The sequence below is a fragment of the Stegostoma tigrinum genome, chromosome 10 (genome assembly GCF_030684315.1).
Source record: "Stegostoma tigrinum isolate sSteTig4 chromosome 10, sSteTig4.hap1, whole genome shotgun sequence".
Lineage (NCBI taxonomy): Eukaryota > Metazoa > Chordata > Chondrichthyes > Orectolobiformes > Stegostomatidae > Stegostoma > Stegostoma tigrinum.
Window position 1 is genome coordinate 90567718 of NC_081363.1, and position 72089 is coordinate 90639806.

The window sequence follows — 72089 nt, forward strand, 5'->3', positions numbered from 1 at the left end:
CCAACAACAACAGCAGCAACATCACCAGCAGGACAAATAACACCCAATTCATCAACACCAGCAGCAACATGACCAGCAGGACAAATAACACCAAACCCAACAACACCAGCAGCAACATGACCAGCAGGACAAATAACACCAAACCGATCAACACCAGCAGCAACATCACCAGCAGGACAAATAAGACCAAACCCATCAACACCAGCAGCAACATCGCCAGCAGGACAATTAACACGAAACCCGTCAACACCAGCAGCATCACCAGCAGGACAAATAACACCAAACCATCAACACCAGCAGCAACATCACCAGCAGGACAAATAACACGAAAACCCATCAACACCAGTAGCAACATCACCAGCTGGACAAATAACAACAAAACCGACAACACCAGCAGCACGATCACCAGCAGGACATATAACACCAAAACCCGTCAACACCAGCAGCAACATCACCAGCAGAACAAATAACACCAAAACCCATCAACACCAGCAGCAACATCACCAGCAGGACAAATAACACCAAAACCATCAATGCCAGCAGCAACAACACCAGCAGGACAAATAACACAAAAACCATCAAAACCAGCAGCTGCATCACCAGCAGAACAAATAACACCAAAACCATCAATACCAGCAGCTACATCACCAGCAGGACAAATAACACCAAAACCCATCAACACCAGCAGCAACATCTTCAGCAGGACAAATTACACCAAAACCAACAACAACAGCAGCAACATCACCAGCTGGACAAATAACACCAAACCCATCAACACCAGCAGCAACATCACCAGCAGGACAAATAACACCAAACCCATCAACACCAGCAGCAACATCACCAGCAGGACAAATAAGACCAAACCTATCAACAACAGCAGCAACATCACCAGCAGGACAAATAACGGGAATCCCATCAACACCAGCAGGACAAATAACACGCAAACCCAACACCAGCAGCAACATCACCAGCAGGACAAATAACACCAAACCCATCAACAGTGGCAGCAATTTCACCAGCAGGACATATAAAACCAAAATCATAAACACCAGCAGCAACATCACCAGCAGGACATATAACAACAAAACCAACAACACCAGCAGCAACATCACCAGCAGGACAAATAACACCAAAACCATCAACACCAGCAGCAACATCACCAGCAGGACAAATAACACCAAACCCATCAACACCAGCAACAACATCGCCAGCAGGACAAATAACACCAAACCCATCAACACCAGCAGCAACATCACCAGCAGGAGTAATAACACCAAACCATCAAGAGCAGCAGCAACATCACCAGCAGGACAAATAACTCCAAAAGCCATCAACACAAGCAGCAACATCACCAGCAGGACAAATAACACCAAAAGCCATCAACACCAGCAGCAACATCACCAGCAGGACAAATAAAGCGAAACCCCTTAACACCAGCAGCAACATCACCAGCAGGACAAATAAAACCAAACCCATCAACGCCAGCAGCAACATCACCAGCAGGACAAATAACACCAAATCCATCAACACCAGCAGCAACATCACCAGCTGGACAAATAACACCAAAACCCAACAACACCAGCAGCAACATCACCAGCAGGACAAATAACACCAAAACCCAACAACACCAGCAGCAACATCACCAGCAGGACAAATAACACCAAACCCATCAACACCAGCAGGACAAATAAGACCAAACCGATCAACACCAGCAGCAACATCCCCAGCAGGACACATAACACCAAAATCATCAACACCAGCAGCAACATCACCAGCAGGACAAATAACACCAAAACCAACAACACCAGCAGCAACATCATAAGCAGGACAAATAACACCAAAATCAACAACACCAGCAGCAACATCACCAGCTGGACAAATAACACCAAAACCCAACAACACCAGCAGCAACATCACCAGCAGGACAAATAATACCAAAACCAACAACACCAGCAGCAAGATCACCAGCAGGACAAATAACACCCAATTCATCAACACCAGCAGCAACATCACCAGCAGGACAAATAACACCAAACCCATCAACAACAGCAGCAACATGACCAGCAGGACAAATAACACCAAACCGATCAACACCAGCAGCAACATCACCAGCAGGACAAATAAGACCAAACCCATCAACACCAGCAGCAACATCGCCAGCAGGACAAATAACACGAAACCCATCAACACCAGCAGCATCACCAGCAGGACAAATAACACCAAACCATCAACACCAGCAGCAACATCACCAGCAGGACAAATAACACGAAAACCCATCAACACCAGTAGCAACATCACCAGCAGGACAAATAACAACAAAACCGACAACACCAGCAGCACGATCACCAGCAGGACAAATCGCACCAAAACCCGTCAACACCAGCAGCAACATCACCAGCAGGACAAATAAGGCGAAACCAATCAACACCATCAGCGACATCACCAGCAGGACAAATAACACCAAACCCATCAACACCAGCAGCAACATCACCAGCAGGACAAATAACACCAAACCCATCAACACCAGCAGCAACATCACCAGCAGGACAAATAACACCAAAACCATCAACACCAGCAGCAACAACACCAGCAGGACAAATAACACAAAAACCATCAAAACCAGCAGCTGCATCACCAGCAGAACAAATAACACCAAAACCATCAACACCAGCAGCAACATCACCAGCAGGACAAATAACACCAAAACCCATCAACACCAGCAGCAACATCTTCAGCAGGACAAATTACACCAAAACCAACAACACCAGCAGCAACATCACCAGCTGGACAAATAACACCAAACCCATCAACACCAGCAGCAACATCACCAGCAGGACAAATAACACCAAACCCATCAACACCAGCAGCAATATCACCAGCAGGACAAATAAGACCAAACCTATCAACAACAGCAGCAACATCACCAGCAGGACAAATAACGGGAATCCCATCAACACCAGCAGGACAAATAACACGCAAACACAACACCAGCAGCAACATCACCAGCAGGACAAATAACACCAAACCCATCAACAGTGGCAGCAATTTCACCAGCAGGACATTTAAAACCAAAATCATAAACACCAGCAGCAACATCACCAGCAGGACATATAACAACAAAACCAACAACACCAGCAGCAACATCACCAGCAGGACAAATAACACCAAAACCATCAACACCAGCAGCAACATCACCAGCAGGACAAATAACACCAAACCCATCAACACCAGCAACAACATCACCAGCAGGACAAATAACACCAAACCCATCAACACCAGCAGCAACATCACCAGCAGGAGTAATAACACCAAACCATCAAGAGCAGCAGCAACATCACCAGCAGGACAAATAACTCCAAAAGCCATCAACACAAGCAGCAACATCACCAGCAGGACAAATAACACCAAAAGCCATCAACACCAGCAGCAACATCACCAGCAGGACAAATAAAGCGAAACCCCTTAACACCAGCAGCAACATCACCAGCAGGACAAATAAAACCAAACCCATCAACGCCAGCAGCAACATCACCAGCAGGACAAATAACACCAAATCCATCAACACCAGCAGCAACATCACCAGCAGGACAATTAACACCAAAACCATCAACACCAGCAGCAGAATCACCAGCAGAACATATAAGACCAAAACCATCAACACCAGCAGCAACATCACCAGCAGGACAAATAACACCAAACCATCAACACCAGCAGCATCATCACCAGCAGGACAAATAACACCAAAAGCCATCAACACCAGCAGCAACATCACCAGCAGGACAAATAACACCAAAACCGACAACACCAGCAGCACCATCACCAGCAGGACAAATAACACCAAAACCCACCAACACCAGCAGCAACATCACCAGCAGGAAAAATAACACCAAACCCATCAACACCAGCTACAACTTCACCAGCAGGACAAATAACACCAAAACCCAACAACACCAGCAGCAACATCACCAGCAGGACAAATAACACCAAAACCCGTCAACACCAGCAGCAACATCACCAGCAGGAAAAATAACACCAAACCCATCAACACCAGCTACACCTTCACCAGCAGGACAAATAACACCAATACCCAACAACACCAGCAGCAACATCACCAGCAGGACAAATAACACCAAAACCCGTCAACACCAGCAGCAACATCACCAGCAGGACAAATAACACCAAACCCATCAACACCAGCAGCAACATCACCAGCAGGACAAATAACACCAAACCCATCAACACCAGCAGGACAAATAAGACCAAACCGATCAACACCAGCAGCAACATCCCCAGCAGGACACATAACACCAAAACCATCAACACCAGCAGCAACATCACCAGCAGGACAAATAACACCAAAACCAACAACACCAGCAGCAACATCACCAGCAAGACAAATAACACCAAAACCATCAACAGCAGCTACAACTTCACCAGCAGGACAAATAACACCAAAACTAACAACACCAGCAGCACAATCACCAGCATGACAAATAACACCAAAACCCATCAACACCAGCAGCAACATCACCAGCAGGACAAATAAAGCGAAACCTCTCAACACCAGCAGCAACATCACCAGCAGGACAAATAAAACCAAACCCATCAACGCCAGCAGCAACATCACCAGCAGTACAAATAACACAAAACCCATCAAAACCAGCAGCAACATCACCAGCAGGACAAATAACACCAAAACCATCAACACCAGCAGAAACATCACCAGCAAGACAAATAACACCAAAACCATCAACACCAGCTACAACTTCACCAGCAGGACAAATAAGACCAAAACCATCAACAACACCAGTAGCAACATCACCAGCAGGACAAATAACACCAAAACCCATCAACACCAGCAGCAACATCACCAGCAGAACAAATTACACCAAAACCACCAACCCCAGCAGCAACATCACCAGCAGGAAAAATAACACCAAACCCATCTACACCAGCTACAACTTCACCAGCAGGACAAATAACACCAAACCCCAACAACACCAGCAGCAACATCACCAGCAGGACAACTAACACCAAAACCCGTCAACACCAGCAGCAACATCACCAGCAGGACAAATAACACCAAACCCATCAACACCAGCAGCAACATCACCAGCAGGACAAATAACACCAAACCCATCAACACCAGCAGGACAAATAAGACCAAACCGATCAACACCAGCAGCAACATCCCCAGTAGGACACATAACACCAAAACCATCAACACCAGCAGCAACATCACCAGCAGGACAAATAACACCAAAACCAACAACACCAGCAGCAACATCATAAGCAGGACAAATAACACCAAAACCAACAACACCAGCAGCAACATCACCAGCTGGACAAATAACACCAAAACCCAACAACACCAGCAGCAACATCACCAGCAGGACAAATAATACCAAAACCAACAACAACAGCAGCAATATCACCAGCAGGACAAATAACACCCAATTCATCAACACCAGCAGCAACATGACCAGCAGGACAAATAACACCAAACCCAACAACACCAGCAGCAACATGACCAGCAGGACAAATAACACCAAACCGATCAACACCAGCAGCAACATCACCAGCAGGACAAATAAGACCAAACCCATCAACACCAGCAGCAACATCGCCAGCAGGACAAATAACACGAAACCCGTCAACACCAGCAGCATCACCAGCAGGACAAATAACACCAAACCATCAACACCAGCAGCAACATCACCAGCAGGACAAATAACACGAAAACCCATCAACACCAGTAGCAACATCACCAGCTGGACAAATAACAACAAAACCGACAACACCAGCAGCACGATCACCAGCAGGACAAATAACACCAAAACCCGTCAACACCAGCAGCAACATCACCAGCAGAACAAATAACGCCAAAACCCATCAACACCAGCAGCAACATCACCAGCAGGACAAATAACACCAAAACCATCAACGCCAGCAGCAACAACACCAGCAGGACAAATAACACAAAAACCATCAAAACCAGCAGCTGCATCACCAGCAGAACAAATAACACCAAAACCATCAATACCAGCAGCTACATCACCAGCAGGACAAATAACACCAAAACCCATCAACACCAGCAGCAACATCTTCAGCAGGACAAATTACACCAAAACCAACAACAACAGCAGCAACATCACCAGCTGGACAAATAACACCAAACCCATCAACACCAGCAGCAACATCACCAGCAGGACAAATAACACCAAACCCATCAACACCAGCAGCAACATCACCAGCAGGACAAATAAGACCAAACCTATCAACAACAGCAGCAACATCACCAGCAGGACAAATAACGGGAATCCCATCAACACCAGCAGGACAAATAACACGCAAACCCAACACCAGCAGCAACATCACCAGCAGGACAAATAACACCAAACCCATCAACAGTGGCAGCAATTTCACCAGCAGGACATATAAAACCAAAATCATAAACACCAGCAGCAACATCACCAGCAGGACATATAACAACAAAACCAACAACACCAGCAGCAACATCACCAGCAGGACAAATAACACCAAAACCATCAACACCAGCAGCAACATCACCAGCAGGACAAATAACACCAAACCCATCAACACCAGCAACAACATCACCAGCAGGACAAATAACACCAAACCCATCAACACCAGCAGCAACATCACCAGCAGGAGTAATAACACCAAACCATCAAGAGCAGCAGCAACATCACCAGCAGGACAAATAACACCAAAAGCCATCAACACCAGCAGCAACATCACCAGCAGGACAAATAACACCAAAAGCCATCAACACCAGCAGCAACATCACCAGCAGGACAAATAAAGCGAAACCCCTTAACACCAGCAGCAACATCACCAGCAGGACAAATAAAACCAAACCGATCAACGCCAGCAGCAACATCACCAGCAGGACAAATAACACCAATTCCATCAACACCAGCAGCAACATCACCAGCAGGACAATTAACACCAAAACCATCAACACCAGCAGCAGAATCACCAGCAGAACATATAAGACCAAAACCATCAACACCAGCAGCAACATCACCAGCAGGACAAATAACACCAAACCATCAACACCAGCAGCATCATCACCAGCAGGACAAATAACACCTAAAGCCATCAACACCAGCAGCAACATCACCAGCAGGACAAATAACACCAAAACCGACAACACCAGCAGCACCATCACCAGCAGGACAAATAACACCAAAACCCACCAACACCAGCAGCAACATCACCAGCAGGAAAAATAACACCAAACCCATCAACACCAGCTACAACTTCACCAGCAGGACAAATAACACCAAAACCCAACAACACGAGCAGCAACATCACCAGCAGGACAAATAACACCAAAACCCGTCAACACCAGCAGCAACATCACCAGCAGGAAAAATAACACCAAACCCATCAACACCAGCTACACCTTCACCAGCAGGACAAATAACACCAAAACCCAACAACACCAGCAGCAACATCACCAGCAGGACAAATAACACCAAAACCCGTCAACACCAGCAGCAACATCACCAGCAGGACAAATAACACCAAACCCATCAACACCAGCAGCAACATCACCAGCAGGACAAATAACACCAAACCCATCAACACCAGCAGGACAAATAAGACCAAACCGATCAACACCAGCAGCAACATCCCCAGCAGGACACATAACACCAAAACCATCAACACCAGCAGCAACATCACCAGCAGGACAAATAACACCAAAACCAACAACACCAGCAGCAACATCACCAGCAAGACAAATAACACCAAAACCATCAACACCAGCTACAACTTCACCAGCAGGACAAATAACACCAAAACTAACAACACCAGCAGCACAATCACCAGCATGACAAATAACACCAAAACCCATCAACACCAGCAGCAACATCACCAGCAGGACAAATAAAGCGAAACCTCTCAACACCAGCAGCAACATCACCAGCAGGACAAATAAAACCAAACCCATCAACGCCAGCAGCAACATCACCAGCAGTACAAATAACAGAAAACCCATCAAAACCAGCAGCAACATCACCAGCAGGACAAATAACACCACAACCATCAACACCAGCAGAAACATCACCAGCAAGACAAATAACACCAAAACCATCAACACCAGCTACAACTTCACCAGCAGGACAAATAAGACCAAAACCATCAACAACACCAGTAGCAACATCACCAGCAGGACAAATAACACCAAAACCCATCAACACCAGCAGCAACATCACCAGCAGAACAAATTACACCAAAACCACCAACCCCAGCAGCAACATCACCAGCAGGAAAAATAACACCAAACCCATCAACACCAGCTACAACATCACCAGCAGGACAAATAACACCAAACCCATCAACACCAGCAGCAACATCACCAGCAGGACAAATAACACCAAACCCATCAACACCAGCAGGACAAATAAGACCAAACCGATCAACACCAGCAGCAACATCCCCAGTAGGACACATAACACCAAAACCATCAACACCAGCAGCAACATCACCAGCAGGACAAATAACACCAAAACCAACAACACCAGCAGCAACATCATAAGCAGGACAAATAACACCAAAACCAACAACACCAGCAGCAACATCACCAGCTGGACAAATAACACCAAAACCCAACAACACCAGCAGCAACATCACCAGCAGGACAAATAATACCAAAACCAACAACAACAGCAGCAACATCACCAGCAGGACAAATAACACCCAATTCATCAACACCAGCAGCAACATGACCAGCAGGACAAATAACACCAAACCCAACAACACCAGCAGCAACATGACCAGCAGGACAAATAACACCAAACCGATCAACACCAGCAGCAACATCACCAGCAGGACAAATAAGACCAAACCCATCAACACCAGCAGCAACATCGCCAGCAGGACAAATAACACGAAACCCGTCAACACCAGCAGCATCACCAGCAGGACAAATAACACCAAACCATCAACACCAGCAGCAACATCACCAGCAGGACAAATAACACGAAAACCCATCAACACCAGTAGCAACATCACCAGCTGGACAAATAACAACAAAACCGACAACACCAGCAGCACGATCACCAGCAGGACAAATAACACCAAAACCCGTCAACACCAGCAGCAACATCACCAGCAGAACAAATAACACCAAAACCCATCAACACCAGCAGCAACATCACCAGCAGGACAAATAACACCAAAACCATCAATGCCAGCAGCAACAACACCAGCAGGACAAATAACACAAAAACCATCAAAACCAGCAGCTGCATCACCAGCAGAACAAATAACACCAAAACCATCAATACCAGCAGCTACATCACCAGCAGGACAAATAACACCAAAACCCATCAACACCAGCAGCAACATCTTCAGCAGGACAAATTACACCAAAACCAACAACAACAGCAGCAACATCACCAGCTGGACAAATAACACCAAACCCATCAACACCAGCAGCAACATCACCAGCAGGACAAATAACACCAAACCCATCAACACCAGCAGCAACATCACCAGCAGGACAAATAAGACCAAACCTATCAACAACAGCAGCAACATCACCAGCAGGACAAATAACGGGAATCCCATCAACACCAGCAGGACAAATAACACGCAAACCCAACACCAGCAGCAACATCACCAGCAGGACAAATAACACCAAACCCATCAACAGTGGCAGCAATTTCACCAGCAGGACATATAAAACCAAAATCATAAACACCAGCAGCAACATCACCAGCAGGACATATAACAACAAAACCAACAACACCAGCAGCAACATCACCAGCAGGACAAATAACACCAAAACCATCAACACCAGCAGCAACATCACCAGCAGGACAAATAACACCAAACCCATCAACACCAGCAACAACATCACCAGCAGGACAAATAACACCAAACCCATCAACACCAGCAGCAACATCACCAGCAGGAGTAATAACACCAAACCATCAAGAGCAGCAGCAACATCACCAGCAGGACAAATAACTCCAAAAGCCATCAACACAAGCAGCAACATCACCAGCAGGACAAATAACACCAAAAGCCATCAACACCAGCAGCAACATCACCAGCAGGACAAATAAAGCGAAACCCCTTAACACCAGCAGCAACATCACCAGCAGGACAAATAAAACCAAACCCATCAACGCCAGCAGCAACATCACCAGCAGGACAAATAACACCAAATCCATCAACACCAGCAGCAACATCACCAGCTGGACAAATAACACCAAAACCCAACAACACCAGCAGCAACATCACCAGCAGGACAAATAACACCAAAACCCAACAACACCAGCAGCAACATCACCAGCAGGACAAATAACACCAAAACCATCAACACCAGCAGGACAAATAAGACCAAACCGATCAACACCAGCAGCAACATCCCCAGCAGGACACATAACACCAAAACCATCAACACCAGCAGCAACATCACCAGCAGGACAAATAACACCAAAACCAACAACACCAGCAGCAACATCATAAGCAGGACAAATAACACCAAAATCAACAACACCAGCAGCAACATCACCAGCTGGACAAATAACACCAAAACCCAACAACACCAGCAGCAACATCACCAGCAGGACAAATAATACCAAAACCAACAACACCAGCAGCAAGATCACCAGCAGGACAAATAACACCCAATTCATCAACACCAGCAGCAACATCACCAGCAGGACAAATAACACCAAACCCATCAACAACAGCAGCAACATCACCAGCAGGACAAATAAAGCGAAACCCCTTAACACCAGCAGCAACATCACCAGCAGGACAAATAAAACCAAACCCATCAACGCCAGCAGCAACATCACCAGCAGGACAAATAACACCAAATCCATCAACACCAGCAGCAACATCACCAGCAGGACAATTAACACCAAAACCATCAACACCAGCAGCAGAATCACCAGCAGAACATATAAGACCAAAACCATCAACACCAGCAGCATCATCACCAGCAGGACAAATAACACCAAAAGCCATCAACACCAGCAGCAACATCACCAGCAGGACAAATAACACCAAAACCGACAACACCAGCAGCACCATCACCAGCAGGACAAATAACACCAAAACACACCAACACCAGCAGCAACATCACCAGCAGGAAAAATAACACCAAACCCATCAACACCAGCTACAACTTCACCAGCAGGACAAATAACACCAAAACCCAACAACACCAGCAGCAACATCACCAGCAGGACAAATAACACCAAAACCCGTCAACACCAGCAGCAACATCACCAGCAGGAAAAATAACACCAAACCCATCAACACCAGCTACACCTTCACCAGCAGGACAAATAACACCAAAACCCAACAACACCAGCAGCAACATCACCAGCAGGACAAATAACACCAAAACCCGTCAACACCAGCAGCAACATCACCAGCAGGACAAATAACACCAAACCCATCAACACCAGCAGCAACATCACCAGCAGGACAAATAACACCAAACCCATCAACACCAGCAGGACAAATAAGACCAAACCGATCAACACCAGCAGCAACATCCCCAGCAGGACACATAACACCAAAACCATCAACACCAGCAGCAACATCACCAGCAGGACAAATAACACCAAAACCAACAACACCAGCAGCAACATTATAAGCAGGACAAATAACACCAAAACCATCAATACCAGCAGCTACATCACCAGCAGGACAAATAACACCAAAACCCATCAACACCAGCAGCAACATCTTCAGCAGGACAAATTACACCAAAACCAACAACAACAGCAGCAACATCACCAGCTGGACAAATAACACCAAACCCATCAACACCAGCAGCAACATCACCAGCAGGACAAATAACACCAAACCCATCAACACCAGCCGCAACATCACCAGCAGGACAAATAAGACCAAACCTATCAACAACAGCAGCAACATCACCAGCAGGACAAATAACGGGAATCCCATCAACACCAGCAGGACAAATAACACGCAAACCCAACACCAGCAGCAACATCACCAGCAGGACAAATAACACCAAACCCATCAACAGTGGCAGCAATTTCACCAGCAGGACATATAAAACCAAAATCATAAACACCAGCAGCAACATCACCAGCAGGACATATAACAAAAAAACAACAACACCAGCAGCAACATCACCAGCAGGACAAATAACACCAAAACCATCAACACCAGCAGCAACATCACCAGCAGGACAAATAACACCAAACCCATCAACACCAGCAACAACATCACCAGCAGGACAAATAACACCAAACCCATCAACACCAGCAGCAACATCACCAGCAGGAGTAATAACACCAAACCATCAAGAGCAGCAGCAACATCACCAGCAGGACAAATAACTCCAAAAGCCATCAACACAAGCAGCAACATCACCAGCAGGACAAATAACACCAAAAGCCATCAACACCAGCAGCAACATCACCAGCAGGACAAATAAAGCGAAACCCCTTAACACCAGCAGCAACATCACCAGCAGGACAAATAAAACCAAACCCATCAACGCCAGCAGCAACATCACCAGCAGGACAAATAACACCAAATCCATCAACACCAGCAGCAACATCACCAGCAGGACAATTAACACCAAAACCATCAACACCAGCAGCAGAATCACCAGCAGAACATATAAGACCAAAACCATCAACACCAGCAGCAACATCACCAGCAGGACAAATAACACCAAACCATCATCACCAGCAGCATCATCACCAGCAGGACAAATAACACCAAAAGCCATCAACACCAGCAGCAACATCACCAGCAGGACAAATAACACCAAAACCGACAACACCAGCATCACCATCACCAGCAGGACAAATAACACCAAAACCCACCAACACCAGCAGCAACATCACCAGCAGGAAAAATAACACCAAACCCATCAACACCAGCTACAACTTCACCAGCAGGACAAATAACACCAAAACCCAACAACACGAGCAGCAACATCACCAGCAGGACAAATAACACCAAAACCCGTCAACACCAGCAGCAACATCACCAGCAGGAAAAATAACACCAAACCCATCAACACCAGCTACACCTTCACCAGCAGGACAAATAACACCAAAACCCAACAACACCAGCAGCAACATCACCAGCAGGACAAATAACACCAAAACCCGTCAACACCAGCAGCAACATCACCAGCAGGACAAATAACACCAAACCCATCAACACCAGCAGCAACATCACCAGCAGGACAAATAACACCAAACCCATCAACACCAGCAGGACAAATAAGACCAAACCGATCAACACCAGCAGCAACATCCCCAGCAGGACACATAACACCAAAACCATCAACACCAGCAGCAACATCACCAGCAGGACAAATAACACCAAAACCAACAACACCAGCAGCAACATCACCAGCAAGACAAATAACACCAAAACCATCAACACCAGCTACAACTTCACCAGCAGGACAAATAACACCAAAACTAACAACACCAGCAGCACAATCACCAGCATGACAAATAACACCAAAACCCATCAACACCAGCAGCAACATCACCAGCAGGACAAATAAAGCGAAACCTCTCAACACCAGCAGCAACATCACCAGCAGGACAAATAAAACCAAACCCATCAACGCCAGCAGCAACATCACCAGCAGTACAAATAACACAAAACCCATCAAAACCAGCAGCAACATCACCAGCAGGACAAATAACACCACAACCATCAACACCAGCAGAAACATCACCAGCAAGACAAATAACACCAAAACCATCAACACCAGCTACAACTTCACCAGCAGGACAAATAAGACCAAAACCATCAACAACACCAGTAGCAACATCACCAGCAGGACAAATAACACCAAAACCCATCAACACCAGCAGCAACATCACCAGCAGAACAAATTACACCAAAACCACCAACCCCAGCAGCAACATCACCAGCAGGACAAATAACACCAAACCCATCAACACCAGCTACAACATCACCAGCAGGACAAATAACACCAAACCCATCAACACCAGCAGCAACATCACCAGCAGGACAAATAACACCAAACCCATCAACACCAGCAGGACAAATAAGACCAAACCGATCAACACCAGCAGCAACATCCCCAGTAGGACACATAACACCAAAACCATCAACACCAGCAGCAACATCACCAGCAGGACAAATAACACCAAAACCAACAACACCAGCAGCAACATCACCAGCTGGACAAATAACACCAAAACCCAACAACACCAGCAGCAACATCACCAGCAGGACAAATAATACCAAAACCAACAACAACAGCAGCAACATCACCAGCAGGACAAATAACACCCAATTCATCAACACCAGCAGCAACATGACCAGCAGGACAAATAACACCAAACCCAACAACACCAGCAGCAACATGACCAGCAGGACAAATAACACCAAACCGATCAACACCAGCAGCAACATCACCAGCAGGACAAATAAGACCAAACCCATCAACACCAGCAGCAACATCGCCAGCAGGACAAATAACACGAAACCCGTCAACACCAGCAGCATCACCAGCAGGACAAATAACACCAAACCATCAACACCAGCAGCAACATCACCAGCAGGACAAATAACACGAAAACCCATCAACACCAGTAGCAACATCACCAGCTGGACAAATAACAACAAAACCGACAACACCAGCAGCACGATCACCAGAAGGACAAATAACACCAAAACCCGTCAACACCAGCAGCAACATCACCAGCAGAACAAATAACACCAAAACCATCAATGCCAGCAGCAACAACACCAGCAGGACAAATAACACAAAAACCATCAAAACCAGCAGCTGCATCACCAGCAGAACAAATAACACCAAAACCATCAATGCCAGCAGCAACAACACCAGCAGGACAAATAACACAAAAACCATCAAAACCAGCAGCTGCATCACCAGCAGAACAAATAACACCAAAACCATCAATACCAGCAGCTACATCACCAGCAGGACAAATAACACCAAAACCCATCAACACCAGCAGCAACATCTTCAGCAGGACAAATTACACCAAAACCAACAACAACAGCAGCAACATCACCAGCTGGACAAATAACACCAAACCCATCAACACCAGCAGCAACATCACCAGCAGGACAAATAACACCAAACCCATCAACACCAGCAGCAACATCACCAGCAGGACAAATAAGACCAAACCTATCAACAACAGCAGCAACATCACCAGCAGGACAAATAACGGGAATCCCATCAACACCAGCAGGACAAATAACACGCAAACCCAACACCAGCAGCAACATCACCAGCACGAAAAATAACACCAAACCCATCAACAGTGGCAGCAATTTCACCAGCAGGACATATAAAACCAAAATCATAAACACCAGCAGCAACATCACCAGCAGGACATATAACAACAAAACCAACAACACCAGCAGCAACATCACCAGCAGGACAAATAACACCAAAACCATCAACACCAGCAGCAACATCACCAGCAGGACAAATAACACCAAACCCATCAACACCAGCAACAACATCACCAGCAGGACAACTAACACCAAACCCATCAACACCAGCAGCAACATCACCAGCAGGAGTAATAACACCAAACCATCAAGAGCAGCAGCAACATCACCAGCAGGACAAATAACTCCAAAAGCCATCAACACAAGCAGCAACATCACCAGCAGGACAAATAACACCAAAAGCCATCAACACCAGCAGCAACATCACCAGCAGGACAAATAAAGCGAAACCCCTTAACACCAGCAGCAACATCACCAGCAGGACAAATAAAACCAAACCCATCAACGCCAGCAGCAACATCACCAGCAGGACAAATAACACCAAATCCATCAACACCAGCAGCAACATCACCAGCAGGACAATTAACACCAAAACCATCAACACCAGCAGCAGAATCACCAGCAGAACATATAAGACCAAAACCATCAACACCAGCAGCAACATCACCAGCAGGACAAATAACACCAAACCATCAACACCAGCAGCATCATCACCAGCAGGACAAATAACACCAAAAGCCATCAACACCAGCAGCAACATCACCAGCAGGACAAATAACACCAAAACCGACAACACCAGCAGCACCATCACCAGCAGGACAAATAACACCAAAACCCACCAACACCAGCAGCAACATCACCAGCAGGAAAAATAACACCAAACCCATCAACACCAGCTACAACTTCACCAGCAGGACAAATAACACCAAAACCCAACAACACCAGCAGCAACATCACCAGCAGGACAAATAACACCAAAACCCGTCAACACCAGCAGCAACATCACCAGCAGGAAAAATAACACCAAACCCATCAACACCAGCTACACCTTCACCAGCAGGACAAATAACACCAAAACCCAACAACACCAGCAGCAACATCACCAGCAGGACAAATAACACCAAAACCCGTCAACACCAGCAGCAACATCACCAGCAGGACAAATAACACCAAACCCATCAACACCAGCAGCAACATCACCAGCAGGACAAATAACACCAAACCCATCAACACCAGCAGGACAAATAAGACCAAACCGATCAACACCAGCAGCAACATCCCCAGCAGGACACATAACACCAAAACCATCAACACCAGCAGCAACATCACCAGCAGGACAAATAACACCAAAACCAACAACACCAGCAGCAACATTATAAGCAGGACAAATAACACCAAAACCATCAATACCAGCAGCTACATCACCAGCAGGACAAATAACACCAAAACCCATCAACACCAGCAGCAACATCTTCAGCAGGACAAATTACACCAAAACCAACAACAACAGCAGCAACATCACCAGCTGGACAAATAACACCAAACCCATCAACACCAGCAGCAACATCACCAGCAGGACAAATAACACCAAACCCATCAACACCAGCAGCAACATCACCAGCAGGACAAATAAGACCAAACCTATCAACAACAGCAGCAACATCACCAGCAGGACAAATAACGGGAATCCCATCAACACCAGCAGGACAAATAACACGCAAACCCAACACCAGCAGCAACATCACCAGCAGGACAAATAACACCAAACCCATCAACAGTGGCAGCAATTTCACCAGCAGGACATATAAAACCAAAATCATAAACACCAGCAGCAACATCACCAGCAGGACATATAACAACAAAACCAACAACACCAGCAGCAACATCACCAGCAGGACAAATAACACCAAAACCATCAACACCAGCAGCAACATCACCAGCAGGACAAATAACACCAAACCCATCAACACCAGCAACAACATCACCAGCAGGACAAATAACACCAAACCCATCAACACCAGCAGCAACATCACCAGCAGGAGTAATAACACCAAACCATCAAGAGCAGCAGCAACATCACCAGCAGGACAAATAACTCCAAAAGCCATCAACACAAGCAGCAACATCACCAGCAGGACAAATAACACCAAAAGCCATCAACACCAGCAGCAACATCACCAGCAGGACAAATAAAGCGAAACCCCTTAACACCAGCAGCAACATCACCAGCAGGACAAATAAAACCAAACCCATCAACGCCAGCAGCAACATCACCAGCAGGACAAATAACACCAAATCCATCAACACCAGCAGCAACATCACCAGCAGGACAATTAACACCAAAACCATCAACACCAGCAGCAGAATCACCAGCAGAACATATAAGACCAAAACCATCAACACCAGCAGCAACATCACCAGCAGGACAAATAACACCAAACCATCAACACCAGCAGCATCATCACCAGCAGGACAAATAACACCAAAAGCCATCAAAACCAGCAGCAACATCACCAGCAGGACAAATAACACCAAACCCATCAACAGTGGCAGCAATTTCACCAGCAGGACATATAAAACCAAAATCATAAACACCAGCAGCAACATCACCAGCAGGACATATAACAAAAAAACAACAACACCAGCAGCAACATCACCAGCAGGACAAATAACACCAAAACCATCAACACCAGCAGCAACATCACCAGCAGGACAAATAACACCAAACCCATCAACACCAGCAACAACATCACCAGCAGGACAAATAACACCAAACCCATCAACACCAGCAGCAACATCACCAGCAGGAGTAATAACACCAAACCATCAAGAGCAGCAGCAACATCACCAGCAGGACAAATAACTCCAAAAGCCATCAACACAAGCAGCAACATCACCAGCAGGACAAATAACACCAAAAGCCATCAACACCAGCAGCAACATCACCAGCAGGACAAATAAAGCGAAACCCCTTAACACCAGCAGCAACATCACCAGCAGGACAAATAAAACCAAACCCATCAACGCCAGCAGCAACATCACCAGCAGGACAAATAACACCAAATCCATCAACACCAGCAGCAACATCACCAGCAGGACAATTAACACCAAAACCATCAACACCAGCAGCAGAATCACCAGCAGAACATATAAGACCAAAACCATCAACACCAGCAGCAACATCACCAGCAGGACAAATAACACCAAACCATCAACACCAGCAGCATCATCACCAGCAGGACAAATAACACCAAAAGCCATCAACACCAGCAGCAACATCGCCAGCAGGACAAATAACACCAAAACCGACAACACCAGCATCACCATCACCAGCAGGACAAATAACACCAAAACCCACCAACACCAGCAGCAACATCACCAGCAGGAAAAATAACACCAAACCCATCAACACCAGCTACAACTTCACCAGCAGGACAAATAACACCAAAACCCAACAACACGAGCAGCAACATCACCAGCAGGACAAATAACACCAAAACCCGTCAACACCAGCAGCAACATCACCAGCAGGAAAAATAACACCAAACCCATCAACACCAGCTACACCTTCACCAGCAGGACAAATAACACCAAAACCCAACAACACCAGCAGCAACATCACCAGCAGGACAAATAACACCAAAACCCGTCAACACCAGCAGCAACATCACCAGCAGGACAAATAACACCAAACCCATCAACACCAGCAGCAACATCACCATCAGGACAAATAACACCAAACCCATCAACACCAGCAGGACAAATAAGACCAAACCGATCAACACCAGCAGCAACATCCCCAGCAGGACACATAACACCAAAACCATCAACACCAGCAGCAACATCACCAGCAGGACAAATAACACCAAAACCAACAACACCAGCAGCAACATCACCAGCAAGACAAATAACACCAAAACCATCAACACCAGCTACAACTTCACCAGCAGGACAAATAACACCAAAACTAACAACACCAGCAGCACAATCACCAGCATGACAAATAACACCAAAACCCATCAACACCAGCAGCAACATCACCAGCAGGACAAATAAAGCGAAACCTCTCAACACCAGCAGCAACATCACCAGCAGGACAAATAAAACCAAACCCATCAACGCCAGCAGCAACATCACCAGCAGTACAAATAACACAAAACCCATCAAAACCAGCAGCAACATCACCAGCAGGACAAATAACACCACAACCATCAACACCAGCAGAAACATCACCAGCAAGACAAATAACACCAAAACCATCAACACCAGCTACAACTTCACCAGCAGGACAAATAAGACCAAAACCATCAACAACACCAGTAGCAACATCACCAGCAGGACAAATAACACCAAAACCCATCAACACCAGCAGCAACATCACCAGCAGAACAAATTACACCAAAACCACCAACCCCAGCAGCAACATCACCAGCAGGAAAAATAACACCAAACCCATCAACACCAGCTACAACATCACCAGCAGGACAAATAACACCAAACCCATCAACACCAGCAGCAACATCACCAGCAGGACAAATAACACCAAACCCATCAACACCAGCAGGACAAATAAGACCAAACCGATCAACACCAGCAGCAACATCCCCAGTAGGACACATAACACCAAAACCATCAACACCAGCAGCAACATCACCAGCAGGACAAATAACACCAAAACCAACAACACCAGCAGCAACATCACCAGCTGGACAAATAACACCAAAACCCAACAACACCAGCAGCAACATCACCAGCAGGACAAATAATACCAAAACCAACAACAACAGCAGCAACATCACCAGCAGGACAAATAACACCCAATTCATCAACACCAGCAGCAACATGACCAGCAGGACAAATAACACCAAACCCAACAACACCAGCAGCAACATGACCAGCAGGACAAATAACACCAAACCGATCAACACCAGCAGCAACATCACCAGCAGGACAAATAAGACCAAACCCATCAACACCAGCAGCAACATCGCCAGCAGGACAAATAACACGAAACCCGTCAACACCAGCAGCATCACCAGCAGGACAAATAACACCAAACCATCAACACCAGCAGCAACATCACCAGCAGGACAAATAACACGAAAACCCATCAACACCAGTAGCAACATCACCAGCTGGACAAATAACAACAAAACCGACAACACCAGCAGCACGATCACCAGCAGGACAAATAACACCAAAACCCGTCAACACCAGCAGCAACATCACCAGCAGAACAAATAACACCAAAACCCATCAACACCAGCAGCAACATCACCAGCAGGACAAATAACACCAAAACCATCAATGCCAGCAGCAACAACACCAGCAGGACAAATAACACAAAAACCATCAAAACCAGCAGCTGCATCACCAGCAGAACAAATAACACCAAAACCATCAATACCAGCAGCTACATCACCAGCAGGACAAATAACACCAAAACCCATCAACACCAGCAGCAACATCTTCAGCAGGACAAATTACACCAAAACCAACAACAACAGCAGCAACATCACCAGCTGGACAAATAACACCAAACCCATCAACACCAGCAGCAACATCACCAGCAGGACAAATAACACCAAACCCATCAACACCAGCAGCAACATCACCAGCAGGACAAATAAGACCAAACCTATCAACAACAGCAGCAACATCACCAGCAGGACAAATAACGGGAATCCCATCAACACCAGCAGGACAAATAACACGCAAACCCAACACCAGCAGCAACATCACCAGCAGGACAAATAACACCAAACCCATCAACAGTGGCAGCAATTTCACCAGCAGGACATATAAAACCAAAATCATAAACACCAGCAGCAACATCACCAGCAGGACATATAACAACAAAACCAACAACACCAGCAGCAACATCACCAGCAGGACAAATAACACCAAAACCATCAACACCAGCAGCAACATCACCAGCAGGACAAATAACACCAAACCCATCAACACCAGCAACAACATCACCAGCAGGACAACTAACACCAAACCCATCAACACCAGCAGCAACATCACCAGCAGGAGTAATAACACCAAACCATCAAGAGCAGCAGCAACATCACCAGCAGGACAAATAACTCCAAAAGCCATCAACACAAGCAGCAACATCACCAGCAGGACAAATAACACCAAAAGCCATCAACACCAGCAGCAACATCACCAGCAGGACAAATAAAGCGAAACCCCTTAACACCAGCAGCAACATCACCAGCAGGACAAATAAAACCAAACCCATCAACGCCAGCAGCAACATCACCAGCAGGACAAATAACACCAAATCCATCAACACCAGCAGCAACATCACCAGCAGGACAATTAACACCAAAACCATCAACACCAGCAGCAGAATCACCAGCAGAACATATAAGACCAAAACCATCAACACCAGCAGCATCATCACCAGCAGGACAAATAACACCAAAAGCCATCAACACCAGCAGCAACATCACCAGCAGGACAAATAACACCAAAACCGACAACACCAGCAGCACCATCACCAGCAGGACAAATAACACCAAAACCCACCAACACCAGCAGCATTATCACCAGCAGGAAAAATAACACCAAACCCATCAACACCAGCTACAACTTCACCAGCAGGACAAATAACACCAAAACCCAACAACACCAGCAGCAACATCACCAGCAGGACAAATAACACCAAAACCCGTCAACACCAGCAGCAACATCACCAGCAGGAAAAATAACACCAAACCCATCAACACCAGCTACACCTTCACCAGCAGGACAAATAACACCAAAACCCAACAACACCAGCAGCAACATCACCAGCAGGACAAATAACACCAAAACCCGTCAACACCAGCAGCAACATCACCAGCAGGACAAATAACACCAAACCCATCAACACCAGCAGCAACATCACCAGCAGGACAAATAACACCAAACCCATCAACACCAGCAGGACAAATAAGACCAAACCGATCAACACCAGCAGCAACATCCCCAGCAGGACACATAACACCAAAACCATCAACACCAGCAGCAACATCACCAGCAGGACAAATAACACCAAAACCAACAACACCAGCAGCAACATTATAAGCAGGACAAATAACACCAAAACCATCAAAACCAGCAGCTGCATCACCAGCAGAACAAATAACACCAAAACCATCAATACCAGCAGCTACATCACCAGCAGGACAAATAACACCAAAACCCATCAACACCAGCAGCAACATCTTCAGCAGGACAAATTACACCAAAACCAACAACAACAGCAGCAACATCACCAGCTGGACAAATAACACCAAACCCATCAACACCAGCAGCAACATCACCAGCAGGACAAATAACACCAAACCCATCAACACCAGCAGCAACATCACCAGCAGGACAAATAAGACCAAACCTATCAACAACAGCAGCAACATCACCAGCAGGACAAATAACGGGAATCCCATCAACACCAGCAGGACAAATAACACGCAAACCCAACACCAGCAGCAACATCACCAGCAGGACAAATAACACCAAACCCATCAACAGTGGCAGCAATTTCACCAGCAGGACATATAAAACCAAAATCATAAACACCAGCAGCAACATCACCAGCAGGACATATAACAACAAAACCAACAACACCAGCAGCAACATCACCAGCAGGACAAATAACACCAAAACCATCAACACCAGCAGCAACATCACCAGCAGGACAAATAACACCAAACCCATCAACACCAGCAACAACATCACCAGCAGGACAACTAACACCAAACCCATCAACACCAGCAGCAACATCACCAGCAGGAGTAATAACACCAAACCATCAAGAGCAGCAGCAACATCACCAGCAGGACAAATAACTCCAAAAGCCATCAACACAAGCAGCAACATCACCAGCAGGACAAATAACACCAAAAGCCATCAACACCAGCAGCAACATCACCAGCAGGACAAATAAAGCGAAACCCCTTAACACCAGCAGCAACATCACCAGCAGGACAAATAAAACCAAACCCATCAACGCCAGCAGCAACATCACCAGCAGGACAAATAACACCAAATCCATCAACACCAGCAGCAACATCACCAGCAGGACAATTAACACCAAAACCATCAACACCAGCAGCAGAATCACCAGCAGAACATATAAGACCAAAACCATCAACACCAGCAGCATCATCACCAGCAGGACAAATAACACCAAAAGCCATCAACACCAGCAGCAACATCACCAGCAGGACAAATAACACCAAAACCGACAACACCAGCAGCACCATCACCAGCAGGACAAATAACACCAAAACCCACCAACACCAGCAGCATTATCACCAGCAGGAAAAATAACACCAAACCCATCAACACCAGCTACAACTTCACCAGCAGGACAAATAACACCAAAACCCAACAACACCAGCAGCAACATCACCAGCAGGACAAATAACACCAAAACCCGTCAACACCAGCAGCAACATCACCAGCAGGAAAAATAACACCAAACCCATCAACACCAGCTACACCTTCACCAGCAGGACAAATAACACCAAAACCCAACAACACCAGCAGCAACATCACCAGCAGGACAAATAACACCAAAACCCGTCAACACCAGCAGCAACATCACCAGCAGGACAAATAACACCAAACCCATCAACACCAGCAGCAACATCACCAGCAGGACAAATAACACCAAACCCATCAACACCAGCAGGACAAATAAGACCAAACCGATCAACACCAGCAGCAACATCCCCAGCAGGACACATAACACCAAAACCATCAACACCAGCAGCAACATCACCAGCAGGACAAATAACACCAAAACCAACAACACCAGCAGCAACATTATAAGCAGGACAAATAACACCAAAACCATCAATACCAGCAGCTACATCACCAGCAGGACAAATAACACCAAAACCCATCAACACCAGCAGCAACATCTTCAGCAGGACAAATTACACCAAAACCAACAACAACAGCAGCAACATCACCAGCTGGACAAATAACACCAAACCCATCAACACCAGCAGCAACATCACCAGCAGGACAAATAACACCAAACCCATCAACACCAGCAGCAACATCACCAGCAGGACAAATAAGACCAAACCTATCAACAACAGCAGCAACATCACCAGCAGGACAAATAACGGGAATCCCATCAACACCAGCAGGACAAATAACACGCAAACCCAACACCAGCAGCAACATCACCAGCAGGACAAATAACACCAAACCCATCAACAGTGGCAGCAATTTCACCAGCAGGACATATAAAACCAAAATCATAAACACCAGCAGCAACATCACCAGCAGGACATATAACAACAAAACCAACAACACCAGCAGCAACATCACCAGCAGGACAAATAACACCAAAACCATCAACACCAGCAGCAACATCACCAGCAGGACAAATAACACCAAACCCATCAACACCAGCAACAACATCACCAGCAGGACAAATAACACCAAACCCATCAACACCAGCAGCAACATCACCAGCAGGAGTAATAACACCAAACCATCAAGAGCAGCAGCAACATCACCAGCAGGACAAATAACTCCAAAAGCCATCAACACAAGCAGCAACATCACCAGCAGGACAAATAACACCAAAAGCCATCAACACCAGCAGCAACATCACCAGCAGGACAAATAAAGCGAAACCCCTTAACACCAGCAGCAACATCACCAGCAGGACAAATAAAACCAAACCCATCAACGCCAGCAGCAACATCACCAGCAGGACAAATAACACCAAATCCATCAACACCAGCAGCAACATCACCAGCAGGACAATTAACACCAAAACCATCAACACCAGCAGCAGAATCACCAGCAGAACATATAAGACCAAAACCATCAACACCAGCAGCAACATCACCAGCAGGACAAATAACACCAAACCATCAACACCAGCAGCATCATCACCAGCAGGACAAATAACACCAAAAGCCATCAACACCAGCAGCAACATCACCAGCAGGACAAATAACACCAAAACCGACAACACCAGCAGCACCATCACCAGCAGGACAAATAACACCAAAACCCACCAACACCAGCAGCAACATCACCAGCAGGAAAAATAACACCAAACCCATCAACACCAGCTACAACTTCACCAGCAGGACAAATAACACCAAAACCCAACAATACCAGCAGCAACATCACCAGCAGGACAAATAACACCAAAACCCGTCAACACCAGCAGCAACATCACCAGCAGGAAAAATAACACCAAACCCATCAACACCAGCTACACCTTCACCAGCAGGACAAATAACACCAAAACCCAACAACACCAGCAGCAACATCACCAGCAGGACAAATAACCCCAAAACCCGTCAACACCAGCAGCAACATCACCAGCAGGACAAATAACACCAAACCCATCAACACCAGCAGCAACATCACCAGCAGGACAAATAACACCAAACCCATCAACACCAGCAGGACAAATAAGACCAAACCGATCAACACCAGCAGCAACATCCCCAGCAGGACACATAACACCAAAACCATCAACACCAGCAGCAACATCACCAGCAGGACAAATAACACCAAAACCAACAACACCAGCAGCAACATTATAAGCAGGACAAATAACACCAAAACCAACAACACCAGCAGCAACATCACCAGCTGGACAAATAACACCAAAACCCAACAACACCAGCAGAAACATCGCCAGCACGACAAATAACACGAAACCCATCAACACCAGCAGCATCACCAGCAGGACAAATAACACCAAACCATCAACACCAACAGCAACAACACCAGCAGGACAAATAACACGAAAACCCATCAACACCAGTAGCAACATCACCAGCAGGACAAATAACAACAAAACCGACAACAGCAGCAGCACGATCACCAGCAGGACAAATAACACCAAAACCCGTCAACACCAGCAGCAACATCACCAGCAGGACAAATAACACCAAACCCATCAACACCATCAGCAACATCACCAGCAGGACAAATAACACCAAACCCATCAACACCAGCAGCAACATCACCAGCAGGACAAATAACACCAAACGCATCAACACCAGCAGCAACATCACCAGCAGGACAAATAACACCAAAACCATCAACGCCAGCAGCAACAACACCAGCAGGACAAATAACACAAAAACCATCAAAACCAGCAGCTGCATCACCAGCAGAACAAATAACACCAAAACCATCAACACCAGCACCAACATCACCAGCAGGACAAATAACACCAAAACCCATCAACACCAGCAGCAACATCTTCAGCAGGACAAATTACACCAAAACCAACAACACCAGCAGCAACATCACCAGCCGGACAAATAACACCAAACCCATCAACACCAGCAGCAACATCACCAGCAGGACAAATAACACCAAACCCATCAACACCAGCAGCAACATCACCAGCAGGACAAATAAGACCAAACCCATCAACACCAGCAGCAACATCACCAGCAGGACAAATAACGGGAAAAACATCAACACCAGCAGGACAAATAATACGAAAACCCAACACCAGCAGCAACATCACCAGCAGGACAAATAACACCAAACCCATCAACAGTGGCAGCAATTTCACCAGCAGGACATATATCACCAAAACCATAAACACCAGCAGCAACATCACCAGCAGGACATATAACAACAAAACCAACAACACCAGCAGCAACATCACCAGCAGGACAAATAACACCGAACCCATCAACACCAGCAGCAACATCACCAGCAGGACAAATAACACCAAACCCATCAACACCAGCAGCAACATCACCAGCAGGACAAATAACACCAAACCCATCAACACCAGCAGCAACATCACCAGCAGGAGTAATAACACCAAACCATCAAGAGCAGCAGCAACATCACCAGCAGGACAAATAACACCAAAAGCCATCAACACCAGCAGCAAAATCACCAGCAGGACAAATAACACCAAAACCAACAACACCAGCAGCAACATCACCAGCAGGACAAATAACACCAAAACCCATCAACACCAGCAGCAACATCACCAGCAGGACAAATAAAACCAAACCTATCAACGCCAGCAGCAACATCACCACCAGTACAAAAAACACAAAACCCATCAAAACCAGCAGCAACATCACCAGCAGGACAAATAACACCAAAACCATCAAAACCAGCAGAAACATCACCAGCAAGACAAATAACACCAAAACCATCAACACCAGCAGCAGCATCACCAGCAGAACAAATAAGACCAAACCATCAACAACACCAGTAGCAACATCACCAGCGGAACAAATAACACCAAAACCCATCAACACCAGCAGCAACATCACCAGCAGGACAAATTACACCAAAACCACCAACACCAGCAGCAACATCACCAGCAGGAAAAATAACACCAAACCCATCAACACCAGCTACAACTTCACCAGCAGGACAATTAAAACCAAAACCCAACAACACCAGCAGCAACATCACCAGCAGGACAAATAACACCAAAACCCGTCAACACCAGCAGCAACATCACCAGCAGGACAAATAACACCAAACCCATCAACACCAGCAGCAACATCACAGGCAGGACAAATAACACCAAACCCATCAACACCAGCAGAACAAATAAGACCAAACCGATCAACACCAGCAGCAACATCCCCAGCAGGACACATAACACCAAAACCATCAACACCAGCAGCAACATCACCAGCAGGACAAATAACACCAAAACCAACAACACCAGCAGCAACATCATAAGCAGGACAAATAACACCAAAACCAACAACACCAGCAGCAACATCACCAGCTGGACAAATAACACCAAAACCCAACAACACCAGCAGCAACATCACCAGCAGGACAAATAACACCAAAACCCGTCAACACCAGCAGCAACATCACCAGCAGGACAAATAACACCAAACCCATCAACACCAGCAGCAACATCACCAGCAGGACAAATAACACCAAACCCATCAACACCAGCAGGACAAATAACACCAAACCGATCAACACCAGCAGCAACATCCCCAGCAGGACACATAACACCAAAACCATCAACACCAGCAGCAACATCACCAGCAGGACAAATAACACCAAAACCAACAACACCAGCAGCAACATCATAAGCAGGACAAATAACACCAAAACCAACAACACCAGCAGCAACACCACCAGCTGGACAAATAACACCAAAACCCAACAACACCAGCAGCAACATCACCAGCAGGACAAATAATACCAGAACCAACAACACCAGCAGCAACATCACCAGCTGGACAAATAACACCCAATTCATCAACACCAGCAGCAACATCACCAGCAGGACAAATAACACCAAACCCATCAACACCAGCAGCAACATGACCAGCAGGACAAATAACACCAAACCGATAAACACCAGCAGCAACATCACCAGCAGGACAAATAAGACCAAACCCATCAACACCAGCAGCAACATCGCCAGCACGACAAATAACACGAAACCCATCAACACCAGCAGCATCACCAGCAGGACAAATAACACCAAACCATCAACACCAAAAGCAACATCACCAGCAGGACAAATAACACGAAAACCCATCAACACCAGTAGCAACATCACCAGCAGGACAAATAACAACAAAACCGACAACAGCAGCAGCACGATCACCAGCAGGACAAATAACACCAAAGCCCGTCAACACCAGCAGCAACATCACCAGCAGGACAAATAAGGCGAAACCCATCACCACCATCAGCAACATCACCAGCAGGACAAATAACACCAAACCCATCAACACCAGCAGCAACATCACCAGCAGGACAAATAACACCAAACGCATCAACACCAGCAGCAACATCACCAGCAGGACAAATAACACCAAAACCATCAACGCCAGCAGCAACAACACCAGCAGGACAAATAACACAAAAACCATCAAAACCAGCAGCTGCATCACCAGCAGAACAAATAACACCAAAACCATCAACACCAGCAGCAACATCACCAGCAGGACAAATAACACCAAAACCCATCAACACCAGCAGCAACATCTTCAGCAGGACAAATTACACCAAAACCAACAACACCAGCAGCAACATCACCAGCCGGACAAATAACACCAAACCCATCAACACCAGCAGCAACATCACCAGCAGGACAAATAACACCAAACCCATCAACACCAGCAGCAACATCACCAGCAGGACAAATAAGACCAAACCCATCAACACCAGCAGCAAAATCACCAGCAGGACAAATAACGGGAAAAACATCAACACCAGCAGGACAAATAATACGAAAACCCAACACCAGCAGCAACATCACCAGCAGGACAAATAACACCAAACCCATCAACAGTGGCAGCAATTTCACCAGCAGGACATATATCACCAAAACCATAAACACCAGCAGCAACATCACCAGCAGGACATATAACAAAAAAACCAACAACACCAGCAGCAACATCACCAGCAGGACAAATAACACCAAACCCATCAACACCAGCAGCAACACCACCAGCTGGACAAATAACACCAAAACCCAACAACACCAGCAGCAACATCACCAGCAGGACAAATAATACCAAAACCAACAACACCAGCAGCAACATCACCAGCTGGACAAATAACACCCAATTCATCAACACCAGCAGCAACATCACCAGCAGGACAAATAACACCAAACCCATCAACACCAGCAGCAACATGACCAGCAGGACAAATAACACCAAACCGATCAACACCAGCAGCAACATCACCAGCAGGACAAATAAGACCAAACCCATCAACACCAGCAGCAACATCGCCAGCACGACAAATAACACGAAACCCATCAACACCAGCAGCATCACCAGCAGGACAAATAACACCAAACCATCAACACCAAAAGCAACATCACCAGCAGGACAAATAACACGAAAACCCATCAACACCAGTAGCAACATCACCAGCAGGACAAATAACAACAAAACCGACAACAGCAGCAGCACGATCACCAGCAGGACAAATAACACCAAAGCCCGTCAACACCAGCAGCAACATCACCAGCAGGACAAATAAGGCGAAACCCATCAACACCATCAGCAACATCACCAGCAGGACAAATAACACCAAACCCATCAACACCAGCAGCAACATCACCAGCAGGACAAATAACACCAAACGCATCAACACCAGCAGCAACATCACCAGCAGGACAAATAACACCAAAACCATCAACGCCAGCAGCAACAACACCAGCAGGACAAATAACACAAAAACCATCAAAACCAGCAGCTGCATCACCAGCAGAACAAATAACACCAAAACCATCAACACCAGCAGCAACATCACCAGCAGGACAAATAACACCAAAACCCATCAACACCAGCAGCAACATCTTCAGCAGGACAAATTACACCAAAACCAACAACACCAGCAGCAACATCACCAGCCGGACAAATAACACCAAACCCATCAACACCAGCAGCAACATCACCAGCAGGACAAATAACACCAAACCCATCAACACCAGCAGCAACATCACCAGCAGGACAAATAAGACCAAACCCATCAACACCAGCAGCAAAATCACCAGCAGGACAAATAACGGGAAAAACATCAACACCAGCAGGACAAATAATACGAAAACCCAACACCAGCAGCAACATCACCAGCAGGAGAAATAACACCAAACCCATCAACAGTGGCAGCAATTTCACCAGCAGGACATATATCACCAAAACCATAAACACCAGCAGCAACATCACCAGCAGGACATATAACAACAAAACCAACAACACCAGCAGCAACATCACCAGCAGGACAAATAACACCAAACCCATCAACACCAGCAGCAACATCACCAGCAGGACAAATAACACCAAAACCAACAACACCAGCAGCAACATCATAAGCAGGACAAATAACACCAAAACCAACAACACCAGCAGCAACATCACCAGCTGGACAAATAACACCAAAACTCAACAACACCAGCAGCAACATCACCAGCAGGACAAATAATACCAAAACCAACAACACCAGCAGGACAAATAACACCCAATTCATCAACACCAGCAGCAACATCACCAGCAGGACAAATAACACCAAGCCCATCAACACCAGCAGCAACATGACCAGCAGGACAAATAACACCAAACCGATCAATACCAAAAGCAACATCACCAGCAGGACAAATAAGACCAAACCCATCTACACCAGCAGCAACATCGCCTGCAGGACAAATAACACGAAACCCATCAACACCAGCAGCATCACCAGCAGGACAAATAACACCAAACCATCAACACCAGCAGTAACATCACCAGAAGGACAAATAACACGAAAACCCATCAACACCATCAGCAACATCACCAGCAGGACAAATAACACCAAACCCATCAACACCAGCAGCAACATCACCAGCAGGACAAATAACACCAAACCCATCAACACCAGCAGCAACATCACCAGCAGGACAAATAACACCAAAACCATCAACGCCAGCAGCAACAACACCAGTAGGACAAATAACACAAAAACCATCAAAACCAGCAGCTGCATCACCAGCAGAACAAATAACACCAAAACCATCAACACCAGCAGCAACATCACCAGCAGGACAAATAACACCAAAACCCATCAACACCAGCAGCAACATCTTCAGCAGGACAAATTACACCAAAACCAACAACACCAGCAGCAACATCACCGGCCGGACAAATAACACCAAACCCATCAACACCAGCAGCAACATCACCAGCAGGACAAATAACACCAAACCCATCAACACCAGCAGCAACATCACCAGCAGGACAAATAAGACCAAACCCATCAACACCAGCAGCAACATCACCAGCAGGACAAATATCGGGTATCCCATCAACACCAGCAGCAACATCACCAGCAGGACAAATAACACCAAACCATCAACACCAGCAGCAACATCACCAGCAGGACAAAAAACACCAAAAGCCATCAACACCAGCAGCAACATCACCAGCAGGACAAATAACACCAAAACCGACAACACCAGCAGCACCATCACCAGCAGGACAAATAACACCAAAAGCCATCAACACAAGCAGCAACATCACCAGCAGGACAAATAACACCAAAACCCATCAACACCAGCAGCAACATCTTCAGCAGGACAAATTACACCAAAACGAACAACACCAGCAGCAACATCACCAGCAGGACAAATAACACCAAACCCATTAACACCTGCAGCAACATCACCAGCAGGACAAATAACACCAAAACCAACAACACCAGCAGCAACATCACCAGCAGGACAAAAAACACCAAAACCATCAACACCAGCATCAACATCACCAGCAGGACAAATAACACAAAAACCATCAAAACCAGCAGCAGCATCACCAGCAGAACAAATAACACCAAAACCATCAACACCAGGAGCAACATCACCAGCAGGTCAAATAACACCAAAACCCATCAACACCAGCAGCAGCATCACCAGCAGAACAAATAATACAAAAACCATCAACAACACCAGCAGCAACATCACCAGCAAGACAAATAACACCAAAACCCATCAACACCAGCAGCAACATCACCAGCAGGACAAATAACACCAAAACCACCAACACCAGCAGCAACATCACCAGCAGGAAAAATAACACCAAACCCATCAACACCAGCTACAACATCACCAGCAGGACAAATTACACCAAACCCATCAACACCAGCAGCAACAACACCAGCAGGACAAATAACGGGAATCCCATCAACACCAGCAGCAACATCACCAGCAGGACAAATAACACCAAACCATCAACACCAGCAGCAACATCACCAGCAGGACACAATATCACCAAAAGCCATCAACACCAGCAGCAACATCACCAGCAGGACAAATAACACCAAAACCGACAACACCAGCAGCACCATCACCAGCAGGACAAATAACACCAAAAGCCATCAACACAAGCAGCAACATCACCAGCAGGACAAATAACACCAAAACCCATCAACACCAGCAGCAACATCACCAGCAGGACAAATAACACCAAACCCATTAACACCTGTAGCAAAATCACCAGCAGGACAAATACCACCAAAACCAACAACACCAGCAGCAACATCACCAGCAGGACAAAAAACACCAAAACCATCAACACCAGCATCAACATCACCAGCAGGACAAATAACACAAAAACCATCAAAACCAGCAGCAGCATCACCAGCAGAACAAATAACACCAAAACCATCAACACCAGCAGCAACATCACCAGCAGGTCAAATAACACCAAAACCCATCAACACCAGCAGCAACATCACCAGCAGGACAAATTACACCAAACCCAACAACACCAGCAGCAACATCACCAGCAGGACAAATAACACCAAACCCATCAACACCAGCAGCAACATCACCAGCAGGAAAAATATCACCAAAACCCAACAACATCAGCAGCAACATCACCAGCAGGACAAATAACACCAAAACCCATCAACACCAGCAGCAACATCACCAGCAGGACAAATAACACCAAAACCCGTCAACACCAGCAGCAACATCACCAGCAGGACAAATAACACCAAAACCCGTCAACACCAGCAGCAACATCACCAGCAGGACAAATAAGGCGAAACCCATCAACACCAGCAGCAACATCACCAGCAGGACAAATAACACCAAAACCCATCAACACCAGCAGCAACATCTTCAGCAGGACAAATTACACCAAAACCAACAACACCAGCAGCAACATCACCAGCAGGACAAATAACACCAAACCCATCAACACCAGCAGCAACATCACCAGCAAGACAAATAACACCAAACCCATCAACACCAGCAGCAACATCACCAGCAGGACAAATAACACCAAACCCATCAACACCAGCAGCAACATCAGCAGCAGGAAAAATAACACCAAAACCCGTCAACACCAGCAGCAACATCACCAGCAGGACAAATAAGGCGAAACCCATCAACACCAGCAGCAACATCACCAGCAGGACAAATAACACCAAACCCATCAACACCAGCAGCAACATCACCAGCAGGACAAATAACACCAAATCCATCAACACCAGCAGCAACATCACCAGCAGGACAAATAACACCAAAACCATAAACGCCAGCAGCAGCAACACCAGCAGGACAAATAACACCAAACCCATCAACACCAGCAGCTGCATCACCAGCAGAACAAATAACACCCAAACCATCAACACCAGCAGCAACATCACCAGCAGGACAAATAACACCAAACCCATCAACACCAGCAGCAACATCACCAGCAGGACAAATAACACCAAACCCATCAACACCAGCAGCAACATCACCAGCTGGATGAATAAGACCAAACCCATCAACACCAGCAGCAAAATCACCAGTAGGACAAATAACGGGAATCCCATCAACACCAGCAGCAACATCACCAGCAGTACATATAACACCAAACCATCAACACCAGCAGCAACATCACCAGCAGGACAAATTACACCAAAACCACCAACACCAGCAGCAACATCACCAGCAGGAAATATAACACCAAACCCATCAACACCAGCTACAACTTCTCCAGCAGGACAAATAACACCAAAACCCAACAACACCAGCAGCAACATCACCAGCAGGACAAATAACACCAAAACCCGTCAACACCAGCAGCAACATCACCAGCAGGACAAATAACACCAAACCCATCAACACCAGCAGCAACATGACCAGCAGGACAAATAACACCAAACCCATCAACACCAGCAGCAACATCACCAGCAGGAGTAATAACACCAAACCATCAAGAGCAGCAGCAACATCACCAGCAGGACAAATAACACCAAAAGCCATCAACACCAGCAGCAACATCACCAGCAGGACAAATAACACCAAAACCAACAACACCAGCAGCACAATCACCAGCAGGACAAATAACACCAAAATCCATCAACACCAGCAGCAACATCACCAGCCGGACAAATTACACCAAAACCACCAACACCAGCAGCAACATCCCCAGCAGGAAAAATAACACCAAACCCATCAACACCAGCAGCAACATCACCAGCAGGACAAATAACACCAAAACCCGTCAACACCAGCAGCAACATCACCAGCAGGACAAATAACACCAAACCCATCAACACCAGCAGCAACATCACCAGCAGGACAAATAACACCAAACCCATCAACACCAGCAGGACAAATAAGTCCCAACCGATCAACACCAGCAGCAACATCCCCAGCAGGACACATAACACCAAAACCATCAACACCAGCAGCAACATCACCAGCAGGACAAATAACACCAAAACCAACAACACCAGCAGCAACATCATAAGCAGGACAAATAACACCAAAACCAACAACACCAGCAGCAACATCACCAGCTGGACAAATAACACCAAAACCCAACAACACCAGCAGCAACATCACCAGCAGGACAAATAATACCAAAACCAACAACACCAGCAGGACAAATAACACCCAATTCATCAACACCAGCAGCAACATCACCAGCAGGACAAATAACACCAAACCCATCAACACCAGCAGCAACATGACCAGCAGGACAAATAACACCAAACCGATCAATACCAGCAGCAACATCACCAGCAGGACAAATAAGACCAAACCCATCAACACCAGCAGCAACATCGCCTGCAGGACAAATAACACGAAACCCATCAACACCAGCAGCATCACCAGCAGGACAAATAACACCAAACCATCAACACCAGCAGCAACATCACCAGAAGGACAAATAACACGAAAACCCATCAACACCATCAGCAACATCACCAGCAGGACAAATAACACCAAACCCATCAACACCAGCAGCAACATCACCAGCAGGACAAATAACACCAAACCCATCAACACCAGCAGCAACATCACCAGCAGGACAAATAACACCAAAACCATCAACGCCAGCAGCAACAACACCAGCAGGACAAATAACACAAAAACCATCAAAACCAGCAGCTGCATCACCAGCAGAACAAATAACACCAAAACCATCAACACCAGCAGCAACATCACCAGCAGGACAAATAACACCAAAACCCATCAACAACAGCAGCAACATCTTCAGCAGGACAAATTACACCAAAACCAACAACACCAGCAGCAACATCACCGGCCGGACAAATAACACCAAACCCATCAACACCAGCAGCAACATCACCAGCAGGACAAATAACACCAAACCCATCAACACCAGCAGCAACATCACCAGCAGGACAAATAAGACCAAACCCATCAACACCAGCAGCAACATCACCAGCAGGACAAATATCGGGTATCCCATCAACACCAGCAGCAACATCACCAGCAGGACAAATAACACCAAACCATCAACACCAGCAGCAACATCACCAGCAGGACAAAAAACACCAAAAGCCATCAACACCAGCAGCAACATCACCAGCAGGACAAATAACACCAAAACCGACAACACCAGCAGCACCATCACCAGCAGGACAAATAACACCAAAAGCCATCAACACAAGCAGCAACATCACCAGCAGGACAAATAACACCAAAACCCATCAACACCAGCAGCAACATCTCCAGCAGGACAAATTACACCAAAACCAACAACACCAGCAGCAACATCACCAGCAGGACAAATAACACCAAACCCATTAACACCTGCAGCAAAATCACCAGCAGGACAAATAACACCAAAACCAACAACACCAGCAGCAACATCACCAGCAGGACAAAAAACACCAAAACCATCAACACCAGCATCAACATCACCAGCAGGACAAATAACACAAAAACCATCAAAACCAGCAGCAGCATCACCAGCAGAACAAATAACACCAAAACCATCAACACCAGGAGCAACATCACCAGCAGGTCAAATAACACCAAAACCCATCAACACCAGCAGCAGCATCACCAGCAGAACAAATAATACAAAAACCATCAACAACACCAGCAGCAACATCACCAGCAAGACAAATAACACCAAAACCCATCAACACCAGCAGCAACATCACCAGCAGGACAAATAACACCAAAACCACCAGCACCAGCAGCAACATCACCAGCAGGAAAAATAACACCAAACCCATCAACACCAGCTACAACATCACCAGCAGGACAAATTACACCAAACCCATCAACACCAGCAGCAACAACACCAGCAGGACAAATAACGGGAATCCCATCAACACCAGCAGCAACATCACCAGCAGGACAAATAACACCAAACCATCAACACCAGCAGCAACATCACCAGCAGGACACAATATCACCAAAAGCCATCAACACCAGCAGCAACATCACCAGCAGGACAAATAACACCAAAACCGACAACACCAGCAGCACCATCACCAGCAGGACAAATAACACCAAAAGCCATCAACACAAGCAGCAACATCACCAGCAGGACAAATAACACCAAAACCCATCAACACCAGCAGCAACATCACCAGCAGGACAAATAACACCAAACCCATTAACACCTGTAGCAAAATCACCAGCAGGACAAATACCACCAAAACCAACAACACCAGCAGCAACATCACCAGCAGGACAAAAAACACCAAAACCATCAACACCAGCATCAACATCACCAGCAGGACAAATAACACAAAAACCATCAAAACCAGCAGCAACATCACCAGCAGAACAAATAACACCAAAACCATCAACACCAGCAGCAACATCACCAGCAGGTCAAATAACACCAAAACCCATCAACACCAGCAGCAACATCACCAGCAGGACAAATTACACCAAACCCAACAACACCAGCAGCAACATCACCAGCAGGACAAATAACACCAAACCCATCAACACCAGCAGCAACATCACCAGCAGGAAAAATATCACCAAAACCCAACAACATCAGCAGCAACATCACCAGCAGGACAAATAACACCAAAACCCATCAACACCAGCAGCAACATCACCAGCAGGACAAATAACACCAAAACCCGTCAACACCAGCAGCAACATCACCAGCAGGACAAATAACACCAAAAACCGTCAACACCAGCAGCAACATCACCAGCAGGACAAATAAGGCGAAACCCATCAACACCAGCAGCAACATCACCAGCAGGACAAATAACACCAAAACCCATCAACACCAGCAGCAACATCTTCAGCAGGTCAAATTACACCAAAACCAACAACACCAGCAGCAACATCACCAGCAGGACAAATAACACCAAACCCATCAACACCAGCAGCAACATCACCAGCAAGACAAATAACACCAAACCCATCAACACCAGCAGCAACATCACCAGCAGGACAAATAACACCAAACACATCAACACCAGCAGCAACATCAGCAGCAGGAAAAATAACACCAAAACCCGTCAACACCAGCAGCAACATCACCAGCAGGACAAATAAGGCGAAACCCATCAACACCAGCAGCAACATCACCAGCAGGACAAATAACACCAAACCCATCAACACCAGCAGCAACATCACCAGCAGGACAAATAACACCAAATCCATCAACACCAGCAGCAACATCACCAGCAGGACAAATAACACCAAAACCATCAACGCCAGCAGCAGCAACACCAGCAGGACAAATAACACCAAACCCATCAACACCAGCAGCTGCATCACCAGCAGAACAAATAACACCCAAACCATCAACACCAGCAGCAACATCACCAGCAGGACAAATAACACCAAACCCATCAACACCAGCAGCAACATCACCAGCAGGACAAATAACACCAAACCCATCAACACCAGCAGCAACATCACCAGCTGGATGAATAAGACCAAACCCATCAACACCAGCAGCAAAATCACCAGTAGGACAAATAACGGGAATCCCATCAACACCAGCAGCAACATCACCAGCAGGACATATAACACCAAACCATCAACACCAGCAGCAACATCACCAGCAGGACAAATTACACCAAAACCACCAACACCAGCAGCAACATCACCAGCAGGAAATATAACACCAAACCCATCAACACCAGCTACAACTTCACCAGCAGGACAAATAACACCAAAACCCAACAACACCAGCAGCAACATCACCAGCAGGACAAATAACACCAAAACCCGTCAACACCAGCAGCAACATCACCAGCAGGACAAATAACACCAAACCCATCAACACCAGCAGCAACATCACCAGCAGGACAAATGACGCCAAACCCATCAACACCAGCAGGACAAATAAGACCAAACCGATCAACACCAGCAGCAACATCCCCAGCAGGACACATAACACCAAAACCATCAACACCAGCAGCAACATCACCAGCAGGACAAATAACACCAAAACCAACAACACCAGCAGCAACATCATAAGCAGGACAAATAACACCAAAACCAACAACACCAGCAGCAACATCACCAGCTGGACAAATAACACCAAAACCCAACAACACCAGCAGCAACATCACCAGCAGGACAAATAATACCAAAACCAACAACACCAGCAGCAACATCACCAGCAGGACAAATCACACCCAATTCATCAACACCAGCAGCAACATCACCAGCAGAACAAATAACAACAAAACCGACAACACCAGCAGCACGATCACCAGCAGGACAAATAACACCAAAACCCGTCAACACCAGCAGCAACATCACCAGCAGGACAAATAAGGCGAAACCCATCAACACCATCAGCAACATCACCAGCAGGACAAATAACACCAAACCCATCAACACCAGCAGCAACATCACCAGCAGGACAAATAACACCAAACCCATCAACACCAGCAGCAACATCACCAGCAGGACAAATAACACCAAAACCATCAACGCCAGCAGCAACAACACCAGCAGGACAAAAAACACCAAAACCATCAAAACCAGCAGCTGCATCACCAGCAGAACAAATAACACCAAAACCATCAACACCAGCAGTAACATCACCAGCAGGAAAATTAACACCAAAACCCATCAACACCAGCAGCAACATTTTCAGCAGGACAAATTACACCAAAACCAACAACACCAGCAGCAACATCACCAGCCGGACAAATAACACTAAACCCATCAACACCAGCAGCAACATCACCAGCAGGACAAATAACACCAAACCCATCAACACCAGCAGTAACATCACCAGCAGGACAAATAAGACCAAACCCATCAACACCAGCAGCAACATCACCAGCAGGACAAATAGCGGGAATCCCATCAACACCAGCAGCAACATCACCAGCAGGACAAATAACACCAAACCATCAACACCAGCAGCAACATCACCAGCAGGACAAAAAACACCAAAAGCCATCAACAGCAGCAGCAACATCACCAGCAGGACAAATAACACCAAAACCGACAACACCAGCAGCACCATCACCAGCAGGACAAATAACACCAAAAGCCATCAACACAAGCAGCAACATCACCAGCAGGACAAATAACACCAAAACCCATCAACACCAGCAGCAACATCTTCAGCAGGACAAATTACACCAAAACCAACAACACCAGCAGCAACATCAGCAGCAGGACAAATAATACCAAACCCATTAACACCTGCAGCAACATCACCAGCAGGACAAATAACACCAAAACCAACAACACCAGCAGCAACATCACCAGCAGGGCAAAAAACACCAAAACCATCAACACCAGCATCAACATCACCAGCAGGACAAATAACACAAAAACCATCAAAACCAGCAGCAGCATCACCAGCAGAACAAATAACACCAAAACGATCAACACCAGGAGCAACATCACCAGCAGGTCAAATAACACCAAAACCCATCAACACCAGCAGCAGCATCACCAGCAGGACAAATAACACCAAACCCATCAACACCAGCAGCAACATCACCAGCAGGACAAAAACACCAAACCCATCAACACCAGCAGCAACATCACCAGCAGGACAAATAACACGAAAACCCAACACCAGCAGCAACATCACCAGCACGAAAAATAACACCAAACCCATCAACAGTGGCAGCAATTTCACCAGCAGGACATATAACACCAAAACCATCAACACCAGCAGCAACATCACCAGCAGGACATATAACAACAAAACCAACAACACCAGCAGCAACATCACCAGCAGGACAAATAACACCAAAACCATCAACACCAGCAGCAACATCACCAGCAGGACAAATAACACCAAACCCATCAACACCAGCAGCAACATCACCAGCAGGACAAATAACACCAAACCCATCAACACCAGCAGCAACATCACCAGCAGGAGTAATAACACCAAACCATCAAGAGCAGCAGCAACATGACCAGCAGGACAAATAACACCCAAAGCCATCAACACCAGCAGCAACATCACCAGCAGGACAAATAACACCAAAACCAACAACACCAGCAGCACAATCAACAGCAGGACAAATAACACCAAAACCCATCAACACCAGCAGCAACATCACCAGCAGGACAAATAAAGCGAAACCCCTCAACACCAGCAGCAACATCACCAGCAGGACAAATAAAACCAAACCCATCAACGCCAGCAGCAACATCACCAGCAGTACAAATAACACAAAACCCATCAAAACCGGCAGCAACATCACCAGCAGGACAAATAACACCAAAACCATCAACACCAGCAGAAACATCACCAGCAATACAAATAACACCAAAACCATCAACACCAGCAGCAGCATCACCAGCAGAACAAATAAGACCAAAACCATCAACAACACCAGTAGCAACATCACCAGCAGGACAAATAACACCAAAACCCATCAACACCAGCAGCAACATCACCAGCAGGACAAATTACACCAAAACCACCAACACCAGCAGCAACATCACCAGCAGGAAAAATAACACCAAAGCCATCAACACCAGCTACAACTTCACCAGCAGGACAAATAACACCAAAACCCAACAACAACAGCAGCATCATCACCAGCAGGACAACTAACACCAAAACCCGTCAACACCAGCAGCAACATCACCAGCAGGACAAATAACACCAAACCCATCAACACCAGCAGCAACATCACCAGCAGGACAAATAACACCAAACCCATCAACACCAGCAGGACCAATAAGACCAAACCGATCAACACCAGCAGCAACATCCCCATCAGGACAAATAACACCAAAACCAACAACACCAGCAGCAACATCATAAGCAGGACAAATAACACCAAAACCAACAACACCAGCAGCAACATCACCAGCTGGACAAATAACACCAAAACACAACAACACCAGCAGCAACATCACCAGCAGGAGAAATAATACCAAAACCGACAACACCAGCAGCAACATCACCAGCAGGACAAATAACACCAAAACCATCAACGCCAGCAGCAACAACACCAGCAGGACAAATAACACCAAAACCATCAAAACCAGCAGCTGCATCACCAGCAGAACAAATAACACCAAAACCATCAACACCAGCAGCAACATCACCAGCAGGACAAATAACACCAAAACCCATCAACACCAGCAGCAATATCTTCAGCAGGACAAATTACACCAAAACCAACAACACCAGCAGCAACATCACCAGCAGGACAAATAACACCAAACCCATCAACACCAGCAGCAACATCACCAGCAGGACAAATAACACCAAACACATCAACACCAGCAGCAACATCACCAGCTGGATGAATAAGACCAAACCCATCAACACCAGCAGCAAAATCACCAGCAGGACAAATAACGGGAATCCCATCAACACCAGCAGCAACATCACCAGCAGGACATATAACAACAAACCATCAACAGCAGCAGCAACATCACCAGCAGGACAAATTACACCAAAACCACCAACACCAGCAGCAACATCACCAGCAGGAAAAATAACACCAAACCCATCAACACCAGCTACAACTTCACCAGCAGGACAAATAACACCAAACCCATCAACACCAGCAGCAACATCACCAGCAGGACAAATAACACAAAAACCCGTCAACACCAGCAGCAACATCACCAGCAGGACAAATAACACCAAACCCATCAACACCAGCAGCAACATCACCAGCAGGACAAATAACACCAAACCCATCAACACCAGCAGGACAAATAAGACCAAACCGATCAACACCAGCAGCAACATCCCCAGCAGGACACATAACACCAAAACCATCAACACCAGCAGCAACATCACCAGCAGGACAAATAACACCAAAACCAACAACACCAGCAGCAACATCATAAGCAGGACAAATAACACCAAAACCAACAACACCAGCAGCAACATCACCAGCTGGACAAATAACACCAAAACCCAACAACACCAGCAGCAACATCACCAGCAGGACAAATAATACCAAAACCAACAACACCAGCAGCAACATCACCAGCAGGACAAATCACACCCAATTCATCAACACCAGCAGCAACATCACCAGCAGGACAAATAACACCAAACCCATCAACAACAGCAGCAACATCACCAGCAGGACAAATAACACCAAAACCCGTCAACACCAGCAGCATCACCAGCAGGACAAATAACACCAAACCATCAACACCAGCAGCAACATCACCAGCAGGACAAATAACACGAAAACCCATCAACACCAGTAGCAACATCACCAGCAGGACAAATAACAACAAAACCGACAACACCAACAGCACGATCACCAGCAGGACAAATAACACCAAAACCCGTCAACACCAGCAGCAACATCACCAGCAGGACAAATAAGGCGAAACCCATCAACACCATCAGCAACATCACCAGCAGGACAAATAACACCAAACCCATCAACACCAGCAGCAACATCACCAGCAGGACAAATAACACCAAACCCATCAACACCAGCAGCAACATCACCAGCAGGACAAATAACACCAAAACCATCAACGCCAGCAGCAACAACACCAGCAGGACAAAAAACACCAAAACCATCAAAACCAGCAGCTGCATCACCAGCAGAACAAATAACACCAAAACCATCAACACCAGGAGCAACATCACCAGCAGGACAAATAACACCAAACACATCAACACCAGCAGTAACATCACCAGCAGGACAAATAAGACCAAACCCATCAACACCAGCAGCAACATCACCAGCAGGACAAATAGCGGGAATCCCATCAACACCAGCAGCAACATCACCAGCAGGACAAATAACACCAAACCATCAACACCAGCAGCAACATCACCAGCAGGACAAAAAACACCAAAAGCCATCAACAGCAGCAGCAACATCACCAGCAGGACAAATAACACCAAAACCGACAACACCAGCAGCACCATCACCAGCAGGACAAATAACACCAAAAGCCATCAACACAAGCAGCAACATCACCAGCAGGACAAATAACACCAAAACCCATCAACACCAGCAGCAACATCTTCAGCAGGACAAATTACACCAAAACCAACAACACCAGCAGCAACATCACCAGCAGGACAAATAATACCAAACCCATTAACACCTGCAGCAACATCACCAGCAGGACAAATAACACCAAAACCAACAACACCAGCAGCAACATCACCAGCAGGGCAAAAAACACCAAAACCATCAACACCAGCATCAACATCACCAGCAGGACAAATAACACAAAAACCATCAAAACCAGCAGCAGCATCACCAGCAGAACAAATAACACCAAAACGATCAACACCAGGAGCAACATCACCAGCAGGTCAAATAACACCAAAACCCATCAACACCAGCAGCAGCATCACCAGCAGGACAAATAACACCAAACCCATCAACACCAGCAGCAACATCACCAGCAGGACAAAAACACCAAACCCATCAACACCAGCAGCAACATCACCAGCAGGACAAATAACACGAAAACCCAACACCAGCAGCAACATCACCAGCACGAAAAATAACACCAAACCCATCAACAGTGGCAGCAATTTCACCAGCAGGACATATAACACCAAAACCATCAACACCAGCAGCAACATCACCAGCAGGACATATAACAACAAAACCAACAACACCAGCAGCAACATCACCAGCAGGACAAATAACACCAAAACCATCAACACCAGCAGCAACATCACCAGCAGGACAAATAACACCAAACCCATCAACACCAGCAGCAACATCACCAGCAGGACAAATAACACCAAACCCATCAACACCAGCAGCAACATCACCAGCAGGAGTAATAACACCAAACCATCAAGAGCAGCAGCAACATGACCAGCAGGACAAATAACACCCAAAGCCATCAACACCAGCAGCAACATCACCAGCAGGACAAATAACACCAAAACCAACAACACCAGCAGCACAATCAACAGCAGGACAAATAACACCAAAACCCATCAACACCAGCAGCAACATCACCAGCAGGACAAATAAAACCAAACCCATCAACGCCAGCAGCAACATCACCAGCAGTACAAATAACACAAAACCCATCAAAACCGGCAGCAACATCACCAGCAGGACAAATAACACCAAAACCATCAACACCAGCAGAAACATCACCAGCAATACAAATAACACCAAAACCATCAACACCAGCAGCAGCATCACCAGCAGAACAAATAAGACCAAAACCATCAACAACACCAGTAGCAACATCACCAGCAGGACAAATAACACCAAAACCCATCAACACCAGCAGCAACATCACCAGCAGGACAAATTACACCAAAACCACCAACACCAGCAGCAACATCACCAGCAGGAAAAATAACACCAAAGCCATCAACACCAGCTACAACTTCACCAGCAGGACAAATAACACCAAAACCCAACAACAACAGCAGCATCATCACCAGCAGGACAACTAACACCAAAACCCGTCAACACCAGCAGCAACATCACCAGCAGGACAAATAACACCAAACCCATCAACACCAGCAGCAACATCACCAGCAGGACAAATAACACCAAACCCATCAACACCAGCAGGACCAATAAGACCAAACCGATCAACACCAGCAGCAACATCCCCATCAGGACAAATAACACCAAAACCAACAACACCAGCAGCAACATCATAAGCAGGACAAATAACACCAAAACCAACAACACCAGCAGCAACATCACCAGCTGGACAAATAACACCAAAACACAACAACACCAGCAGCAACATCACCAGCAGGAGAAATAATACCAAAACCGACAACACCAGCAGCAACATCACCAGCAGGACAAATAACACCAAAACCATCAACGCCAGCAGCAACAACACCAGCAGGACAAATAACACCAAAACCATCAAAACCAGCAGCTGCATCACCAGCAGAACAAATAACACCAAAACCATCAACACCAGCAGCAACATCACCAGCAGGACAAATAACACCAAAACCCATCAACACCAGCAGCAACATCACCAGCAGGACAAATTACACCAAAACCACCAACACCAGCAGCAACATCACCAGCAGGAAAAATAACACCAAAGCCATCAACACCAGCTACAACTTCACCAGCAGGACAAATAACACCAAAACCCAACAACAACAGCAGCATCATCACCAGCAGGACAACTAACACCAAAACCCGTCAACACCAGCAGCAACATCACCAGCAGGACAAATAACACCAAACCCATCAACACCAGCAGCAACATCACCAGCAGGACAAATAACACCAAACCCATCAACACCAGCAGGACCAATAAGACCAAACCGATCAACACCAGCAGCAACATCCCCATCAGGACAAATAACACCAAAACCAACAACACCAGCAGCAACATCATAAGCAGGACAAATAACACCAAAACCAACAACACCAGCAGCAACATCACCAGCTGGACAAATAACACCAAAACACAACAACACCAGCAGCAACATCACCAGCAGGAGAAATAATACCAAAACCGACAACACCAGCAGCAACATCACCAGCAGGACAAATAACACCAAAACCATCAACGCCAGCAGCAACAACACCAGCAGGACAAATAACACCAAAACCATCAAAACCAGCAGCTGCATCACCAGCAGAACAAATAACACCAAAACCATCAACACCAGCAGCAACATCACCAGCAGGACAAATAACACCAAAACCCATCAACACCAGCAGCAATATCTTCAGCAGGACAAATTACACCAAAACCAACAACACCAGCAGCAACATCACCAGCAGGACAAATAACACCAAACCCATCAACACCAGCAGCAACATCACCAGCAGGACAAATAACACCAAACACATCAACACCAGCAGCAACATCACCAGCTGGATGAATAAGACCAAACCCATCAACACCAGCAGCAAAATCACCAGCAGGACAAATAACGGGAATCCCATCAACACCAGCAGCAACATCACCAGCAGGACATATAACAACAAACCATCAACAGCAGCAGCAACATCACCAGCAGGACAAATTACACCAAAACCACCAACACCAGCAGCAACATCACCAGCAGGAAAAATAACACCAAACCCATCAACACCAGCTACAACTTCACCAGCAGGACAAATAACACCAAACCCATCAACACCAGCAGCAACATCACCAGCAGGACAAATAACACAAAAACCCGTCAACACCAGCAGCAACATCACCAGCAGGACAAATAACACCAAACCCATCAACACCAGCAGGACAAATAAGACCAAACCGATCAACACCAGCAGCAACATCCCCAGCAGGACACATAACACCAAAACCATCAACACCAGCAGCAACATCACCAGCAGGACAAATAACACCAAAACCAACAACACCAGCAGCAACATCATAAGCAGGACAAATAACACCAAAACCAACAACACCAGCAGCAACATCACCAGCTGGACAAATAACACCAAAACCCAACAACACCAGCAGCAACATCACCAGCAGGACAAATAATACCAAAACCAACAACACCAGCAGCAACATCACCAGCAGGACAAATCACACCCAATTCATCAACACCAGCAGCAACATCACCAGCAGGACAAATAACACCAAACCCATCAACAACAGCAGCAACATCACCAGCAGGACAAATAACACCAAAACCCGTCAACACCAGCAGCATCACCAGCAGGACAAATAACACCAAACCATCAACACCAGCAGCAACATCACCAGCAGGACAAATAACACGAAAACCCATCAACACCAGTAGCAACATCACCAGCAGGACAAATAACAACAAAACCGACAACACCAACAGCACGATCACCAGCAGGACAAATAACACCAAAACCCGTCAACACCAGCAGCAACATCACCAGCAGGACAAATAAGGCGAAACCCATCAACACCATCAGCAACATCACCAGCAGGACAAATAACACCAAACCCATCAACACCAGCAGCAACATCACCAGCAGGACAAATAACACCAAACCCATCAACACCAGCAGCAACATCACCAGCAGGACAAATAACACCAAAACCATCAACGCCAGCAGCAACAACACCAGCAGGACAAAAAACACCAAAACCATCAAAACCAGCAGCTGCATCACCAGCAGAACAAATAACACCAAAACCATCAACACCAGGAGCAACATCACCAGCAGGACAAATAACACCAAACACATCAACACCAGCAGTAACATCACCAGCAGGACAAATAAGACCAAACCCATCAACACCAGCAGCAACATCACCAGCAGGACAAATAGCGGGAATCCCATCAACACCAGCAGCAACATCACCAGCAGGACAAATAACACCAAACCATCAACACCAGCAGCAACATCACCAGCAGGACAAAAAACACCAAAAGCCATCAACAGCAGCAGCAACATCACCAGCAGGACAAATAACACCAAAACCGACAACACCAGCAGCACCATCACCAGCAGGACAAATAACACCAAAAGCCATCAACACAAGCAGCAACATCACCAGCAGGACAAATAACACCAAAACCCATCAACACCAGCAGCAACATCTTCAGCAGGACAAATTACACCAAAACCAACAACACCAGCAGCAACATCACCAGCAGGACAAATAATACCAAACCCATTAACACCTGCAGCAACATCACCAGCAGGACAAATAACACCAAAACCAACAACACCAGCAGCAACATCACCAGCAGGGCAAAAAACACCAAAACCATCAACACCAGCATCAACATCACCAGCAGGACAAATAACACAAAAACCATCAAAACCAGCAGCAGCATCACCAGCAGAACAAATAACACCAAAACGATCAACACCAGGAGCAACATCACCAGCAGGTCAAATAACACCAAAACCCATCAACACCAGCAGCAGCATCACCAGCAGGACAAATAACACCAAACCCATCAACACCAGCAGCAACATCACCAGCAGGACAAAAACACCAAACCCATCAACACCAGCAGCAACATCACCAGCAGGACAAATAACACGAAAACCCAACACCAGCAGCAACATCACCAGCACGAAAAATAACACCAAACCCATCAACAGTGGCAGCAATTTCACCAGCAGGACATATAACACCAAAACCATCAACACCAGCAGCAACATCACCAGCAGGACATATAACAACAAAACCAACAACACCAGCAGCAACATCACCAGCAGGACAAATAACACCAAAACCATCAACACCAGCAGCAACATCACCAGCAGGACAAATAACACCAAACCCATCAACACCAGCAGCAACATCACCAGCAGGACAAATAACACCAAACCCATCAACACCAGCAGCAACATCACCAGCAGGAGTAATAACACCAAACCATCAAGAGCAGCAGCAACATGACCAGCAGGACAAATAACACCCAAAGCCATCAACACCAGCAGCAACATCACCAGCAGGACAAATAACACCAAAACCAACAACACCAGCAGCACAATCAACAGCAGGACAAATAACACCAAAACCCATCAACACCAGCAGCAACATCACCAGCAGGACAAATAAAACCAAACCCATCAACGCCAGCAGCAACATCACCAGCAGTACAAATAACACAAAACCCATCAAAACCGGCAGCAACATCACCAGCAGGACAAATAACACCAAAACCATCAACACCAGCAGAAACATCACCAGCAATACAAATAACACCAAAACCATCAACACCAGCAGCAGCATCACCAGCAGAACAAATAAGACCAAAACCATCAACAACACCAGTAGCAACATCACCAGCAGGACAAATAACACCAAAACCCATCAACACCAGCAGCAACATCACCAGCAGGACAAATTACACCAAAACCACCAACACCAGCAGCAACATCACCAGCAGGAAAAATAACACCAAAGCCATCAACACCAGCTACAACTTCACCAGCAGGACAAATAACACCAAAACCCAACAACAACAGCAGCATCATCACCAGCAGGACAACTAACACCAAAACCCGTCAACACCAGCAGCAACATCACCAGCAGGACAAATAACACCAAACCCATCAACACCAGCAGCAACATCACCAGCAGGACAAATAACACCAAACCCATCAACACCAGCAGGACCAATAAGACCAAACCGATCAACACCAGCAGCAACATCCCCATCAGGACAAATAACACCAAAACCAACAACACCAGCAGCAACATCATAAGCAGGACAAATAACACCAAAACCAACAACACCAGCAGCAACATCACCAGCTGGACAAATAACACCAAAACACAACAACACCAGCAGCAACATCACCAGCAGGAGAAATAATACCAAAACCGACAACACCAGCAGCAACATCACCAGCAGGACAAATAACACCAAAACCATCAACGCCAGCAGCAACAACACCAGCAGGACAAATAACACCAAAACCATCAAAACCAGCAGCTGCATCACCAGCAGAACAAATAACACCAAAACCATCAACACCAGCAGCAACATCACCAGCAGGACAAATAACACCAAAACCCATCAACACCAGCAGCAATATCTTCAGCAGGACAAATTACACCAAAACCAACAACACCAGCAGCAACATCACCAGCAGGACAAATAACACCAAACCCATCAACACCAGCAGCAACATCACCAGCAGGACAAATAACACCAAACACATCAACACCAGCAGCAACATCACCAGCTGGATGAATAAGACCAAACCCATCAACACCAGCAGCAAAATCACCAGCAGGACAAATAACGGGAATCCCATCAACACCAGCAGCAACATCACCAGCAGGACATATAACACCAAACCATCAACAGCAGCAGCAACATCACCAGCAGGACAAATTACACCAAAACCACCAACACCAGCAGCAACATCACCAGCAGGAAAAATAACACCAAACCCATCAACACCAGCTACAACTTCACCAGCAGGACAAATAACACCAAACCCATCAACACCAGCAGCAACATCACCAGCAGGACAAATAACACAAAAACCCGTCAACACCAGCAGCAACATCACCAGCAGGACAAATAACACCAAACCCATCAACACCAGCAGCAACATCACCAGCAGGACAAATAACACCAAACCCATCAACACCAGCAGGACAAATAAGACCAAACCGATCAACACCAGCAGCAACATCCCCAGCAGGACACATAACACCAAAACCATCAACACCAGCAGCAACATCACCAGCAGGACAAATAACACCAAAACCAACAACACCAGCAGCAACATCATAAGCAGGACAAATAACACCAAAACCAACAACACCAGCAGCAACATCACCAGCTGGACAAATAACACCAAAACCCAACAACACCAGCAGCAACATCACCAGCAGGACAAATAATACCAAAACCAACAACACCAGCAGCAACATCACCAGCAGGACAAATAACACCAAACCCATCAACAACAGCAGCAACATCACCAGCAGGACAAATAACACCAAAACCCGTCAACACCAGCAGCATCACCAGCAGGACAAATAACACCAAACCATCAACACCAGCAGCAACATCACCAGCAGGACAAATAACACGAAAACCCATCAACACCAGTAGCAACATCACCAGCAGGACAAATAACAACAAAACCGACAACACCAACAGCACGATCACCAGCAGGACAAATAACACCAAAACCCGTCAACACCAGCAGCAACATCACCAGCAGGACAAATAAGGCGAAACCCATCAACACCATCAGCAACATCACCAGCAGGACAAATAACACCAAACCCATCAACACCAGCAGCAACATCACCAGCAGGACAAATAACACCAAACCCATCAACACCAGCAGCAACATCACCAGCAGGACAAATAACACCAAAACCATCAACGCCAGCAGCAACAACACCAGCAGGACAAAAAACACCAAAACCATCAAAACCAGCAGCTGCATCACCAGCAGAACAAATAACACCAAAACCATCAACACCAGGAGCAACATCACCAGCAGGACAAATAACACCAAAACCCATCAACACCAGCAGCAACATCTTCAGCAGGACAAATTACACCAAAACCAACAACACCAGCAGCAACATCACCAGCCGGACAAATAACACTAAACCCATCAACACCAGCAGCAACATCACCAGCAGGACAAATAACACCAAACCCATCAACACCAGCAGTAACATCACCAGCAGGATAAATAAGACCAAACCCATCAACACCAGCAGCAACATCACCAGCAGGACAAATAACGGGAATCCCATCAACACCAGCAGCAACATCACCAGCAGGACAAATAACACCAAACCATCAACTCCAGCAGCAACATCACCAGCAGGACAAAAAACACCAAAAGCCATCAACACCAGCAGCAACATCACCAGCAGGACAAATAACACCAAAACCGACAACACCAGCAGCACCATCACCAGCAGGACAAATAACACCAAAAGCCATCAACACAAGCAGCAACATCACCAGCAGGACAAATAACACCAAAACCCATCAACACCAGCAGCAACATCTTCAGCAGGACAAATTACACCAAAACCAACAACACCTGCAGCAACATCACCAGCAGGACAAATAACACCAAAACCAACAACACCAGCAGCAACATCACCAGCAGGACAAAAAACACCAAAACCATCAACACCAGCATCAACATCACCAGCAGGACAAATAACACAAAAACCATCAAAACCAGCAGCAGCATCACCAGCAGAACAAATAACACCAAAACGATCAACAACAGGAGCAACATCACCAGCAGGTCAAATAACACCAAAACCCATCAACACCAGCAGCAGCATCACCAGCAGGACAAATAACACCAAACCCATCAACACCAGCAGCAACATCACCAGCAGGACAAAAACACCAAACCCATCAACACCAGCAGCAACATCACCAGCAGGACAAATAACACGAAAACCCAACACCAGCAGCAACATCACCAGCACGAAAAATAACACCAAACCCATCAACAGTGGCAGCAATTTCACCAGCAGGACATATAACACCAAAACCATCAACACCAGCAGCAACATCACCAGCAGGACATATAACAACAAAACCAACAACACCAGCAGCAACATCACCAGCAGGACAAATAACACCAAAACCATCAACACCAGCAGCAACATCACCAGCAGGACAAATAACACCAAACCCATCAACACCAGCAGCAACATCACCAGCAGGACAAATAACACCAAACCCATCAACACCAGCAGCAACATCACCAGCAGGAGTAATAACACCAAACCATCAAGAGCAGCAGCAACATGACCAGCAGGACAAATAACACCCAAAGCCATCAAAACCAGCAGCAACATCACCAGCAGGACAAATAACACCAAAACCAACAACACCAGCAGCACAATCACCAGCAGGAGAAATAACACCAAAACCCATCAACACCAGCAGCAACATCACCAGCAGGACAAATAAAGCGAAACCCCTCAACACCAGCAGCAACATCACCAGCAGGACAAATAAAACCAAACCCATCAACGCCAGCAGCAACATCACCAGCAGTACAAATAACACAAAACCCATCAAAACCAGCAGCAACATCACCAGCAGGACAAATAACACCAAAACCATCAACACCAGCAGAAACATCACCAGCAAGACAAATAACACCAAAACCATCAACACCAGCAGCAGCATCACCAGCAGAACAAATAAGACCAAAACCATCAACAACACCAGTAGCAACATCACCAGCAGGACAAATAACACCAAAACCCATCAACACCAGCAGCAACATCACCAGCAGGACAAATTACACCAAAACCACCAACACCAGCAGCAACATCACCAGCAGGAAAAATAACACCAAACCCATCATCACCAGCTACAACTTCACCAGCAGGACAAATAACACCAAAACCCAACAACAACAGCAGCAACATCACCAGCAGGACAACTAACACCAAAACACGTCAACACCAGCAGCAACATCACCAGCAGGACAAATAACAACAAAACCATCAACGCCAGCAGCAACATCACCAGCAGGACAAATAATACCAAAACCAACAACACCAGCAGCAACATCACCAGCGGGACAAATCACACCCAATTCATCAACACCAGCAGCAACATCACCAGCAGAACAAATAACAACAAAACCGACAACACCAGCAGCACGATCACCAGCAGGACAAATAACACCAAAACCCGTCAACACCAGCAGCAACATCACCAGCAGGACAAATAAGGCGAAACCCATCAACACCATCAGCACAATCACCAGCAGGACATATAACACCAAACCCATCAACACCAGCAGCAACATCACCAGCAGGACAAATAACACCAAACCCATCAACACCAGCAGCAACATCACCAGCAGGACAAATAACACCAAAACCATCAACGCCAGCAGCAACAACACCAGCAGGACAAAAAACACCAAAACCATCAAAACCAGCAGCTGCATCACCAGCAGAACAAATAACACCAAAACCATCAACACCAGCAGCAACATCACCAGCAGGAAAATTAACACCAAAACCCATCAACACCAGCAGCAACATCTTCAGCAGGACAAATTACACCAAAACCAACAACACCAGCAGCAACATCACCAGCCGGACAAATAACACTAAACCCATCAACACCAGCAGCAACATCACCAGCAGGACAAATAACACCAAACCCATCAACACCAGCAGTAACATCACCAGCAGGACAAATAAGACCAAACCCATCAACACCAGGAGCAACATCACCAGCAGGACAAATAGCGGGAATCCCATCAACACCAGCAGCAACATCACCAGCAGGACAAATAACACCAAACCATCAACACCAGCAGCAACATCACCAGCAGGACAAAAAACACCAAAAGCCATCAACAGCAGCAGCAACATCACCAGCAGGACAAATAACACCAAAACCGACAACACCAGCAGCACCATCACCAGCAGGACAAATAACACCAAAAGCCATCAACACAAGCAGCAACATCACCAGCAGGACAAATAACACCAAAACCCATCAACACCAGCAGCAACATCTTCAGCAGGACAAATTACACCAAAACCAACAACACCAGCAGCAACATCACCAGCAGGACAAATAATACCAAACCCATTAACACCTGCAGCAACATCACCAGCAGGACAAATAACACCAAAACCAACAACACCAGCAGCAACATCACCAGCAGGACAAAAAACACCAAAACCATCAACACCAGCATCAACATCACCAGCAGGACAAATAACACAAAAACCATCAAAACCAGCAGCAGCATCACCAGCAGAACAAATAACACCAAAACGATCAACACCAGGAGCAACATCACCAGCAGGTCAAATAACACCTAAACCCATCAACACCAGCAGCAGCATCACCAGCAGGACAAATAACACCAAACCCATCAACACCAGCAGCAACATCACCAGCAGGACAAAAACACCAAACCCATCAACACCAGCAGCAACATCACCAGCAGGACAAATAACACGAAAACCCAACACCAGCAGCAACAACACCAGCACGAAAAATAACACCAAACCCATCAACAGTGGCAGCAATTTCACCAGCAGGACATATAACACCAAAACCATCAACACCAGCAGCAACATCACCAGCAGGACATATAACAACAAAACCAACAACACCAGCAGCAACATCACCAGCAGGACAAATAACACCAAAACCATCAACACCAGCAGCAACATCACCAGCAGGACAAATAACACCAAACCCATCAACACCAGCAGCAACATCACCAGCAGGACAAATAACACCAAACCCATCAACACCAGCAGCAACATCACCAGCAGGAGTAATAACACCAAACCATCAAGAGCAGCAGCAACATGACCAGCAGGACAAATAACACCCAAAGCCATCAACACCAGCAGCAACATCACCAGCAGGACAAATAACACCAAAACCAACAACACCAGCAGCACAATCACCAGCAGGACAAATAACACCAAAACCCATCAACACCAGCAGCAACATCACCAGCAGGACAAATAAAGCGAAACCCCTCAACACCAGCAGCAACATCACCAGCAGGACAAATAAAACCAAACCCATCAACGCCAGCAGCAACATCACCAGCAGTACAAATAACACAAAACCCATCAAAACCAGCAGCAACATCACCAGCAGGACAAATAACACCAAAACCATCAACACCAGCAGAAACATCACCAGCAATACAAATAACACCAAAACCATCAACACCAGCAGCAGCATCACCAGCAGAACAAATAAGACCAAAACCATCAACAACACCAGTAGCAACATCACCAGCAGGACAAATAACACCAAAACCCATCAACACCAGCAGCAACATCTTCAGCAGGACAAATTACACCAAAACCCGTCAACACCAGCAGCAACATCACCAGCAGGACTAATAACACCAAACCCATCAACACCAGCAGCAACATCACCAGCAGGACAAATAACACCAAACCCATCAACACCAGCAGCAACATCACCAGCAGGACAAAAACACCAAACCCATCAACACCAGCAGCAACATCACCAGCAGGACAAATAACACGAAAACCCAACACCAGCAGCAACATCACCAGCACGAAAAATAACACCAAACCCATCAACAGTGGCAGCAATTTCACCAGCAGGACATATAACACCAAAACCATCAACACCAGCAGCAACATCACCAGCAGGACATATAACAACAAAACCAACAACACCAGCAGCAACATCACCAGCAGGACAAATAACACCAAAACCATCAACACCAGCAGCAACATCACCAGCAGGACAAATAACACCAAACCCATCAACACCAGCAGCAACATCACCAGCAGGACAAATAACACCAAACCCATCAACACCAGCAGCAACATCACCAGCAGGAGTAATAACACCAAACCATCAAGAGCAGCAGCAACATGACCAGCAGGACAAATAACACCCAAAGCCATCAACACCAGCAGCAACATCACCAGCAGGACAAATAACACCAAAACCAACAACACCAGCAGCACAATCACCAGCAGGAGAAATAACACCAAAACCCATCAACACCAGCAGCAACATCACCAGCAGGACAAATAAAGCGAAACCCCTCAACACCAGCAGCAACATCACCAGCAGGACAAATAAAACCAAACCCATCAACGCCAGCAGCAACATCACCAGCAGTACAAATAACACAAAACCCATCAAAACCGGCAGCAACATCACCAGCAGGACAAATAACACCAAAACCATCAACACCAGCAGAAACATCACCAGCAATACAAATAACACCAAAACCATCAACACCAGCAGCAGCATCACCAGCAGAACAAATAAGACCAAAACCATCAACAACACCAGTAGCAACATCACCAGCAGGACAAATAACACCAAAACACATCAACACCAGCAGCAACATCACCAGCAGGACAAATTACACCAAAACCACCAACACCAGCAGCAACATCACCAGCAGGAAAAATAACACCAAAGCCATCAACACCAGCTACAACTTCACCAGCAGGACAAATAACACCAAAACCCAACAACAACAGCAGCATCATCACCAGCAGGACAACTAACACCAAAACCCGTCAACACCAGCAGCAACATCACCAGCAGGACAAATAACACCAAACCCATCAACACCAGCAGCAACATCACCAGCAGGACAAATAACACCAAACCCATCAACACCAGCAGGACCAATAAGACCAAACCGATCAACACCAGCAGCAACATCCCCAGCAGGACAAATAACACCAAAACCAACAACACCAGCAGCAACATCATAAGCAGGACAAATAACACCAAAACCAACAACACCAGCAGCAACATCACCAGCTGGACAAATAACACCAAAACCCAACAACACCAGCAGCAACATCACCAGCAGGACAAATAATACCAAAACCGACAACACCAGCAGCAGCATCACCAGCAGGACAAATAACACCAAAACCATCAACGCCAGCAGCAACAACACCAGCAGGACAAATAACACCAAAACCATCAAAACCAGCAGCTGCATCACCAGCAGAACAAATAACATCAAAACCATCAACACCAGCAGCAACATCACCAGCAGGACAAATAACACCAAAACCCATCAACACCAGCAGCAATATCTTCAGCAGGACAAATTACACCAAAACCAACAACACCAGCAGCAACATCACCAGCAGGACAAATAACACCAAACCCATCAACACCAGCAGCAACATCACCAGCAGGACAAATAACACCAAACACATCAACACCAGCAGCAACATCACCAGCTGGATGAATAAGACCAAACCCATCAACACCAGCAGCAAAATCACCAGCAGGACAAATAACGGGAATCCCATCAACACCAGCAGCAACATCACCAGCAGGACATATAACACCAAACCATCAACACCAGCAGCAACATCACCAGCAGGACAAATTACACCAAAACCACCAACACCAGCAGCAACATCACCAGCAGGAAAAATAACACCAAACCCATCAACACCAGCTACAACTTCACCAGCAGGACAAATAACACCAAACCCATCAACACCAGCAGCAACATCACCAGCAGGACAAATAACACAAAAACCCGTCAACACCAGCAGCAACATCACCAGCAGGACAAATAACACCAAACCCATCAACACCAGCAGCAACATCACCAGCAGGACAAATAACACCAAACCCATCAACACCAGCAGGACAAATAAGACCAAACCGATCAACACCAGCAGCAACATCCCCAGCAGGACACATAACACCAAAACCATCAACACCAGCAGCAACATCACCAGCAGGACAAATAACACCAAAACCAACAACACCAGCAGCAACATCATAAGCAGGACAAATAACACCAAAACCAACAACACCAGCAGCAACATCACCAGCTGGACAAATAACACCAAAACCCAACAACACCAGCAGCAACATCACCAGCAGGACAAATAATACCAAAACCAACAACACCAGCAGCAACATCACCAGCAGGACAAATAACACCAAAACCCATCAACACCAGCAGCAATATCTTCAGCAGGACAAATTACACCAAAACCAACAACACCAGCAGCAACATCACCAGCAGGACAAATTACACCAAAACCACCAACACCAGCAGCAACATCACCAGCAGGAAAAATAACACCAAACCCATCAACACCAGCTACAACTTCACCAGCAGGACAAATAACACCAAACCCATCAACACCAGCAGCAACATCACCAGCAGGACAAATAACACAAAAACCCGTCAACACCAGCAGCAACATCACCAGCAGGACAAATAACACCAAACCCATCAACACCAGCAGCAACATCACCAGCAGGACAAATAACACCAAACCCATCAACACCAGCAGGACAAATAAGACCAAACCGATCAACACCAGCAGCAACATCCCCAGCAGGACACATAACACCAAAACCATCAACACCAGCAGCAACATCACCAGCAGGACAAATAACACCAAAACCAACAACACCAGCAGCAACATCATAAGCAGGACAAATAACACCAAAACCAACAACACCAGCAGCAACATCACCAGCTGGACAAATAACACCAAAACCCAACAACACCAGCAGCAACATCACCAGCAGGACAAATAATACCAAAACCAACAACACCAGCAGCAACATCACCAGCAGGACAAATCACACCCAATTCATCAACACCAGCAGCAACATGACCAGCAGGACAAATAACACCAAACCCATCAACAACAGCAGCAACATCACCAGCAGGACAAATAACACCAAAACCCGTCAACACCAGCAGCATCACCAGCAGGACAAATAACACCAAACCATCAACACCAGCAGCAACATCACCAGCAGGACAAATAACACGAAAACCCATCAACACCAGTAGCAACATCACCAGCAGGACAAATAACAACAAAACCGACAACACCAACAGCACGATCACCAGCAGGACAAATAACACCAAAACCCGTCAACACCAGCAGCAACATCACCAGCAGGACAAATAAGGCGAAACCCATCAACACCATCAGCAACATCATCAGCAGGACAAATAACACCAAACCCATCAACACCAGCAGCAACATCACCAGCAGGACAAATAACACCAAACCCATCAACACCAGCAGCAACATCACCAGCAGGACAAATAACACCAAAACCATCAACGCCAGCAGCAACAACACCAGCAGGACAAAAAACACCAAAACCATCAAAACCAGCAGCTGCATCACCAGCAGAACAAATAACACCAAAACCATCAACACCAGGAGCAACATCACCAGCAGGACAAATAACACCAAAACCCATCAACACCAGCAGCAACATCTTCAGCAGGACAAATTACACCAAAACCAACAACACCAGCAGCAACATCACCAGCCGGACAAATAACACTAAACCCATCAACACCAGCAGCAACATCACCAGCAGGACAAATAACACCAAACCCATCAACACCAGCAGTAACATCACCAGCAGGATAAATAAGACCAAACCCATCAACACCAGCAGCAACATCACCAGCAGGACAAATAACGGGAATCCCATCAACACCAGCAGCAACATCACCAGCAGGACAAATAACAACAAACCATCAACTCCAGCAGCAACATCACCAGCAGGACAAAAAACACCAAAAGCCATCAACACCAGCAGCAACATCACCAGCAGGACAAATAACACCAAAACCGACAACACCAGCAGCACCATCACCAGCAGGACAAATAACACCAAAAGCCATCAACACAAGCAGCAACATCACCAGCAGGACAAATAACACCAAAACCCATCAACACCAGCAGCAACATCTTCAGCAGGACAAATTACACCAAAACCAACAACACCAGCAGCAACATCACCAGCAGGACAAATAACACCAAACCCATTAACACCTGCAGCAACATCACCAGCAGGACAAATAACACCAAAACCAACAACACCAGCAGCAACATCACCAGCAGGACAAAAAACACCAAAACCATCAACACCAGCATCAACATCACCAGCAGGACAAATAACACAAAAACCATCAAAACCAGCAGCAGCATCACCAGCAGAACAAATAACACCAAAACGATCAACACCAGGAGCAACATCACCAGCAGGTCAAATAACACCAAAACCCATCAACACCAGCAGCAGCATCACCAGCAGGACAAATAACACCAAACCCATCAACACCAGCAGCAACATCACCAGCAGGACAAAAACACCAAACCCATCAACACCAGCAGCAACATCACCAGCAGGACAAATAACACGAAAACCCAACACCAGCAGCAACATCACCAGCACGAAAAATAACACCAAACCCATCAACAGTGGCAGCAATTTCACCAGCAGGACATATAACACCAAAACCATCAACACCAGCAGCAACATCACCAGCAGGACATATAACAACAAAACCAACAACACCAGCAGCAACATCACCAGCAGGACAAATAACACCAAAACCATCAACACCAGCAGCAACATCACCAGCAGGACAAATAACACCAAACCCATCAACACCAGCAGCAACATCACCAGCAGGACAAATAACACCAAACCCATCAACACCAGCAGCAACATCACCTGCAGGAGTAATAACACCAAACCATCAAGAGCAGCAGCAACATGACCAGCAGGACAAATAACACCCAAAGCCATCAACACCAGCAGCAACATCACCAGCAGGACAAATAACACCAAAACCAACAACACCAGCAGCACAATCACCAGCAGGAGAAATAACACCAAAACCCATCAACACCAGCAGCAACATCACCAGCAGGACAAATAAAGCGAAACCCCTCAACACCAGCAGCAACATCACCAGCAGGACAAATAAAACCAAACCCATCAACGCCAGCAGCAACATCACCAGCAGTACAAATAACACAAAACCCATCAAAACCAGCAGCAACATCACCAGCAGGACAAATAACACCAAAACCATCAACACCAGCAGAAACATCACCAGCAAGACAAATAACACCAAAACCATCAACACCAGCAGCAGCATCACCAGCAGAACAAATAAGACCAAAACCATCAACAACACCAGTAGCAACATCACCAGCAGGACAAATAACACCAAAACCCATCAACACCAGCAGCAACATCACCAGCAGGACAAATTACACCAACACCACCAACACCAGCAGCAACATCACCAGCAGGAAAAATAACACCAACCCATCAACACCAGCTACAACTTCACCAGCAGGACAAATAACACCAAAACCCAACAACAACAGCAGCAACATCACCAGCAGGACAACTAACACCAAAACACGTCAACACCAGCAGCAACATCACCAGCAGGACAAATAACAACAAAACCATCAACGCCAGCAGCAACATCACCAGCAGGACAAATAATACCAAAACCAACAACACCAGCAGCAACATCACCAGCAGGACAAATCACACCCAATTCATCAACACCAGCAGCAACATCACCAGCAGAACAAATAACAACAAAACCGACAACACCAGCAGCACGATCACCAGCAGGACAAATAACACCAAAACCCGTCAACACCAGCAGCAACATCACCAGCAGGACAAATAACACCAAACCCATCAACACCAGCAGCAACATCACCAGCAGGACAAATAACACCAAACCCATCAACACCAGCAGCAACATCACCAGCAGGACAAATAACACCAAACCCATCAACACCAGCAGCAACATCACCAGCAGGACAAATAACACCAAAACCATCAACGCCAGCAGCAACAACACCAGCAGGACAAAAAACACCAAAACCATCAAAACCAGCAGCTGCATCACCAGCAGAACAAATAACACCAAAACCATCAACACCAGCAGCAACATCACCAGCAGGAAAATTAACACCAAAACCCATCAACACCAGCAGCAACATCACCAGCCGGACAAATAACACTAAACCCATCAACACCAGCAGCAACATCACCAGCAGGACAAATAACACCAAACCCATCAACACCAGCAATAACATCACCAGCAGGACAAATAAGACCAAACCCATCAACACCAGCAGCAACATCACCAGCAGGACAAATCACACCCAATTCATCAACACCAGCAGCAACATCACCAGCAGAACAAATAACAACAAAACCGACAACACCAGCAGCACGATCACCAGCAGGACAAATAACACCAAAACCCGTCAACACCAGCAGCAACATAACCAGCAGGACAAATAAGGCGAAACCCATCAACACCATCAGCAACATCACCAGCAGGACAAATAACACCAAACCCATCAACACCAGCAGCAACATCACCAGCAGGACAAATAACACCAAACCCATCAACACCAGTAGCAACATCACCAGCAGGACAAATAACACCAAAACCATCAACGCCAGCAGCAACAACACCAGCAGGACAAAAAACACCAAAACCATCAAAACCAGCAGCTGCATCACCAGCAGAACAAATAACACCAAAACCATCAACACCAGCAGCAACATCACCAGCAGGAAAATTAACACCAAAACCCATCAACACCAGCAGCAACATCTTCAGCAGGACAAATTACACCAAAACCAACAACACCAGCAGCAACATCACCAGCCGGACAAATAACACTAAACCCATCAACACCAGCAGCAACATCACCAGCAGGACAAATAACACCAAACCCATCAACACCAGCAATAACATCACCAGCAGGACAAATAAGACCAAACCCATCAACACCAAAAGCAACATCACCAGCAGGACAAATAGCGGGAATCCCATCAACACCAGCAGCAACATCACCAGCAGGACAAATAACACCAAACCATCAACACCAGCAGCAACATCACCAGCAGGACAAAAAACACCAAAAGCCATCAACAGCAGCAGCAACATCACCAGCAGGACAAATAACACCAAAACCGACAACACCAGCAGCACCATCACCAGCAGGACAAATAACACCAAAAGCCATCAACACAAGCAGCAACATCACCAGCAGGACAAATAACACCAAAACCCATCAACACCAGCAGCAACATCTTCAGCAGGACAAATTACACCAAAACCAACAACACCAGCAGCAACATCACCAGCAGGACAAATAACACCAAAACCAACAACACCAGCAGCAACATCACCAGCAGGACAAAAAACACCAAAACCATCAACACCAGCATCAACATCACCAGCAGGACAAATAACACAAAAACCATCAAAACCAGCAGCAGCATCACCAGCAGAACAAATAACACCAAAACGATCAACACCAGGAGCAACATCACCAGCAGGTCAAATAACACCAAAACCCATCAACACCAGCAGCAGCATCACCAGCAGGACAAATAACACCAAACCCATCAACACCAGCAGCAACATCACCAGCAGGACAAAAACACCAAACCCATCAACACCAGCAGCAACATCACCAGCAGGACAAATAACACGAAAACCCAACACCAGCAGCAACATCACCAGCACGAAAAATAACACCAAACCCATCAACAGTGGCAGCAATTTCACCAGCAGGACATATAACACCAAAACCATCAACACCAGCAGCAACATCACCAGCAGGACATATAACAACAAAACCAACAACACCAGCAGCAACATCACCAGCAGGACAAATAACACCAAAACCATCAACACCAGCAGCAACATCACCAGCAGGACAAATAACACCAAACCCATCAACACCAGCAGCAACATCACCAGCAGGACAAATAACACCAAACCCATCAACACCAGCAGCAACATCACCAGCAGGACAAATTACACCAAAACCACCAACACCAGCAGCAACATCACCAGCAGGAAAAATAACACCAAAGCCATCAACACCAGCTACAACTTCACCAGCAGGACAAATAACACCAAAACCCAACAACAACAGCAGCATCATCACCAGCAGGACAACTAACACCAAAACCCGTCAACACCAGCAGCAACATCACCAGCAGGACAAATAACACCAAACCCATCAACACCAGCAGCAACATCACCAGCAGGACAAATAACACCAAACCCATCAACACCAGCAGGACCAATAAGACCAAACCGATCAACACCAGCAGCAACATCCCCAGCAGGACAAATAACACCAAAACCAACAACACCAGCAGCAACATCATAAGCAGGACAAATAACACCAAAACCAACAACACCAGCAGCAACATCACCAGCTGGACAAATAACACCAAAACCCAACAACACCAGCAGCAACATCACCAGCAGGACAAATAATACCAAAACCGACAACACCAGCAGCAACATCACCAGCAGGACAAATAACACCAAAACCATCAACGCCAGCAGCAACAACACCAGCAGGACAAATAACACCAAAACCATCAAAACCAGCAGCTGCATCACCAGCAGAACAAATAACATCAAAACCATCAACACCAGCAGCAACATCACCAGCAGGACAAATAACACCAAAACCCATCAACACCAGCAGCAATATCTTCAGCAGGACAAATTACACCAAAACCAACAACACCAGCAGCAACATCACCAGCAGGACAAATAACACCAAACCCATCAACACCAGCAATAACATCACCAGCAGGACAAATAAGACCAAACCCATCAACACCAAAAGCAACATCACCAGCAGGACAAATAGCGGGAATCCCATCAACACCAGCAGCAACATCACCAGCAGGACAAATAACACCAAACCATCAACACCAGCAGCAACATCACCAGCAGGACAAAAAACACCAAAAGCCATCAACAGCAGCAGCAACATCACCAGCAGGACAAATAACACCAAAACCGACAACACCAGCAGCACCATCACCAGCAGGACAAATAACACCAAAAGCCATCAACACAAGCAGCAACATCACCAGCAGGACAAATAACACCAAAACCCATCAACACCAGCAGCAACATCTTCAGCAGGACAAATTACACCAAAACCAACAACACCAGCAGCAACATCACCAGCAGGACAAATAACACCAAAACCAACAACACCAGCAGCAACATCACCAGCAGGACAAAAAACACCAAAACCATCAACACCAGCATCAACATCACCAGCAGGACAAATAACACAAAAACCATCAAAACCAGCAGCAGCATCACCAGCAGAACAAATAACACCAAAACGATCAACACCAGGAGCAACATCACCAGCAGGTCAAATAACACCAAAACCCATCAACACCAGCAGCAGCATCACCAGCAGGACAAATAACACCAAACCCATCAACACCAGCAGCAACATCACCAGCAGGACAAAAACACCAAACCCATCAACACCAGCAGCAACATCACCAGCAGGACAAATAACACGAAAACCCAACACCAGCAGCAACATCACCAGCACGAAAAATAACACCAAACCCATCAACAGTGGCAGCAATTTCACCAGCAGGACATATAACACCAAAACCATCAACACCAGCAGCAACATCACCAGCAGGACATATAACAACAAAACCAACAACACCAGCAGCAACATCACCAGCAGGACAAATAACACCAAAACCATCAACACCAGCAGCAACATCACCAGCAGGACAAATAACACCAAACCCATCAACACCAGCAGCAACATCACCAGCAGGACAAATAACACCAAACCCATCAACACCAGCAGCAACATCACCAGCAGGACAAATTACACCAAAACCACCAACACCAGCAGCAACATCACCAGCAGGAAAAATAACACCAAAGCCATCAACACCAGCTACAACTTCACCAGCAGGACAAATAACACCAAAACCCAACAACAACAGCAGCATCATCACCAGCAGGACAACTAACACCAAAACCCGTCAACACCAGCAGCAACATCACCAGCAGGACAAATAACACCAAACCCATCAACACCAGCAGCAACATCACCAGCAGGACAAATAACACCAAACCCATCAACACCAGCAGGACCAATAAGACCAAACCGATCAACACCAGCAGCAACATCCCCAGCAGGACAAATAACACCAAAACCAACAACACCAGCAGCAACATCATAAGCAGGACAAATAACACCAAAACCAACAACACCAGCAGCAACATCACCAGCTGGACAAATAACACCAAAACCGAACAACACCAGCAGCAACATCACCAGCAGGACAAATAATACCAAAACCGACAACACCAGCAGCAACATCACCAGCAGGACAAATAACACCAAAACCATCAACGCCAGCAGCAACAACACCAGCAGGACAAATAACACCAAAACCATCAAAACCAGCAGCTGCATCACCAGCAGAACAAATAACATCAAAACCATCAACACCAGCAGCAACATCACCAGCAGGACAAATAACACCAAAACCCATCAACACCAGCAGCAATATCTTCAGCAGGACAAATTACACCAAAACCAACAACACCAGCAGCAACATCACCAGCAGGACAAATAACACCAAACCCATCAACACCAGCAGCAACATCACCAGCAGGACAAATAACACCAAACACATCAACACCAGCAGCAACATCACCAGCTGGATGAATAAGACCAAACCCATCAACACCAGCAGCAAAATCACCAGCAGGACAAATAACGGGAATCCCATCAACACCAGCAGCAACATCACCAGCAGGACATATAACACCAAACCATCAACACCAGCAGCAACATCACCAGCAGGACAAATTACACCAAAACCACCAACACCAGCAGCAACATCACCAGCAGGAAAAATAACACCAAACCCATCAACACCAGCTACAACTTCACCAGCAGGACAAATAACACCAAACCCATCAACACCAGCAGCAACATCACCAGCAGGACAAATAACACAAAAACCCGTCAACACCAGCAGCAACATCACCAGCAGGACAAATAACACCAAACCCATCAACACCAGCAGCAACATCACCAGCAGGACAAATAACACCAAACCCATCAACACCAGCAGGACAAATAAGACCAAACCGATCAACACCAGCAGCAACATCCCCAGCAGGACACATAACACCAAAACCATCAACACCAGCAGCAACATCACCAGCAGGACAAATAACACCAAAACCAACAACACCAGCAGCAACATCATAAGCAGGACAAATAACACCAAAACCAACAACACCAGCAGCAACATCACCAGCTGGACAAATAACACCAAAACCCAACAACACCAGCAGCAACATCACCAGCAGGACAAAAAACACCAAAACCATCAAAACCAGCAGCTGCATCACCAGCAGAACAAATAACACCAAAACCATCAACACCAGCAGCAACATCACCAGCAGGAAAATTAACACCAAAACCCATCAACACCAGCAGCAACATCTTCAGCAGGACAAATTACACCAAAACCAACAACACCAGCAGCAACATCACCAGCCGGACAAATAACACTAAACCCATCAACACCAGCAGCAACATCACCAGCAGGACAAATAACACCAAACCCATCAACACCAGCAATAACATCACCAGCAGGACAAATAAGACCAAACCCATCAACACCAAAAGCAACATCACCAGCAGGACAAATAGCGGGAATCCCATCAACACCAGCAGCAACATCACCAGCAGGACAAATAACACCAAACCATCAACACCAGCAGCAACATCACCAGCAGGACAAAAAACACCAAAAGCCATCAACAGCAGCAGCAACATCACCAGCAGGACAAATAACACCAAAACCGACAACACCAGCAGCACCATCACCAGCAGGACAAATAACACCAAAAGCCATCAACACAAGCAGCAACATCACCAGCAGGACAAATAACACCAAAACCCATCAACACCAGCAGCAACATCTTCAGCAGGACAAATTACACCAAAACCAACAACACCAGCAGCAACATCACCAGCAGGACAAATAACACCAAAACCAACAACACCAGCAGCAACATCACCAGCAGGACAAAAAACACCAAAACCATCAACACCAGCATCAACATCACCAGCAGGACAAATAACACAAAAACCATCAAAACCAGCAGCAGCATCACCAGCAGAACAAATAACACCAAAACGATCAACACCAGGAGCAACATCACCAGCAGGTCAAATAACACCAAAACCCATCAACACCAGCAGCAGCATCACCAGCAGGACAAATAACACCAAACCCATCAACACCAGCAGCAACATCACCAGCAGGACAAAAACACCAAACCCATCAACACCAGCAGCAACATCACCAGCACGAAAAATAACACCAAACCCATCAACAGTGGCAGCAATTTCACCAGCAGGACATATAACACCAAAACCATCAACACCAGCAGCAACATCACCAGCAGGACATATAACAACAAAACCAACAACACCAGCAGCAACATCACCAGCAGGACAAATAACACCAAAACCATCAACACCAGCAGCAACATCACCAGCAGGACAAATAACACCAAACCCATCAACACCAGCAGCAACATCACCAGCAGGACAAATAACACCAAACCCATCAACACCAGCAGCAACATCACCAGCAGGACAAATTACACCAAAACCACCAACACCAGCAGCAACATCACCAGCAGGAAAAATAACACCAAAGCCATCAACACCAGCTACAACTTCACCAGCAGGACAAATAACACCAAAACCCAACAACAACAGCAGCATCATCACCAGCAGGACAACTAACACCAAAACCCGTCAACACCAGCAGCAACATCACCAGCAGGACAAATAACACCAAACCCATCAACACCAGCAGCAACATCACCAGCAGGACAAATAACACCAAACCCATCAACACCAGCAGGACCAATAAGACCAAACCGATCAACACCAGCAGCAACATCCCCAGCAGGACAAATAACACCAAAACCAACAACACCAGCAGCAACATCATAAGCAGGACAAATAACACCAAAACCAACAACACCAGCAGCAACATCACCAGCTGGACAAATAACACCAAAACCCAACAACACCAGCAGCAACATCACCAGCAGGACAAATAATACCAAAACCGACAACACCAGCAGCAACATCACCAGCAGGACAAATAACACCAAAACCATCAACGCCAGCAGCAACAACACCAGCAGGACAAATAACACCAAAACCATCAAAACCAGCAGCTGCATCACCAGCAGAACAAATAACATCAAAACCATCAACACCAGCAGCAACATCACCAGCAGGACAAATAACACCAAAACCCATCAACACCAGCAGCAATATCTTCAGCAGGACAAATTACACCAAAACCAACAACACCAGCAGCAACATCACCAGCAGGACAAATAACACCAAACCCATCAACACCAGCAGCAACATCACCAGCAGGACAAATAACACCAAACACATCAACACCAGCAGCAACATCACCAGCTGGATGAATAAGACCAAACCCATCAACACCAGCAGCAAAATCACCAGCAGGACAAATAACGGGAATCCCATCAACACCAGCAGCAACATCACCAGCAGGACATATAACACCAAACCATCAACACCAGCAGCAACATCACCAGCAGGACAAATTACACCAAAACCACCAACACCAGCAGCAACATCACCAGCAGGAAAAATAACACCAAACCCATCAACACCAGCTACAACTTCACCAGCAGGACAAATAACACCAAACCCATCAACACCAGCAGCAACATCACCAGCAGGACAAATAACACAAAAACCCGTCAACACCAGCAGCAACATCACCAGCAGGACAAATAACACCAAACCCATCAACACCAGCAGCAACATCACCAGCAGGACAAATAACACCAAACCCATCAACACCAGCAGGACAAATAAGACCAAACCGATCAACACCAGCAGCAACATCCCCAGCAGGACACATAACACCAAAACCATCAACACCAGCAGCAACATCACCAGCAGGACAAATAACACCAAAACCAACAACACCAGCAGCAACATCATAAGCAGGACAAATAACACCAAAACCAACAACACCAGCAGCAACATCACCAGCTGGACAAATAACACCAAAACCCAACAACACCAGCAGCAACATCACCAGCAGGACAAATAATACCAAAACCAACAACACCAGCAGCAACATCACCAGCAGGACAAATCACACCCAATTCATCAACACCAGCAGCAACATGACCAGCAGGACAAATAACACCAAACCCATCAACAACAGCAGCAACATCACCAGCAGGACAAATAACACCAAAACCCGTCAACACCAGCAGCATCACCAGCAGGACAAATAACACCAAACCATCAACACCAGCAGCAACATCACCAGCAGGACAAATAACACGAAAACCCATCAACACCAGTAGCAACATCACCAGCAGGACAAATAACAACAAAACCGACAACACCAACAGCACGATCACCAGTAGGACAAATAACACCAAAACCCGTCAACACCAGCAGCAACATCACCAGCAGGACAAATAAGGCGAAACCCATCAACACCATCAGCAACATCACCAGCAGGACAAATAACACCAAACCCATCAACACCAGCAGCAACATCACCAGCAGGACAAATAACACCAAACCCATCAACACCAGCAGCAACATCACCAGCAGGACAAATAACACCAAAACCATCAACGCCAGCAGCAACAACACCAGCAGGACAAAAAACACCAAAACCATCAAAACCAGCAGCTGCATCACCAGCAGAACAAATAACACCAAAACCATCAACACCAGGAGCAACATCACCAGCAGGACAAATAACACCAAAACCCATCAACACCAGCAGCAACATCTTCAGCAGGACAAATTACACCAAAACCAACAACACCAGCAGCAACATCACCAGCCGGACAAATAACACTAAACCCATCAACACCAGCAGCAACATCACCAGCAGGACAAATAACACCAAACCCATCAACACCAGCAGTAACATCACCAGCAGGATAAATAAGACCAAACCCAT